This window comes from Lemur catta, chromosome 17 (assembly GCF_020740605.2).
Source record: "Lemur catta isolate mLemCat1 chromosome 17, mLemCat1.pri, whole genome shotgun sequence".
In the NCBI taxonomy this organism is placed as follows: domain Eukaryota; kingdom Metazoa; phylum Chordata; class Mammalia; order Primates; family Lemuridae; genus Lemur; species Lemur catta.
Genome location: NC_059144.1, coordinates 8,205,545 through 8,277,633, shown reverse-complemented (window position 1 = coordinate 8,277,633; position 72,089 = coordinate 8,205,545).

Here is a 72,089-nt window from a genome sequence, read left to right as displayed (position 1 = left end):
CATTGCCACTCGCCCTCCAGACTTCTTTGCTGCTGGCATAAACAAGCTAAAGTTAAGATGGCAAAACTGTGTAGATAGTTTAGGTGCATGCTTTGATTAATCATACTGCTTCTTGTTTGAGATATAATAAACTACACTTTTGATTCACAATCAGACATTTCATATTTAGTGACTTAATAGATCATAGACCTTTATATAAAATGAAAAACTAGAAAATTCCCAGAAGATAACATAGGAGGAAACCTAGATGACCTTGGATATAGTGAAGATGTTTTAGGTCCAACACCAGAGGCATGATCCATGAAAGAAAGAATTGATAAGCTGGACTTCATTAAAATTAAAAACTTCTGTTCTCCAAAAGATAACGCCAAGAGAATGAGAAGATAAGCCACAGAGAAAATATTTGCAAGAGAAGTATTATCCAAAATAAACAAAGAACTCTAAAACTCAAGATTAAAGAAACGAATAACCTGATTAAAGCAGGGCCCAAAGACTTAGTAGACACCTTACCAAAGAAGATAAAAATACAACAGTAAGAAAACAAACAGCCCAATTAAAAACTGGACAAAACATCTGAACAGATACCTCACCAAAGAGGACATAAAGATGGCAAATAAGCAGATGAAAAGATGTTCCACGTCATCTGCCATCAAGGAAATGCAAATTATAACAAGATACTATCACACACTTATTAGAATGGTCAATATCCAAAACACTGACAACACCAAATGCTGGCACAGACATGGAGAATCAGGAACTCTCATTCATTGCTGGTGGGAATGCAAAATGGTACGGCCACTTTGGAAAACAGTTTGGCAGCTTCTTATAAAACTAAACATGCTCTTACCATATGATCCAGCAATCCTGCTTCTTGGTATTTACTCAAAGGAGTTTAGAACATGTCCACACAAAAACCTGCACACAGATGTTTACAGCAGCTTTATTCATAACTGCCAAAAATTAGAAGCAACCAAGATGTTCTTCAGTATGTGAATAAGTAAACAAACTATAGTATGTCTAGACAATGGAATATCATTCAGTGCTAAAAAGAAATAAGCTATCAAGCCATGAAAACACATGGAAGACATTTAAATGCATATTATTAAGTGAAAGAACCCAATCTGAAAAGGCTTCATACTGTATGATTCCAATTAAATGAGATTATAGAAAAGGCAAAACTATGGAAAAACAGTAAAAGAGTCAGGGGTTGTTGTGGGGTGGGTCAGATATGTGGAGCACAGAGGATTTTAGGGAAATGAAACTATTCTGTGTGGTGGATACATGTGTAATGACAAGCCCATAGAATATACAACACCATAGAATATACAACACCAAAACCGAACCCAATGTAAACTATGGACTTTGGGTGATAATGATGTGTCAATGTGGGTTCATCGGTTGTAACAAATATACCGTCTGGAGGGGGATGTTGATATCATGGGAAGCTGGGGGTTAGAGGGCATATGGGAAGCTTCTGTACCTTCCTCTCAATTTTGCTGTGAACCTAAAACTGCTATTAAAAAAAACAAAATAAATAAGCAAACACAAAAACCCAGGCTGCCCCCAAATTGTCAAGATATGTCTTGGTCTCGAGGCATCTCTCTGTAGGGCACAGACCTGGTAGCAGCCTGCTGTATCTGCCTTCATGGAGGAGAAGGGGTGACACAGTGGCCAGCAGAAGTCACTCACATATTGGCTGGAGGTGGCCAGGAGGCTGGAGGCCCTCCAAGGGCCTGACCAACTGGCCAAATCCTGGGGTGGGGTGAGGAGGTTAGCTCCTAGGCAGGCAGCTAGCTAACATAATGGCTGGGCTGCTTAATGAATCCTAATTGCTTTATCTATTAATTGCTTAATTAACTTGTTAAATGGGAATAAATGTGTGTTTAGTAAGCAAAAAGCGGTTTGTATTTCTTTATTACCTATTCCCATTGACTTCCTCAAACAAGTGAGCAATTGCCTATAATAATTGGCTTACATACAACAAAAACATTGCAGGAACCTCAAGTAAGGTGAGAACTGGGCATTGACCATTGTATTTTGCAATGTGGCCCTCAACAGTAATCTTTTTTTTTTTCCATTTTAAATTTATTTATTTATTTATTTTTTATTTTTTATTTTTTTTGGTTTCCAAAAGCTTTATTTTCACTTTCATATCAAATCTACAATCCATCTTGTACAGATTTCCTGTGTATGGTGTACAAAGGAATCATGGTTTATTTTTATTTTCCTCTAGACCTTTAACCCAGCACCATGCGTTAAAATGACCATGCTTTCCCTCTGTGCTGTTGTCACCTTTGTTATAAATCAGAAGATCAGATATGTGTGTTTGATTTCTGAAATAGCTATTCTGCTTCATTGCTCTATTTGTCTATCCTTCTCTTAATATCTCAGTCTTAACCACTATTGTTAAATAATAAATCTTATATCTGGTACATAAATTCTCCAGCTTTGTTCTTGTTCAAGATTGCATTGGTTATTCACAGCTTTTGATTTTCCATATAAACATTAGAAATAGCTGTCAATTTCCATCAGAAAAAAACCTGCTAGAATTGTGATATATTAGGTAAAATTGTGAGTATAGTAGGTAAAATTGACTTCTTTAAAATGTTTAATCCTCCATTCTATTTATATATCATTCCATGATCAAATTAAATTAAATTATTATTTAGATATAGATTGTGATCAGTACTTCCTCCCAACCTACATTTTTGCCTATCACTATAAAAGTTTATAAATATAAATATTTAAATTGCTAGTGTCCTTTACAGCTAGGAATGCCATGTGACATAACGCTAGTTTATGGGACACAAGAGGAAGACTAAAAAGGTTTTAAAATTCTTTTTTTTTTTTTTTTATTTCAGCTCATCATGGGGGTACATAAGTTCAGGTTATATACATTGTCCATGTCCCGCCCATCCCCCTGAGGGACATGCTTGAGGCTCTAAATTTATTTATTTATTTAGTTATTTTTAATTTTTTTATTTCAGCATATTACGGGTATAAAAATGTTTAGGTTGTATATATTGCCCTTGCCACACTTGAGTCAGAGCTTCAAGCATGTCCATCCCCTAGACAGTGCACACCGTACCCATTAGGTGTGTACATACCCATCCCTTTTTCCCACCTCCATCTGCCCGAAGTCTGAGGACTGTTATTACTATATATGCACTTAAGTGTTGATCAGTTAATACCAATTGGATGGTGAGTAAATGTGGTGCTTGTTTTTCCATTCTTGTGTTTTTCCATTCTACTTCACTTAGTAGGGCTCCAGCTCTATCCAGGATAATACAAGAGGTGCTATATCATCATTGTTTTTTTGTGGCTGAGTAGAACTTTGTGGTATACATATACCACATTTTATTAATCCATGCATGTATTCATGGGCACTTGGGTTGTTTCCGCATCATCTTGAAATGAGCAGTTTTGGTTGAAGGGAGGGCACGAATTTGAGCAGATTCGGGAGAGGACAGGAACGGGCTGGGTGGAGGTAGGGCAGGGTCTGAGTGAGGCCTGAAGACCCCCGAGGTCCACTATGGCAGCCAGAGGCAAAACCAGCCAACCTTGCCAGAGTTTTAGATTTTTTTGCTGAAAAGAAGTCAGAAATCTAGATTTTTAATGAGAAATGTGTTGGTCACAAATCAGAATTTTTTTTAGCTGTACAAGTTGGTACTCTCAGGACTAGCCTTGACCCGAGACATTACTTTTCCTGGTTAAACTTATCCAACCCATTGGTAACCCTGATGTCACAAAGGAATAGACCTTCACTTCCGACATCCCCAAAATATTCACCCCTTAACAATCTCATCAAAAAATGAACTAGCTACTATCACCCAGAGTTCCCCAGTATAGCCACAGGAGGATTCTTGCTTTCACTTTAATACTGAAAATTTTCATTAACACAATCTTTGCTTATTTTGGCTCCTATCATTTGGATTTCTATTTAGGTAAATCTATCCCGTCCTGGGTGTGTACAATTTATTTATTTTTTATTTTTGCTGTAGGAATTTTATCTGCAACTATTAAAATCAATTGTATTAAGATGGGAAGTGGTGGGAATTCAGGCTGCCCTGAGTTCTTGTGACGAAAGTTTCCAGGCATTGCTGATGACAAGGTCTAGGGTGTGGCAGTAGTGTGAGTGCTGCAGTGGTAGAGTGCAAGGCCCCATGAGAAGACGCCATCAGGAGCTGTATAACCATGACACTTGATGGGGCCTGGCCTCTGCACGTCCTCTCATTAAGACATGGTGTGTTGCGGGAGCTGAAATCTCCAAGGAAAACAGGGAAAGGTCCCTAGTGAGTCTGTAGACAGCTGCCTCAAGGAGGGGCAGCAGACAGTATAGTCCATGTTATGAGCCTCAGGCTGGGATTTTAGGGAGGAGGGAGAATTGTCTGGAAGTGGCAATGAGGACAGAAGAGCCATCTCATGGCAGGTTCATGCCCTGTGGCCAGAGGGCTGCAGAGAAAGCAGTATTCCCAGGAGGAGGTGAGGGGGCTTCCCTCACTCCTAAGACAGACACAAAGGCCTCCTTCTGTGTGTAGGGCCTTCCCAGAGCAGCTCCTGGCTACTTCTGAGTCTTGTCCACCCAGTACAGGGCTCCCTGGGTTTCCCCACAGTCCCTGGGATGGGCCACACCCCTGCTGTCCTAGGGCATTGGTACAGACTGCTCCCTATGCCTGATTATAGCACAGAGGCCCAGATTTTTCCTATGTCCTCAGCCAGATTGCAGCATACCTGTATCCGCTCTTCAGAAGCTGACTTCAGCTGAAGGATCCTGTCCAGTGTACATCTGCATGTGAATTTTCCTCACTTCCCCCGCAGACATGGAGTACGTATCTCATGGCTGCAAGCATGGGGGTGAAGGAGGAGGCACCTGTGAATAGGTCCATCCTGGTTCCTGAACTATGAGTAAGGCTGCCCAAGTCTAAGCATACATGAAAATGTCTGTTTAAAAAAGAATGTTCTGGACCAGATGGTTTCACATCCAAATTCTATCCAAACCTACAAAGAAGAACCAGTGCCTATCCTACAGAAATTGTTACACAACATCAAGAAGGAAGGAATCTTCCCCAACAGGTTTTAAGAAGCCAACATCACCCTGATACCAAAGCTAGGAAAGGACTCAACAAAAAAATAAAACTGCAGACCAATATCCCTTATGAATATAGACACAAAAATTCTCCATAAAATCCTAGCAAATCAAATTTGGCTCCTAATTTAAAAAATAGTCCATCATAACCAAGTGGGCTTTACCCCAGAGATGCAGGGATGTTTCAACATACTCAAATCCATAAATGCAATTCACTTCATAAACAGAAGCAAAAATAAAGATCGTATGATCTTCTCAATAGATGCAGAGAAAGCATTTGACAAAATTCAGCACTGATTTATGATAAGAACACTTAACAAAATAGGCATGGAAGGGACTTACCTCAAAATGATAAAATCCATATACAACAAACCCATAGTCAACATCATACTGAATGGGGAAAAATTGAAAGTATTTCTGCTTAGAACTGAAACCAGACAAGGTTGCTGTCTATCACCACTTCTATTCAACATACTGCTGGAAGTCCTAGCCAGAGCAATCAGACAAGAGAGGGAAATCAAAGGATCCAAATGGGGGCAGAAGAGGTCAAACTATCGCTCTTTGCTGATGATATGATCTTATATTTAGAAAACCCCAAAGATTCTGCCAAGAGACTATTGAAATTGATAAATAAATTCAGCAAAGTCTCAGGTGGCAAAATCAGTGTACACAAATTAGTAGCATTCATATATGCCAACAACAGCTAAATTGAGAACCAAATCAAAGACTCATACCTTTCACAATAGCAACAAAGAAATAAAATACCTAGGAATATATTTAACTAAGGAAGTGAAAGACCTCTACGGGGAGAACTATGAAACTCTGAGGAAGGAAATAGCAGAGAACATAAACAAATGGAAAACCATACCATTTTCATGGATCAGCAGAATACACATTGTTAAGAGATCTACACTACCCAAAGTGATCTACAGATTCAATGCAGTCCCTACTAAAATACCAACATCGTTTTTCACAGATCTAGAAAAAATAATTCTGTGCTTCGTATGGAACCAGAAAAGACCCTGTATAGCAAAAGCAATCTTAAGCAAAAAGAACAAATTGGGAGGCATCAATTTACCAGACTTCAAGCTTTACTACAAAGCTACAGTAACCAAAACAGCATGGTACTGGCACAAGAACAGAGACATAGACCAATGGAATAGGACTGAGAACCCAGATGTAAAACCATCCTCATATAGCCATCTAATTTTTGACAAAGCATACAAAAACATACAATGGGGAAAAGAATTCCTGTTCAATGAATGGTAATGGGAAAATTGGGTAGCCATATGTAGAAGACTGAAACAAGACCCACACCTCTCACTGCTCACAAAAATCAACTCATGATGGATAAGACTTAAAGCTAAGGCATGAAACAATAAGAATTCTAGAAGAAAACTGTTGTAAAAACTCTTATAGACATTGGCCTAGGCAAAGAATTTACAAAGAAGACTCCAAAAGCAATCACAGCATCAAATAAATAAATAAATGGGACCTGATCAAGTTCAAAAGCTTCTGCACAGCCAAAGAAACTATCACTAGAGTGAATAGACAACCTACAGAATGGGAGAAAATATTTGCATGCTATGCATCTGATAAAGTGCTGATAACTAGAATCTATATAGAACTCAGGAAAAGCAGCAAGAAAAAATCAAATAACCCCATTAAAAAGTGGGCAAAGGATAAGAACAGAAAATTTTCAAAAGAAGACAGACTAATAGCCAACAAACATATGATAAAATGCTCAACATTTGTAATCATCAGGGAAATGTAAATCAAAACCACAATGAGATATCACTTAAATCCAGTGAGAATGGCTTTTATCAAAATGTCCCAAAACAACAGATGTTGGCATGGTTGTGAAGAGATAGGAACACTCACACACTGCTGGTGGGAATGAAAACTAGCATAACCTCTACGGAAAGTAGTATGGAGATACCTCAAAGAACTGAAAGTAGAACTACCATTTGATCCAGCAATCCCACTACTGGATATCTACTCAAAGGAAAAAAGTACATTCTATAAAAAAGACATGTGCACTAGAATGTTTATAGTGACACGATTCACAATTGTAAAGATGTGGAAACAACCCAAGTGCCCATCGATCCATGAGTGGATTAATAAAACATGGTTTAAGTATACATGGAGTACTACTCAGCCATAAAAACAATGGTGAACTAATGCCTTATGTATTATCCTAGATGGAGCTGTAGCCCATTCTTCTAAGGGAAGTATCACAAGAATGGAAAAGAAACACCACATGTACTCATCATTAAATTGGTACTAATTGATCGACACTAATGTGCACATACAGGAAGTAACATTCATAAGGTGTCAGGCAGGTGGGAGGGGAGAGAAAGGATGGGTAAATTCACACCTAAGAGATGCGGTGAGCACTGTCTGGGGAATGGGCAAGTTTGTTGGGAGGAGCAAAGGCAATTTATGTAACTAAAGTGTGTGTACCCCCATCATACTCTGAAATTAAAAAAAAATAAAAATAATTTAAAAATGGTTGAGATAGTAAATTTTATGGTATGTGTTCTTTTTATCAGAATAAAAAGGAATAATGATTTAAAAAAGAGTAAAATGCTACACAGATGAACATGATGGTTTAAAGTAAATAGTGTCTCCTTCAACCGATATAGTTATTCAAATGTAGGGCTGACTTGGAAACATCAATGCCCACACAGTGGAAAGGAGTAGGAACTCCCCCCTTACCTTCCCTCTCCCTGGGACACTGGCCCAGTGGGCAGCCTGCAAACAGCACCATGGACAGAACCCGGCAGGCGCAGAGAGATCTCCAGCAGGACACCCAGATTTCAGCTGCTTCCAGGCACCACTAATGAGCTGCAGCCCCAGGCACTTCAGGCAGGTGTCAGAGATCTGCCTGGATGATCTATGAGACTCCATCTTCACCTGACAATTTGTGGTTTCAAGTGGTTCTAAGGATGACGTTCCCCTTGGATGACTCCAGCCCCTGCTCTTGCAGAACAAGGTTGATCAGCTTGAGAGGCTTCACCTACACGGGCCTGCAGTGTCTGCTTCCCTCTCTGGCAGCTGCTCTCACATCTCACAAGGTCCCTGTGAAAAGCAGGGCTTTGTGTTACCTGGGCTTGACCCCTAGGCAAGGAGGGAAGAAAAACACAGCATCTGAATGCAGCTCGGGAACCCAAGGGCCTTCTGCGGCAGCATCCACCACCCGCCCCCAGGTTGGGTGGGAGTGCTCAGTCAGGCTGATTTGTTCTGCTAGACAGCACTGGGACACGGGGGCTCAAAACATCTCGAGAAAGTACAAAACAGTTAAGAGAAATGCTTCTCTCTTCTACACCTATCTGGAGGACAGAATTTCATTTTCTTTACTGAATGATCCCTGCTGGATATTCTTTTTAGAAGATCAGAAATGATTGGAATTTCTGAAGCCAAAATTGTATAGATCCCAAGTTCAGCTAAAACCCTTAAATCCCATGGACCTCTTCCTAATGCCAGGCTTTGCAGGATTGAGTGTTGGTTAGAAACAGAGAAGTTCATTGTTCTGAGTTACTTAGGACTTCTTGAAATGTCCAAAGAGGTGAGGTTGAACTTTGCTACTGAAAACTGGGAATTTCTAGACATTTGAATTAAGGAGTCACTTCCCATTCAGTCCTAAATAAAAGCTCTCACATGTCACCAGCCTCCTCTTTCCTTTCCCTTATGGCTGAAGGTAAATGGCTTAACTGTCCTTATAATTCTGGGTAAAAGAGCAAGTAAAATATAATCACTAAATTTCTTTTTCTGCAACAAATAGAAACCTAACTACTTCACTTTAACTCCAAAATCTGAGCAGCAAATAGGGTTTATGAGAAGGTGAGCGGGTGCCTCACAAGTTCAAGGAAGGACTGAGCATCCCAGTGGTGAGATAGGAGGCAGCCTGGGGCTCAGCAGGAGAAGGTAAATATCTCCGAATGCTGCCAGCAGTGTAGCTGAGCTCCAAACACCCCTCGTGCCTGCCACGCTCAGTTCTTCATGTGAAAATCTCCGCTAAAGAGGAGATGATAGGCTGGGCCTGGGTCACTCAACCAGCCCAGAGTCACAGGGCAAGAGTTGTGCTGAGCATGCAAGGCTGCTGGGGCTGTCCCTGTAGCTTATGACAGGTCCCAGGGAGAGGTATGTGGGATGGTGGGGCCACTTAAGCTATAGTGCCAAAGAGGGAGCTCAAATCAGGTTTCTCTTGCTGGCAAAGTTCGGGATGGATATCCATGTGAGGGGCAATGCAGGCTCTCAAGCCCAGTGCTGCACTCTGTGCTGCCTCCTTTCTTTGCACACGAGCCACTGAGTAAGCACAATGCTGGGGGGAACAGACAGTGTAGGTGTCCATGGAGTGGACTGTCACTGACCAAGTCACCAATGACCAGTGGTCACCGTTCAGTCCTCATTACACTGGAGTCCTCAGTAGCAGGAAACGTTACTGTCTGAGGTTCAATAATCTCTATAATGTTGTTCCATGCCTGTACATTCTTACTGGGTTCCTCCAACCCACCTGATCTTCCTTCTCTGCCTTTTCAGGACCCTCTCTCAGAAGTTCCCATCATCCCAAACTCAGCCACCTACTTGATAATTTCCTTAGCATTGGATTCCCTTACCTTTGCATTCCTTCCCTCATCTGTCCCATTTCCCTTACTGGTGTTTCCAGAGATAACCTTGCACTCACAATTCTTGCCTCAATGTCTCCTTCTAGAGAAGCCCAAGCTAAGACAAGAGATAACAGGTTTTTCTCTTGGGGCTCCAACTGTTTGCTACCAAGTAGAGAAAGAAAGATAGCCACACATTCTTTGACATTCCTCCCATTGGAATGTGGGTTCTATATTATTTTGCCCTTGACTCTGGGGTTGGGGGACTCTGTGATTGCTTTGAACCATAAAATATGGTGGAAGTGGTGCTGTACTAGATCTGCCAGTCACCTTTAGAATCCAGAAGCCATGCTGTGAGGAAGGGCAAGCTGGTCACTTCAAGAGACTGTATAGAGAGAAAGATCTGCTGGCCACCTCCTAGCTATTCAGCCATCCCAGCTGAGGCACATGATATGTGAGAGAAGAAGCCACCTTGAACTTCCAGCCCTGTCCAGCCTTAAGGTAACTCTAGCCCGAGCCAATATCTGACTGCAATGACATAAGAGACCCAAGTGAGAACTTGTCAGTTGAACCCAGTCATGACAGATGATAAAAAATTATTATTTTAAGCCACTAAATTTGGGAGGAATTTGTTACACAAAAATGAATAATAACACTTTATAATCTGGATTTTTGAGACATTTTAGAACGTTTTCTCATTTTCTGTGTACTGCTGCCTGTGACTTTTAACAAGATGCCACAAGAAGGAAAGAAACTGGTTCAGATGGGGCCCTCTGGGCACAGACAGAAAAGAGTAAGACTAGGGCACACAGAATGCTCTGCCAGGTTACAGCCACTGACACGAGATACTTGGCCTGACACCTGTCCACCCTGCTGATTTTGTGCCACAGGCTATAAGTAAAGACAGAGTCAGTCAAGATATAATAAATGGGCAAAGTTCAAAGCCACCGTATTACCAGAAATCCCCCACCTCTGTGATTGTTCAGTCCCTGAGTCCAGCTTCAGGCCTCTGTTCCTGCACAAACGCGACCTGGGCTCTCACTGACTCAGCTCAGTTTTTTCTAGGTTTCATAGTTGCAATCAATAGTAAATAACTGGGTAATTTAGACAAACAAACAAATGTGTTAAAGTGGTGCTGGGAGCCTCACTGAATCTCAAAGGAGACAGGAGAACCAGGCTGGGAGGCAAGACAATCAGGATCAGCCCCCTAACTGGCCTTGTGGAGACACCTCTCCCTCAGATGAAGCCCTGACACTAAACACAGGGTACTTCCTTTAGAAATTCTGCCACTGCCACCCCTAGACCCCAGAGACTGGACTGTAGCTGCCCTGGTGACTACCTCTGTCACTGGATTGGACTCTGCATGGCCCTGGCCACCTCACTCTACCGGTTTCCAGTGAGCTGAAAGCAGGTGCCCAATTGGCAGAGGCAGGTCACGTGACTAAGCCCTAGCTGCAAAGAAGACTGGGGAGGTGCCATATGGCATATCCCATTCATGTCATGGGAGCCAGATTCTGTCACTGTAGGTAGAGGATTCACAAAATATAGGAAGGTGGTTCAGATGCCAGACAGCAAAACAGGATGACAAATTCCACTATGAGCCCCTCAATATGTAAAGTGTGCCCAGTTCTGCTCTCAGCCCTAAAGGCCATGAGACAAAGGGACTCTTCCCATAGAGCAGAGCAGGAGCAGTTAGATTACTTGACCAGGGACCCAGGCATCCAGGAGAATATAAAATAAATCTTATTATCAACCTCACTCCCTCTACCCAAAGATATATGGCAAAGACACCCTGGACTGATGTTTCGTCTTTCTTTTCTTTTCCTTCCTTCCTCCCTCCCTCCCTCCCTCCCTCCCTTCCTTCCTTCCTTCCTTTTTACCTTCTTTCATTTCTCTCTTTCTCTTCTCCTTCTCTCTTTCTCTTTTTTTTTCCATAAAGAAGTGTTTCCATTGCACTTAACTACAGTGGATCAGAAAGAGCAAGCTCAGATTCAGCTCACGTTCCTGGCTCCAGTCATCCAAGAGACCCAATTGCACTCTTGTACTTGCTGCAGCTTTGTTCTGTGAACCAATAAATTCCCTTTTTGAGTAAGCCAGATTTTATTAGATTTCTGTCACTTGCCATCAAATTAATTATGCCTCTGAGACTAAGTAATGTTACCCTGGGCAAAGTTGCCCCATACCTGCCAGCACCCTGATTAAATTGAGAAGGTTTCAGAGTCAATGTATCAGGTAGCTTTTGCAGCATAACACACCACTCCACAATGCAGAGACTTAAAACAATAATTATCTACTATTGATCAGGATCCTGTGTATACCTGGGAAGCTCTGCTAACATGTCCAGGGCTGGCTGATCTCAGCTGGATTTGCTCACATGTCTGAGGTCTACTGGAAGGTTGGTGGTCACATGACTTAAGGCTGGCTGCCTGTCTCTGGAGTAATGGGGTGACAGAGCCTCATTCTCCAGCAGGCTAGCTGGTCTTATTCACATGGTGGTGGTTCAGTAGATTCCTAAAAGGATAGGTGGAAACAGGCTAGGCCTCTTGCAGCCCCACTTGTAACTAGTACCTGTCACTCCCCTGACTTCTGTTGGCCAAAGCTGGTCAAACTCAGGGTCAATGGATGGAGACATTGTCCTTTTGATGAAAGGAGGTACATAGCATAGCACTGTGGCTGCTTTTCCACCCACCACAGCTGAAGAGAATAAAACAAAGGAAGTACTTTTAGTTTCCACTGGGGACATGTTGCTTCCTGAGAACCCTGCAAAGCTTGCCTGGGGAGGCCCTGAAGGAGACAGTTCCCCTCTTGCCTCCAATCACTGGATGATTCATAAGATAAAATCCTTATCCCAACACCCAGAAATCATGAGATCCATTTCCCTAGCACCAAGTGTGATAAGGACTAATATGTTATACCTAAATTATCCAACAAAAAATAAACGGCAAATAAAAAGGAAGACAGGAAAGAGGGAAGGAAATCGGGCCAGTCTGAGCCAGGTTGGCAAGATGAAAGCAGAAGCAAATATTGAAAAGGACGTCCTTAAATTGTATAAGTTTGATATGTTTATAATCTTCCCCTGACCTAGTGAAATCACCCATGTGTATGCCTGAGGGAAGACATGTGCTTGGCTAAGAGGGAGTAGATTATGGGAAATGGTTACGTGAAGCCTAAATCTGGTAAGTGAAAAGGTTCCAACCCCAGCTGATGTCCTTGAATTTTGCTTCTTCCAGCTTTACACACATCGATCTGAGGTGAGCTCCATCACCTTATTATGTGAAAGGCTGAGTGTAGGACTCAAGATAAATAGAGCACCCAAAGGAAATTTCTCTGCCTCTAGAACTATTCAGGAACTTTTCCTAATGATGTGCTCAGGTTGTCCAGCTGTGAAACATGTGGCTGCACAGGAAACCCGTCACAAGCCAAATGTAACCTCAAACTCACTTACCGCCAAAGCATTTAGGAGAATTCAGTTGTAGGAAAAAGCACTGATGAAAAACTTCAATCCTGATGTCGCTCTAGATTCCTTAAAGCCCTAGATTAAGTGAGAACACAGGAAACCAATGATCACGTTAGTTTCTAAACACAACAAGTTTCATCCATTCCCATACCACCCCCCCCGCCCCCACAATTTCCTATTTTTGCTGCTTGATGTTATGGCCTACACTAAAAGAGTTTATGAGATTTAGCCATATAAAACTGGTATAAGAATGTGGTTTATGCTGTTCTCTATATCAAAAAACATCTTCTGTATGAAGACTCAAAGGCAAACTTTCTCTGTGAATTGAGTTCCAGAAATAGCTGGGCTTTCCCTACCAACTGTTTAGTTTATCTCTCAGGGACCCTGAGGCCTATTGAGTTGATACTGTTCCTACTGTACTTCTTGCTAGAAATCTCAGATTCAAATGCTTAGCCCATTTCTAGTGACTGAGGAGGACCTAAAGCCATCTGTGAACCAACCTCACCACTGGCTTTAGCTCTGTCTTTCCTACCCTCTTGTCTGTTTATCTATGTCATCACCTTGTTAAAAATATATTTAATTCTGATAAGTTTTTAAACTCTGCCTGAAATCATTGGAATAAAGATGAGCAGGAATGATGTTTTATTGTGAGGATAAAATCCTTGGGTAAAGAAACTAGTTACTATCATGTCCCATGATTGAATTACACAAATCACGGAGGTGCACTTTTGATACGTAGATACACTGATGTAACCCACACCCCATCATGATGTAGAATATTTCCACATCCTTAGAACATTCCCTGCCAAGTGGGTACACTTCAGCCTTGGGAGCCAGCACAGCCACTTACCAGGTGTTAATCCCTGGATATACAGCCCCACTGGCCTGGGCCAGACTTCCTCCTTGGCCAGAAGAGAAACATCACACGTCTGACGTGGTGGCAGTTGTAAGGATTCAGGGCACAGTGTGCAGCACACAGTAGAAGTGCAGTATCTGTCCATTGTAAGCTGCATCCAGAGCACCACTCACACTCAGAGACCAAATCTTCACTACACAAAATACCTCTACAAAAATGGAAAGATGTAGGCAACCATTCCAATTAATGTGGCGAATATTTGGACTCATAGAAATATCTGGATTATTTTGTTTGTTTGTTTTTATTGTTTTATTTTTTATTTTTTATTTCAGCTCTTCATGGGGGTACAAAAGCTCAGGTTATATACATTGTCTGTGTCCTGCCCATCTCCCTGAGTCAGAACCTCAGGCGTGTCCATTCTCTAGACAGTGTGCCTGGCATTCACCGTGTAGTCATACCTCCATCCCCTCCCCCCCCCCCACCTCCCTGAGTCAGCACCTTCAAGCATGACCATTCCCCAGACGGTGCGCAACGCACTCATCATGTAGGCATACACCATCCCCTCCCCCCACCCCACCCCCCGTCTCAGTCTGATATCCAGTTGGTATCCTTCCTCGATGTGCATTTAGGTGATAATCAGGGAAACCAGTTTTCTGGTGAGTACATGTGATGCTTGTTTTTCCATTCTTTGGATACTTCACTTAATATAATGGGTTCCAACTCTCTCCAGGAGAACCAAAGAGATGTCGTATCATCGTTATTTCTTACAGATGAGTAATACTCCATGGTATACATATACCACAGTTTACTAATCCATTTGTGGATTGATGGGCACTTGGGTTGTTTCCACATCTTTATGATTGTGAATTGTGCTGCTATAAACATTCAGGTACAGGTGTCTTTGTTATAGAATGACTTTTGTTCTTCTGGGTAGATGCCCAATAATGGGATTGCTGGATCGAATGGTAGGTCTACTTGAATCTGTTTAAGGTATCTCCATATTGCTTTCCACAGGGGTTGCACTAGTTTGCATTCCCACCAGCAGTGTATGAGTGTTCCTGTCTCTCCGCATCCACGCCAACATGTGTTGTTTGGGGATTTTTTGATAAAGGCCATTCTCACCGGAGTTAAGTGGTATCTCATTGTGGTTTTGATTTGCATTTCCCTGATGATTAGGGATGTTGAGCATTTTTTCATACGTTTTTTAGCCATTCTTATATCTTCTTTTGAAAAATTTCTATTCATGTCATTTGCCCACTTTTTGATAGGATTGTTTGATTTTTTCTTGCTGATTTTCCTGAGTTCTACTGAACATTCCCCCTCAGCGACAACGACCGTTGGGCGTGCGGTCGCCATCTTGGGTCCCACAGCGTAGCCGCTGCGGATCCATAGGGGGCCGCACGGGTCCCCATGCAGCTCCTTTTTATAGTCCATGAACCCATGCCAAGAGTTGTGGCTTTATATGAACTCTGTGGACAGGAGACATCAGCGGAAAAGAGCTGAGACTCTTGGTCACGGAATAACAGGTGTTTTTTTTTTCTTTTTTTTTTTCTTTTCTTTCTTTCTTTTTCTTTTTCTTTTCTTTCTTGTTTTCTCTTTTTATTTTTATTCATATTGTTTTTTTTAAATATTATTATTTTTTATTATTATTATCTGGATTATTTTTTACCTGAATGACTAGCTGGACAGTGAAAATTCCATTAAAATTCTGAAGTAATCTTTGTAACAAGGAAGTTCTAAATCCCATTTGACCCTAAGTGTATTCAAATTCCTTTCAAAACAAAGTCCACCTGAGTTGCACTCTCCATGAATAGTTTTCCCTAAAATGGTACATGTTATACCTTCTTGCCCATTCACTAACTTTAGAAACTCCCTTAGCATTTTGCCACATTTGGCAAGGTTGGTTGGGATGTCACTCGAACAATATGGCTTTGTGTCTCAGCCACTGAATCTCCAAGTCCACTGGCTTTATGTAAGTCAAACTGACAGTCAGGAATATTCTAGAAATCTACCTAAACAGCTGAGGGCTTGGTAGTATGAGTGATCTTGAGGGCTGCTAATTCATATTTCTAGTGGCATAGTTACCCCACCCTCCTGTCTCCATTTCCTGCTCCTGAGTAGAGAATACATGGTCCCTAAAAAGTCTCAAACACTTCAACTTTTTCTTTCTGTCAAATTTGACTTTCTCCTGGATAAAGGTGAAATATAAGTGTACATAGGAAATAGAAAGTTTTAAAAGATTTTGCCCAATCCTAAAGACTTTAATAAATTAGGCTTTCTCTATAGTAGATTAGACAGAATCTTATAAAAGCCCAAATCTAATTTCCTTAAGAGCCAGTGGGCTTCTTCAGGGACAGTGAAAGTGGAAATGATTCAAAAGCCAGTCTGGTCCTTTTCACCCTCAGTTCCTATGAGCCTATGATGGTTGACTTTGGTGTCAACTTGACTGGATTCAGGGATGCCCAGATAGCTGGAATCATCTATTCTCAGAGCTTCAGGAGGCATTGAGCCCATCCCTATTCTGTTAAAAGTAAAATCCAGGTGGTTTAGAATATGATTAGAATGATGGGGATGTCCCAGGGTGTCTGAGGGGGTAGAAATTGGTATTTTGAGTGATAGGACTGAATGGGGAAGAACTGCCTCCAATGTGGGCTGGCACCATCCAATCAACTGAGCCCCGGGTAGAACAGAAAAGGAGAGGAAGAGCAGAATCCTCACTCTCTCTTCCAGAGCTGGGATCCCCCTCTTCTCCTGCCCCTGGACATCAGAACTCCAGGGTCTCTGGTCTTGGGACTCAGGGGTTCACACCAGCTCCTCCTGCAGGCTCTCAGCCTCCCACCTCTAAGAGATACATTGGCTTCCTTGGTTCTTGGGCCTTCCGACTTGGACTGAGCCATGCTACCAGCTTCCAAGGGCAGATGGCCTATCCTGGGGCTTCTTGGCCTCCATAATTGAGGGAGCCAATTCCCCTAATGTACTTTGTCATGTGTCCCACTCTATCCATCCTATTGGTTCTGTCTCTCTGGAGAACCCTGACTTAAACAGAGACAAGATAGGGAGAAGTCAGTTCTTCCTTTTGAGGCATCTCTCCATGACCCCCTGGTGACCTCAGTGGAGACAGGAGTCTCAAACCATATCACTTAACTGCATCTTGTTCAAATTGAGTATGATTGCCCTTCCTCAGGCACTAGCAATCTCTTCATGGAATAACTTAGTTGCCAGATGCTGTTTTAGGCCATTTGTGTTGCTGTGAATGTGAAGGAGTATGTGACTCTGGGTGGCTGATAAAGAAGTTTATTTGGCTCATGGTTCTGCAGGCTGAACAAGAGCATGGCACTGACAGCTGCTTGGCTTCTGTGGGGGCCTCAGGCTGCTTCCACTCATGGGGGAAGGCAAAAGGGAACCTGTGTTGAGAGTTCACGTGGTGAGAGAGGAAGAGAGAGAAGGGAGAGGTGCCAGGCTCTTTTCAACAAGCAGCTTTCATCAGAGCTAACAGAGTGAAAACTCACTCATGACCATGAGGACGGCACCAAGCCATTCATGGGGGATTCACTCTCATGACCCAAACACCTTCTATTGGGCCCCACCTCCAACACTGGGGTTAAATTTCAACATGAAGTTTGGACAATCATCCAAACTATATCAGATGCATTTCCTGCTACTAAAGGGCACAGTTCAGCTGTGCTGTTCACCCTTCTAAAGCTATCTAGGAATCTACTCCCCAGTCAGGCCCTCCTGAAAACCTTCTGGGGAGACCTTGCTTGGGGCACTAGAAGTTTCTATAATTAAGTTACAGCCCTGGTCTTCTCTCCCACCCCACCAGCTCCTGTATAGCATCTGCCTGTTTCTATATCTTTGTATTTTTAGATCTATAAAAGATCTTTATATCTTTCATAAAATGAAATGACTCAAAACCATCTAGAAATAGTGCCTATCTGTGATTAGTAGATTTTATGCACAGGCAGAAAAAAAATCTGGTCTGTGGAAAGAGGGAACAAAATTAATTTGGAGGCTAAATTTTATCACAGCTGAGATCACATCCCCCTAGAGTAGGGGCAGGAAAATCAGGGACATTTTACAAGTTCAGAAGGAAGAAAGTTCTTTGTATTATTGCCTCTCAAGTTAGGCGCACCTATGGGTAGCGTGGACAGGATACATAAAATAAAATCTCATCAAGGCACAGTCAACAACTTTGCAGAATAATGCTCCAAACACTACAGTTATATAACAAGAATCCTTGTGTGTAAACTGGATTCCCTTTCTCCAGGAAAATATAATGGAATTAAGTCTCCTCTGTTCCCACTTAGAAGTTCATACATAATCATAGCATCCTATTACACAGACATCAAAGCAAGGGCTGGTATATAAAGAAATTTAGTTATACCAGTAATAAATGGCCCCCTAGGTTATGGAAGAAGAATATGATGACAGAGACTAGGGGAAAACTAATGTCCTTTCTCAAAACATTGCAACAGCTGCACCTGTCTTGTGGGCTTCTACAGAACTAACAGAATTGTTGCTATTTTGTTTCTCCAAGTGGTAAGTTCACCAACCTATGCTGATGTAGAGATGACAAAGTATCTCCTTACCTCTGTAAAATTGGCCTGCAGACATATATATTTTTTAAAGTTATTAACTTTTTATCAACTGAAACAGGATATTATTCTAAAGTTTATTCTTAATAATCATAAATTTGATGGTACGTATCAGCAAAGAAGCCAATTCATCAACCTAGAGAAAGTCAGACAGAAGCATTTAAATATATTTAATACATTTGTCATGAGGCTATTGAGAAAATCTGGCTTGCAGTGGAGGTGGCCTGCTCTAATTCCCGGCTCTGACACTTTTATCAGGGTTTGAGCTTTGATACCTAGGTCTTGATTTCAAGAAATAACTACTACATGCTTACAGTGAGCTGAAGTACTGCATGCATCATATCCAAGTGGGTACCAGACATGGAGCAAGTACCTGACACATGGTCCTCTTCCCTCCTGCTTCTTCCTGTGCTTTGCTTTATGGGGTGAACTTTGAGGCTAACTCAGTGAAACACTGTTGTAAATAGACTCCCAATTCCAGATGGTGGCCTAAACCCAAGAAATCCCATCCGTTGTTCAATAATATAGTAATGATTTAGAGACATCTAAAAAGATAAATAAATATCCTAGAGCCCATGATGAGTAGGTAAGTCTCCTCGAATGCAGTCCTAATCAGAACCTCAACAGGCTTTGGGATGTGTATGTGGTTTTAGGTTTCTAAAATTTAGTGGATGAGTAAAGTAATATTGGAAAAGACATTCCTGAAGAAATAGAAAGTAGAGAGGGTTACTATACTAGATACCACTGAACTATATAGTGATTAAGACTGCAGAGTATATGTTCAGGATGGATGGGTTGACCATAGAGCAGAAGGGAGGCCAGCCACAGGCTCACACAAATATAGACACACAGGGGTCCCAGGGTGGAAAGGACCACTTCTCGGGTGGAGATGGACAGTCCGGTACCTGCACAGAAAAGTGCAATCGTATTACCATATCACTTCCCACACAAAATCACTTCCGGCTGAAAATAAAAGGAAGGAAAAGATATGCTAGATTATTCTGTGATAAGAAATGGCTCTGAAGTCATATTGACTTGACACAACCAAGTTGAATTCCTGTTTTTGACAATCTGTGGAGCTCCCAGAACTTGCCAGGGCCACTTGCTCCCTGTTGCAGCTGATCATGCCAGGATGCACCAATCTTGTGGCAGCTCTGTGTCAACACACACTTCCCCAGTTGTGTCAGCAGTGCGCGTGAACACAGGAAATCACACACTGGGTCTTAAATGTTTCCCAGAACTGATCCATGTCCTTTTCCACTCATGGGTCATTGGCCAGAGCAACTTACAAGATGTTGCCTGTCTGCGAATGAACTACTGCTACATGTGGTAACAAGGACTGACCATAGAAGCACAATGTTAATGGAAGTGGGGGGACAGGTCCCTAAAAATTTTTTTGATAGCATTTTTATACATTTTTAAAAATAATATTATCTAAACATGCATAACACATAAAGGACAAACTTACATATTTTCAAAAGAAAATGGTAAAACCACAATGCAGAGAGATGGCTCCCTCTGTGGATGGAGCAAGGCAGTGGGAAAGGAAAGATGCCCACAGGTATACATGTGGGGTTGGGATTGTTTCGGTTCTGAAACTTTGCTTCACAATCTCCAAGCCTTGGAGGAAAGTCAACAGTTCCAAGGGGAACAACCAAGGTCAACAAAAATAATGTATTCCACAGGAAATTGAGATAATTCAAAAGACAACCTTTTCAAAAATCCAAATATCTTCACATAAGATATTTGGATCCGTAAACATATATCAGAAGAAAAATAAAGCATATATCAGAAAAAAATGAAAAGCATACATCAAAAAAAACATCAATCAAAGAAGGATGAGTCTAAACACACAGTTCTCTAAGAGACTCAAATAAATTACAAACATTGCTGTTTTATAAATCAAGTTAAAAGCCAAATATGTACAACTATTGTATATCAATACGAAAATGAGTTAAAAGAGAAACAGAAATTGATGGTAGATATTATAAAATATCAGAGGGAGGCTCACAGTGTACTGACTGGGTTTCCTGAAGGTAAGAACAGGAAAAAATAGAGCAGAAATAAATGTGTCCATACTGTAATAAAATAAAATTTTCTGTAAGACCAGGACAGGCTGCTGGGAAAAGAATCAAAGAACAAGAAAATATTCTTAGTAGTTAAAATTATTATTTCTGAAGTTAAAATAAAATCATTAGTAATGCTGAAATATAAAAACCTCCCAAACTGTAAAGCAAAAAGTTAAGGAGATGGAAAATGGGAGAGAAATATTTGGAAACCCAAATCCTAAGGATTCAAAAACCAAATACAATAAAGTAAAGATACAAGGAACACAGAAATGCACTTTTTCCAGAGTACACATACTTCCTAGGATGTGGTGTAGCCTTTAAGACTACAGATGCAGCTCCTTGTTTCAAGACAATTTTGTTTTATTACATTTTGGAAAGCTTTATTTCTGTTTTAATTGTTCTGTTCTTATCTTCATACATTTGGGGGCCTCTCTCTGGTATGTTATAATATCTACTATGAATTCCTGCTTCTCTTTTAACTCATTTTCCTATTGATACATAATAGTTATACATATTTGGCTTTTGACTTGATTTATAAAACAACGATGTTTGTAATTTATTTGAGTCTCTTGAAGAACTGTGTGTTTAGACTCATCCTTCTGCGGTTGATTTTTCTTGTGAAATATTTGATTTGACTTTGATTTCATTTGATTTCTTCTGATCTGACTTTGCTTTCATTTCTTCTTTGCACTATGCAGCACAGATCATTTCTTCTTCTTTGTCATTGCTGAGCAGGGACAGAAGCAGCGTGGTGGTGTGGGACAGGATGACAAGAGTGAGCTGGGGAACACACTGTCCTTGGGCTTTTTGATTCATGTGTCAGAAGACATACAAATGTGCCTGCCTGTGATTTAGCAGCACCGTGTCCACCAATTTATCCAAATCTGTTAATTTCTTTACCCAGAGGGTGGGGGGCAGTGCCTCTTCTCTCAATCTGTCAATATTGATAAGGCTTCAAGCTTGTAACTTTCATATTCTTTCTTTCTTTCCCCTCAAACACCTCCCGGGCTGGGAGGTGAAGTCTGAGTTGACAGCAGTGGCATCCTACCATAGTCATTGATCTTTGATGTTCTTTTGTGTAAAGCTGGGTCTTCAAAATTTATCCTCTGCCTTTCCCATGGCCATCCAAGTCCCCACAGCCCTGTAATTAAAGAACCTTTGGGCATGTCTTAGGATAGGGACTCACAGGTTTGGGAAAATGTGGAACCTGCTCAAGATACAAGAAACAAAAGGTAATTACAAACTCTGGGCGAAGCAAAATCCTTTCAAGAACATCATAGTTCAAACATAAATCAAACTAAAATGTTCTCCCATGGGCAGTGGGCAGTGTAACTTGACTTTTCTCCCAGAAACACCTGCTCTTTGTGCTCCAGGGCCATGCTATTGGGCTTAAAGAAAGAAATGTAACTCACCCACAGTATCTGGCTCAGTAATAAACCACACTTGTTTTGCTATACCTTGTTAAGGATATTTATTAGTTTTCAACCCTAAAATCAACCACAATTAAATTATGGTACAGAATATAAAATAAGTGTTATCTTCCCTAACCAAGTTCCAATTAACAGGAGTTTGAGAGTGGGTATAGAAATAGAGATGAATCAAAAGATATTATGTAAATTCATAGATAAATAAATGTTCAATAATATTATTTATACTTACACAGTAACAACAGAAAGTACTACCTAAAATTGAGAAGAGGTGAGACAGAAAAGAAGGAAATAATTTAAGTGAGCTTAATTTTAAAATGTCAAATCAAAAATGTACAAGCTAATGTCTGAAAATTATTTTAGCATAAATGAAATACCCCACAGGCATGTCGGTTGCTGCTCTAGGGGTGACCACCAGAACTCAGCACCAGAATCACTTGGGAGAAGGCACTCGGGGTGTGCAGGAGATCATGCTTTTCATGCTACACCTGTGTACCTTTTTATTTTTCTTCACCACGAGTGCATATTACTTTATTAAATACTAAATTTAATGAATTTTAAATTGCCTATTATATAAAAATACTTGCATTTCCACTCTACACAGATTTCTCAACAACAGGCCTTGCTGATGCCAAACATGAAATAGTCACATAACTATCTGGTACCATCTGAGCTAATTCTGTGGCAATAATTTCAATTTCCCTTGGCCTCTATCCCTCTCTAGCTGAAAATAGGCACACTGGACCCTCAGATCCTGGAAGGAAGGCCACATGCATCACTGTCTGAATCCATGGAGGGAAAACTAATAAAAATGAGAACAACAGTTTGGGCTCACATGACAGCTTCCCAGGATGATTAATGAGGAGAAAGAGCTTCTCCACTTTTGTTCTTCCAAGAGTCAAGAGCCATCTCCACTGCCGGGTTAACAGCGAGGTTTACCTTTGTGCAGGCCAAGTCCCTGCAGCTAAATGATATATAGATATTTTCAATTATCTCACATGATACCTAAAGCCAAGTAGGAATACTACTTGTGTACCAGAAACAATAAATTACAGCAGCATCACTGATGCTGTGGTTAAGTGTTTATCTCTGCTGCAAGTCAGCCCGAGTCAGTAGCTACCAAGAGAGAGGGACACGACACATGGAAGCTAAGTCAAATTCCAACAGCAGCTGCCACCGCGGCTTAAACAGACACAAGAGGAGACAAAATACACTTCATTGGCAGGAATTAATTTGGTCAATTAAAGAGGCCTGATCCTCCAAATGCAAAAGCAGGTGAGAATCTAGATATGTTGGCAACAGCAGTATGTCTTTGAGATAAGCTGGAAGAAGTAAAGATTTGAGCTAAAGAAGCCCCGGCAGTGTGGGAAGTGGTTCCCCTTCCTTCTGTGCTAGAAGAGAGAATGGGCTGGGAGTGAATAGGAACTAAGTTTTCTAATAGTTAAAGGTATTCGTGGTAACCTTGGCGACCTCCAGAGGAACCAAGGTGATCTTGAAGGAAGCACAGAGGTGAGACAGAGTCAGGGAAAGACGTGCTGGAGCCCTGGGCAATTCCATCCTGCCGCCCTCTCAAAACAGGCTCTAAGGCCTGGTTGTATAGGAGCAGGAAAACGTCTGGGAATAACAGATGTCATAGAATTTTCTGGAACTATTGAGACTATCATAGCACCTCATTCCTACCCCACCTCCATCTTAACACACCAGACACACAAAGACATCTACTTACTTTACAGGGTTGGGTTCAAATTTGGCCTTCCCTAAGAAGTCCATTATGAAACTTTCCTCGAAGGGAAGAAACTCCAACTCTTTACACATCTGTAAGTTTATGCTTTTGATTCCCTTCCCTAGGCTATGAGGTCCCTGAAAGCAAGATCAAAGTGTTATTTGTCTTCCGATTCCCAGTGCTGGATCAGCACCAGGCACATGTATCCTCAATAATTTTATTAAATGAAAAAATACATGAGAAATGTATAGCTTATTCTACAGGAAATGCCACATGTTCATTGTGACTGCCTTGAGGCTCATCAGAGGGCAAAGTGCAGAAGACTGTGTCTGTACCATGTCTGTGCCAAGTTCTCCGCATGGAGCAGGCACCAGCCACACGGATTTGGACACTTCCTTCCCAAGTCTTATAGCAAGACAAGGAAAGAGGCCACGTGGATTTGCTGTGTGTTTCATGCTCACTTCTGTGCAGGTAGTTCTCAGGGTGTGACAGTCCCTTCCCCTCCCCTGCTCATCATTTCTGGGTACCTGGTCTTGCCACTTCACAGATGATAAGTTGAGTGACAGTGAGAAGGGGATGGGCGCTTATTTGTTATTCTTCTTAATAATGCAGTGCACTAGGTCTCATGCCAGAATGCCCTGTGTGAGAGAGAGTCAGGAAACTGGCAGGGCGGGGAAGCAGTAAGAGCCCTGGAACACAGTTAGGGCGCCTAAGGCAGGACTTGTCTGGGGCCATCTTCCTTCAGTCTCTTCATCAGGAAAGTTTCTCAAGTATAAAATATGGCCCTAACATATTGATGCTCTATGGAGAAATGGGGCCTATGCACCTTCCTTTGGATTCCGGACAGACCGCAGTGGCTCACTGTGATGGACGGGTGCGACGGAGGGCACTGTGTGACTTCCAGTGGTGAGTGGAAGAGCATGCAGCTTCCAGCTGGTTCCTTGGGATGCTCATGCCAGGCGAAGCCAGACACCCCAGAAGAAGTGCATCTCTGCTGGGATCACCATGCTGGACAGTCTGAGAGGTACATCAGCTGTGGGCACTGGCAGCAAGCTGCCCTGGACAGCCAGCCCAGCTGAGCCCTCAGACACTGCGGCACCAGCCAAGGCTGACTGCAACAAGCATGAAAAGCCCAACTGAGAACTTCTTGGCCCCAGCCCTCCTGAATACCTAAACTGCAAAATTGTGAGCTGAATTAATGGTGTTTTAAGCCACTAAGTTTGGAGGTAATTTATTACGCATGGAAGTCACCAGATACCTCTCAGCCCCAGAAAGAGTTTCCTGGACGTCTTCTCTCATTTGTATCATTTTTCACTTGACTCTAACTTCCTCAGGGTAGGCAACCCCTATGAAGTCAGCTATACATCAAAATTGTAAGATATCATCACAAATATGTCAGAGAAAATGAAACACTTGCCAAAAGCAAGTTATCATCTCTGTCATAATTACTGAATTATTCAAATAGCAAACTTAATAATGCTCTTAGTTTGATGCCCAGTCAACATCAGCCTGGGGAGGCATGGACAGTTGCACCTGTCATTGGCACTGTGAGCAGAGAATAAGTCGTCTTTCTCACCCTCCTCCCCTTGCTCCCTCCTCCTCTTCTTTCTTTTTCTGAGTCTGTCTCCTGTAGCCTCATCTTCTCTGCCTTGCTGTCACTCCTCAGAGTATCAGTCTTCACACCCCCTTTTCCTATGGCCCCAGTATTTCTCTAGGGCACCCAGGAAGTGATCTGGGCACCTTTGCAGGTAGAATTAACCATGCTGAGGAAGGTGAGCAGAAAGGACAAAGAGGATACTCAGGACCCCCCAGTAATATCATGCCTGGTTCCTTTCCTGAGGAGAAGCTTCTGTTGGGATCATTATCTAAGTGATTAGGGGTTTCCACTCAATTTGCAGGCTCACTGCTTGCTGTGCGTGTCTCAAAGCACCAGGCAGTGGAGGAACTAATCAGTACTTAATTGCTGACAATGAAATCCAAAAACTAAGGAAGACAGTGAAGAGAAAGATAATTCCCTCATTATTTTAATTTTTCTGCACTGCTCCCAATTATACAGCAAGTCACTTCTTTTCACAGACACTGTCATGACATCCACGTGGGCCTTGGGGTCACTTAATTTCAAGCTACCTTTAAAATCAAGTCCTCTGAGGAACAGATATTTGCTTTATGCTGATGCAATTAAAGGAGCTAATTTCAATTTTGAAGCACACAAGATGTATGCAAGTTAATAGCTTTGCAGCATTTGGCCTCCAAACAAAATGAGAAGCTTGTTGTTCAGCTTTAATAACCTGTGGGACAAATCTGAGCATTTATATAAATTGGAAACCTTGCTCCTAAATGAATTTTTCATGCAATTGCTTCCTGATAGGAGGATGTTAATCTTAAATCCTGTGAATGTGCAAAGGCCTTTTGTTTGTTCTGCATCTGGCTGTGGCATTTATTTGGGGTGTCCCAAGGGAAAATGACACAGCAGCAGGTGCCTCCCAGGACAGCCTTACAAGCTGAAACTCAGAGCTCCCCAAACACTGTTGCTGTGATAACCCTGTCTCAAGGCTGTTCTCCTCAACGCCTGCCCTATGTCCTTTGCCTTCCCCGTTCAGAGTGCACATTTGTGCAGGTGACATCTTAGCATTCCTCCATACCGTGTTAATTCAGCCTCTTCCAGTTTGCAGTGGCCCTGTGCCTCCGGCAGGCGCCCTGCACTCTCTTTGCAGACGTGTGGCATATCAATCTCAGGGGCTGGAAGCTGCAGGCAGACAGCCAATGGCCCCCTGCGATGCCACATCTCCTGCTGGGTGCCGGGGCCAGCGCTGCACTTCCCTGTGAGAGCAGCACTGTGGCATCCAGCACACAGCCTCAGCAATGCTTCTGTGGCTCCCGAAATGTATCCACCTGCTGGGTCCCCTTTAACTGTTTGACCAGCGTGTAGCCAGGAAACTCCCCGCAAGAATCTCCACTGCAGTGAACCGATCAAGAGCCGGAAACACTGTCAGTAAGAAGGCAAGCATGGTGCCACAGACCTGGACGAGAATCTCAGAGCATCACTCGGCAGAGGAGTGACTGAGCCAGTTACTGAGCCTCTGTGGGGCTCATTTCCTCTATCAAATGGGCCTGCGAATGGGGTCTAGGCTTTAGGGAAATGCAGTATGCACAGCAGGGCACATGGAACATAATACATATTAACTTAAAAATAAAGTTTGTTTTAGGCTCCTCCCCTAGGGGCACACCTTGAGAAATAGATGCGAGAGCAAGAAGCTGGTGTGGGAGGCGATGGGAGGGGAGTGGCGTGCAGTGTGCAGGCGGCTGCTGGACAGTCGCTGCCTTCAAGGAAGAACTTGCCGCCCGGCTGCAAGGAGGGCACTGCCATCGGGACCTGCCCCTGCTTTGAGCTCAGGCACACTCTTCCCAAGCCGTCCCCACCAACAACTGCGCACAGCTGGTGTTCAGTCCCACTCTGCGCACCCAACGTCACAGGGCTGGCTGCGCCCCCCTCAGATGGCACCACAGACCGAGGCCCCCCTGCCCGATCCGGACTCCTGCAGGGGTGAGGTCTCCGTCACAGAAACCGTTCCTGGCCCAACAGGCTTCTTCCCCCAGCTCTCCTTCACCGGGGTTACCGCCCCAGGAAATCATTCGCACTTGCAGCTCCTCCCAGGGCCTGCCTCCTGGAAGACCGATGGCTGTGAGAAAGGGCGCAGGGCAGGAAGGCAGCCGGACAGTGAGCAGGCGTCTGGGGACTGGCGGGCTGGCCTGGAACTTGTCTGGAACTCGCCAGAAAGGCCAGGAAAGAGCCGCGGCATTCCGCACCCCCAGCACAGCCGTCTTGGCTGGAGCCAAGCCCTGGGGAGGCCCACAGGTGCCCTGGGGAGGGTCACAGGTGGGGGAGGGCCACAGGTGCCCCGCAGGGTTCCACTCTGGGCTGGAGAACAGCCAGGGGCCAGGGAGCGTGGGTGGCATTGTGAGAGCAGCCGCCACGGAGGGTTATTCTTTGGCTGCTCATTCCCTACTCAGTGCCCACGTGGAGGACCGGTGAGAGCTAAAGGATGGCGCGGGGTGTCAGGTGAGTGCCACCTCCACGGGATGGCCCCATGTTGTCACGTAAACACCCCAGGGCTCCTCTCACCCTGTGTCCACCAGGCCTCTGTGGTCCTTTAAGCTTTGCCTCACCCCACCACCGAACTGCTAGTGTACTGAGCACCCTCTCCGGCGCCGGCGCACGTTCAGCTTGTAAAAGGTGCGGAAGAGGGGCGCAGCGTCCTCCAGTCCCTTCACTGAAGACACCCGCACCTGCCGTCTGGGGAAGCACGGGCTCTTTAGAGAGGGTCTGACAAGTGCCGCATCCCCCAACCTCACTGCGCGGCCCCAGAGCAAACCCGCGGTGCTCAGTGGGAACCCTCAGAGCTGCAGTCCAAAGTCAAGGATGAACCGTGGCACTGCCAGGCAAGACCTTTCTTCCTGGTGGCAGCCTGGCCACTTTGCCAATGGACGAGCAGATGGTCAGTAGGACTGTTGGCTGCACAGAAAGCCTGGGAGAGGGGAAGAGGAAACAGACGTCACACATCCAAGGGCCCAATATTTGTAGCGTCAAACGCAGAATCCACTGCGGCAAGTATAACATTTGGGCCAAACATAGAAAGTTTGGGTCGGCCCTGCCACCTTAGCCCTGCCCTGACTGACCAGAGCCGTCACCAGCCAGGACCAAGTCCTCACTCAGCACAGAGCCAGCCAGGAGGGAAACCGGGGCTTCTGCCTGGGTCCTTGGTCCTGGTAAAGTCCTGCAGGGCTGTCCAGCTCCCTGGGGCCTTGCACTGGGAAGGAACCTCATCCCGGTTTCTCATAACGAGCTGCTGACTGGCCGGGGACCCTGACCCTTTTGCCTTGCCACAGCCTGTCCTTTCTTCTGGCTGGATCTGTGGGATCTCCCCCTGCACCTGCCTTGAACTGTGCACCTTTAGAGCAATCCTGTCACGCTGAGTTTTCTCTAAGCACCCCTGGTATTTGCTTGTGCTTCTTCAGAAGAATGTTTTCTGAGTCACCATGGCTTTAAATTACTTTGGAGGGTAAGGCAGGATCTAAACATCTCAGAGACAAAAAAATAACCAAACTAAATCTTCATTGATTTGTGTTCCATCCAAAGCAGACCCTGAGCTAAGAGCTTGGGTACAGATGCTTAAAAAGAAGTTGTCCCCAGGAAATACAGGTAGGAAAATAAGACAGTATCCAAAATGTGGCATTTCCACACAAGGGGACATTATTCAGCCTTACAAAGGAAGGAAATTCCAACACATGCTACATGAACATTGAGAACATTATCTAAATTAAATATTCCAGTCACAAAAGGACAAATGCTGTGTGATCCAAATTATTTGATGCACTTAGAGTAGTCAAATTCACAGAGGCAGTGTGTAAATCAGGAAAAGACATGTTGTTAAATAAAAGCCCATTGCTGATGGCAAACTATGGCTACCCCACAGGAGGGGAGTGAGGGACCCACCAGAGCAGTTGTGCTTCCTGCATAATAAAAGGCATCAAAACAAAATAGATGACGAGAAAATGAGACTCTCTCTCATGCTTTCTCCATCATAATCGGGCCACTTTAGCAACCACACTGGGCAAGCGAATGGGTTTGATTTTTAGCAGTTATGTTAATTTCTGTGAAATAAATCAAATTCATGAATCAGCAAGGTTTTCAGCTGTTTGCAAGAGTTTAGAATATAAATGAAAGCTATTTCTCTTCCAAGATGATCTGGGTTAAAAAGCAATAACACACGGGAATTATATGAGCCATTTCTTGAGATGACATTCCGAGATCTCATACTGTAAAGTTATGATAGGGGCAGCAAGTCTGCATTTTTAACATCATCATAATAGTGTTTGAGCCAGAGTAGTGCAGGTGTTAACCTCTGCAGAAAAAGCAATGAGGACGACAGCCAGCAGGTGGAGGATTTGGGGGTGTTACAGAAAAGTGCTAAGGGGTCTTTGGTAAATGTGAGTCCTGGTCTTGTCTATCTTGCCAATGAACATTCTTGTGTATTTAGAGGAGTTTGCAAAAGGCAGAACACATCGAACATAAGCGGGTTCTCCAGCTTCAATTGCACCTGACCTCGGGAACTTGCATTCCGTTGGGAACACAGAACAATCACGGATGGTGTTTTCCTTGTAAGCCAACAACACTGACCATCAAGAATGATGGTTTGGATAGGAAGGACACACAAGCAAACACCAGAAATCCTGGTCTGTCCCTCAAGTGAGATGGGACAAAATTGTTTGTTTAATATTCCCAGAGCAGTTACCGAGGAATGAGTGGTGACTTTAACAGGGTTCTGTTTAAGGAATTTTTGTTTGATGGGGCTGAAAGGCAATAGTAAATGAAGGTCACATTCATTACTTGATTTATTTTTGTATTCTTTGCACGCATGGGTTTTATGAAGATAGGACAATAGCATATTTTAGCTGGAAGGGAACACAGAGTTATCTAGTTCAAACTGCTCAAAATTGGAAACTATTCCCAACTATTCCCAGTGCATCAGTCCCTCCACAATTTCAGAAAGCAATAAATCTGGTAGCTCAGAGCAGCCTGTGTGTGGTCCCAAGAAGGTGGCAGGTGGACCGAGATGGACAAGCCCCCTCCAGGCTGTGTGCTGTGCTCTGACACAGCCCTAGGAGGACCCATCCTTGGGAACCAGGACTCAACAGTGTATCAGTTAACCTGTACCCTGAGGGTCCTGGTGAATCCCACACAAGGTAGCTGCAATAAGGGCACAGAACCGACTCTTTTTTTTTTTTTCTTTTTTCGAGACAGAGTCTCACTTTGTTGCCTGGGCTACAGTGAGTGCCGTGGCGTCAGCCTAGCTCACAGCAACCTCAGACTCCTGGGCTTAAGCGATCCTCCTGCCTCGGCCTCCCGAGTAGCTGGGACTACAGGCATGCGCCACCATGCCCGGCTAATTTTTTCTATATATATATTTTAGTTGGCCAGATAATTTTTATTTCTATTTTTAGTAGAGACGGGGTCTCACTCAGGCTGGTCTCAAACTCTTGACGTCGAGCAATCCGCCCACCTCGGCCTCCCAGAGTGCTAGGATTACAGGCGTGAGCCACCGCGCCTGGCCTAGAGCTGACTCTTGTATGTGCAGCGGAAGGGAGAATGAGGGGGCTCGCTGTGGTGGTGGCGGCTATTGTTGTCACCTAGGAACCATTTGAGGTAACTTATTTACTACATTCACCTCTGCAGAGACCCAGGAAGTACAAGTAAGTGCCCTCTTTATAGATGAGCATAGAAGTTCCAATGAATAGCCAAAGTAGCAAATGAGTTTTAACATATATGAATGCAAGTTAGTCCACTTAAAGATAAATAACTTAATTTAGTTATTTTTAAAGATGGTCCTTAAAATATCTACCATCTTCATAAAAAGTCAGGCATCATTTTACATTTCTCTTTGAGGATTTTATATAATGTGCATTTGCCACAGACAAGAGTGAGAAGGGAAAAGTGGGCATGTCATCAAAACACACAAAAAAGAAAGCAAAGAACATAACCTACATTTTCACCACCTGATTCATGTGAATTTGGAGTATTAACTGTAACTGTGGAAATGCAGCAAGGGCGGGAAAGGTGGGAAAGGAAGTCAGAGCAGGTCAGGTCAGCACCAGGCACTCAGGGGAAGCGATGTTTTGTCCTCCAGTAACAAGACATCGAGGGAGAGCTGGAGGGGTCAGGGGCCTTTGCAGGGGTGTCCAAGGAAGGGCCTGGGTGTGGGCTGGAGGGGGAGAAGGAGACAAGGCCGGTCCCCGAGTCTAGCAAGAGGACTGCAGGGAACAGCTGCTCCACCAGGCAGGGCAGCCGGGACCCTTCCTTTCATGGTAAGAAACAGGGGAGGAGAGAGTCCATAGGAGACTGGAACAGAGGTCCAGGAAACATCAGGGCAGCTGTGAGCATGCGTGGGGATGCTTCTGTCAAGATGCCACACAGTAAAGGCAGGGATAAGTGAGCAAGGGCTGGTTTCCCAAATCCCGAGATGCTAGTGAGTAAACATGTGCAAAGTGCAATGTGACATGTGAACAAACACACATACAACAAGGAAGAGGACACACTACTGACATGGTGAGTAATAAACCCTGTGCTTTCCTTGCTTCCAGAAGAATCCATAAAATGGTTTGGACAAAGTTACGGATGACAGAGCAGTAAGTGATGAGCAAGAGAAGCTGAAACGCCCCACACGGTTAAGCCTGAGATCGCAGTAGACCAGGCCCTTGCCCACTCTGACCCAAGGGCTTCTGTCAGCTCACAGCCCTGTCCCAAACCACCCAGGTTCATCCAGAATTTGGCCTGACGGTGCCTTCATACCTTTATGAAAATCAGGGTCACGTTGACCTTGGAGACCACCTGGCTGCTTCCCTCTGATAAGGAGAACCAGAGCTGGACAGGAGTTAGAACTGATAAAACAGATGTGATTCAGGAACTTTTGAAATAGGGGACAAGAGACCTCAGAACAGAACAGGGTTCCACTCTGAACATAGCATGGACAAGGGCAGGGTGAGTGTCAGAGTGCTGAGTTACTAAGAGGAAACATCGGAGTAGGGTGGGGGACTCTGGCTAAACTGACTTGGAAGGACTCTTGCAGAAGGCAGGCAGGGACGAGACACCCCCGGCGGATGGAGGGGTGGGGAGCTTGGTCAGACATCAAGGGTCAGGGGTTCTCACTAAACCGACCTTGCATGATTCCAGCTGAAACTGGGTCATTCAAAGGTGAATACAGAAGCCCATGGCCAAGGTCTAGTGGAGAAGAGGGTTCAGAGGTCCTGACTAAAGTTTGGTCAAGGAGAGTCTCTGTCCCCTCCCCATATACGCAGCCACCTCAAATTGATCTCCTTTGTCACTCATGGGTAAGATGCTGTAATCACTGGCCGAGGCAGTGTCGCCACAGCAGCCACAGGCAGTAGAGCAGCCCTCCCAGCCTGGCTGCACAGCAGGGCTGGCCCGGAGACAGTTCGAGCGAGACCTGAGGCTCCTGCTGGCAGGGAGGGCACGGGGCCCAGGCGTGGCTGCAGCTGCCACCTCCATGCCGGTGGATGGTGCCCGGGTGATCAGCAGCTCACCAGGCAGGTGTACAGACCCCAGACACTAGCGCTCGGATTGCTCAGGGCATGGAGCCTGGAGGCAGTGAGAGAAAGACACGGGTCCCAGCTGGGCTCTGTGGGCTCACGTTTGTACTTGGAGGCCCCAGGTTCTCCTTGCTCTCTTCCATGTCATATCCAGTTTTTCTTCAACTGTTCCTGGCCTCCCATGGCTAGACACAGAGGCCCTGGCCTTCCAGTGATTCTCCTCTGGCTCAGACAGTCACAAAAGGTAAAATTCCTACAATAATCCCTTGTTCCATAGCACTCATGGTGGTTCTGCTTTTCTGATCAAACTTACCTGGCACACTGTGATTATTGTAGCATATGAGGGGTCTTCAGTTCCACCATTGTCAACTCTGGGTTTTGTTTGTTTTTGTTTTTCTAATTGCTACTACATGGGGTTTAATAAAAGGAAAATTCAACCAACTTTCCAAATGATCTGAAGCATCCACATTTGCCATATCAAAGACCACACAGCTGAGCATCGGACAACATGTTACAACTCTCTGGATGTCAGACTCATGCCTGGTAGATTTGCCATTGGAGAGAAGCGGGATCTTGTAGACAAAGAACCACAACAAAGAGCTGGACGCATCACGCTGCCCTGGCACCTGACAACCGAGTCCCAGCACACACAGGCCAAGTGAGGCAGGCCCATCACAAAGTCCCCATGGTGATGTCACAGGGTTGAAGTCTGAGGTCTCCCCTCTCACTCCTGGCTCTCAGTGGTGGCCCCAATGGCCTCAGGGTGCCTAGGGTCAAAAGCACAGGGGACCTCCATGACCAACTTCTGGGTGATCTTCTGATAGCCAGCCACCTATAGACACAGAAATTGCTACCCTTGCTTCCAGAGTTTCCTATTTATTGGTTCATCAGTTATCTTTAGCTGAACTGCAAAGCTTAGTGGCTTAAAATAACAGCCACTTGCCTTTTGTTTGTTGGCGCAAGATTGTGTGATCTGGCAATTTGGGGCTGGGTGCAGCTGAGCAGTTCTGCTGGCCTTGGCTGGGGTCACTCATGCACCTGCAGCCAGCTGCTGGGCAGCCGGGCGGCTCTGCCAGTCCTTCAGCTGTGGGAAACGACTGGGTCACATTATCTCATCTGTTCAACAGGCTGACCCGGCTGCTTCACGTGGAGAAGATGGAGAAGTGACAGGGGTCCGAATTGCAGCAAGAGAGGGTGAGCTCCAGTACAAAATTGTTCTTTAAGTCTCATCACGTTTTCTACTGTCCCATTACCCAGAGCAAGTCACAGGGCCCAACAGAGCCAGGGGAGGATAGGACCACCCTAGGGTGTGGGTACAGGGAGGAATGAATGCACAGGGAGCTGTCACTGCACCAGGCCACGGTGGGTCACCAGCACCCCCAGCTGCACCCATCAGCCCCTGTCTTCCTTCTTCAGTCCACACCACGATCTGCTCACCAGCCTCCTAATCTCCAGAGTTCCCCTAGAATGTCAAAAAAAAAGCTGATCTGGTCCGATTTCTGCCCTGCTTAACGTGCATGGAGTACTTCCTGTCCTGCTCCAGATGAACAACAAATCCTTTAGCAAGGTATAAAAATTCTTACATTGAGCCCTTAATCAAAATTCTAGTGTAAACCTTAGCCTTCCTCATTACTGCCCTCAACACAGACACCTGCACACACACAGCCGCCCTCCCCACAGATCACACACGCACATCATACCGCACACTCTCACACACACACGCACACTGCACGCACGTCATACCATGTATCACAGCTCCCCCAGCTGTCCCCTGGGCCCCACTCCTCCTTAGGAAGCCGTGAGTCCTTGCCTGACACATGTCCCCCCTCAAAGACCAACAACATGTAAACTAAATGAGGGTACAAGTGTCTGCTCATGCTTTAAATATTACTAAAGCTTAGTTCCTTTGTTATCTTTAGATTAAAAAATAGGCCGGGCGTGGTGGCTCACGCCTGTAATCCTAGCCCTCTGGGAGGCCGAGGCGGGTGGATCGCTCGAGGTCAAGAGTTCAAGACCAGCCTAAGCGAGACCCCGTCTCTACTAAAAAAATAGAAATAAATTATCTGGACAACTAAAAAATATATATAGAAAAAAAAAATTAGCCGGGCATGGTGGCACATGCCTGTAGTCCCAGCTACTCGGGAGGCTGAGGCAGTAGGATTGCTTAAGCCCAGGACTTTGAGGTTGCTGTGAGCTAGGCTGACGCCACAGCACTCACTCTAGCCCGGGCAACAGAGCGAGACTCTGTCTCAAAAAAAAAAAAAATAAAAAAAAAAAATAAAAATAAAAAAAAATAAAAATAAAGTTATAATATTCTTCCAGAACCTTGATGGATGTTCTCGCAAACCCATGGGATGGCTCCTCTGGACAAAATGTCACTGAATGGAGCAGAAATTAAAATTCTTGCCTTAAAACAAAAGTAGACGGTTAAGAACTCTTTCCAGAATGTATACTTCAGATACAGGCACACGGGACAAAAGGAGCAAGTGTCACTTTGTCCAGCTGAAGTGTGAATGTCATCAGGAGGGCAGCGGCGGCAGTGCCCTGGTGGGGTCAGCATGGTGGAGGCGCGGGGAGCAGCCAGGCAGGACTCGAGACCCCAGCTTGCCACCCTCACCGGTTGGCCCAGGATTTGCCGGAAAGGGCCAGAGATTCAAGAGGATGAAATCACGGACAGAAATCAAACTATTAGTTCCAAAGGAATAAAATTTCAGGTATGTTCTTGGGGGAGCTTAAGTTTTCATTTTACACGCCAATCAAGACCTGATGCCGAGAAAATTGCTGCTGTGCTAAAAAGTCACCCAGCTGTAGCTCTCAAACGATAATTGCAGAAAGGGATGCAGAAAATTGTGATTTCCAGCAAGAAATGAAAGGTTCAGGGTGAAAGTCCCTCAGGTCACAGTAGACACAGCTGTGCAAATCCTCAAGTCTACTTCCTGTGTAATTTTCTTACGGAGATTCAAGAAAATGCAGTAATTTCAACGATATTGTGTTGCTTAGAAAACACACCCTAAGGAACAATGAACAAATGCTGGATACTGACAATGAGCAGAACAAAGAGGTCATTTCTCGGTGCTGACAGTGTATGTCGCTTTTCCCTTCCCTGGGGGACAGGCAGGAGCTGAGTGTTCTCCCCTGTGGCTCCTTCACTGAGGTCATCCCCTAAGGCTCGGTGTCCTCTCAGCATCATCCGATGGGAGCCAGGGAAGGCGGTGGGGTCAAGCAGCCGTTTGGAGGATGACTGATGTCTTTGGGTGTCTGCAAATAGGGAAGAAGGAGTCCTTTCAGAGGGGTCGCTCTGAACAAAGTGCTGGGCCAAGGCACAGGACTGAGTGGGCCACAGGGGCAGGTGTGTCACAGAGAGGAGGGGAGGTGGGGACTAGTACCCAGAAGGAAAGAAAGTCACTTGCTGAGTATGGAACCCTGGGCACTGGGGGATCAGGGGTGTGTGGCATGGTTGCCCACTTAGAGGAGGGCTGTGGGCTGGGCCTGGGGGCTGTCAGGTTTCCCTGTGCCCACCACACCGTGCCTCACCCTGGAGCATTCGTTACTGGGTTGTGGAATTCAGTGCAGGTATAGTCTCTACCCCCAAAACTTGAGACCTGGCAGAGCCTGGATCCTGCCACCTTGCTCAGGACCCATCCAGCCTCGCTTGCCTGACGGTACAGGCACTGTTCTTCTGGGTGTGGGTGGGGAGGATGACTATGGCCTTCCTCTCACTCCCTTCCCGCTTGATCAGTGGGGTGAGTCTACCCAGATGTCCACCTCGATGAGGTCTCTTGCTTTCCCAAATCCTCAGAGGCTCCCAGTGCTTCATGACTGGGCCCAAGCTCCATGGCTGGTGCCCAAGGGCTGCCACGACTTTGGTACAGTCATGTGCTGCCCCATTTTCCACCTCAACCCACATCCCATAACTCCAGTCTCTGTGGGTTCCTCCCCCTCCCTATCTCTGTCCCTGCCTTCCTAACCCCACAGATCAAAAGGCCAGTGACTGGCCTCCCTGACAATCCTCAGCCAAATGTCACCCCTCTCTTCTTACCACCCAGAAGTGCTCAGTTTGCACCCCTCTTGTGGGGGTGTTCTAAGCTGTTTTTCACTCATGGACAGTATGTGCACATCATTCTTCCAGATTATGAACTTCTTGACAGCAAAGGCAGATGCACATAAACTGTCAATCTTTCTGCTTAGAAAGATTTCCAGCTTTGTCAGACTCTGTACCCACCAGGGCACCAAAGTCTCCCTGATCCACTTGTTCTGGGAGTGAGGCCTTCCCTGCAGTCTGGGGGACTCTTTCCCATCGTGATCATTTCAGGGCAGAACAGTGGTGGGATCGGGATGCACAAAAGAGCAGCTGACCCAGTGGATGGAGGAGGTTCTGGCCAAACTTGGGATGTGTACCAGGGGTGGGGGAGAGCCTGTCCTGGTGGTGGCTGTAGAGGCATTTGACCACAGGGCAGCCCTCCTCACCTGGGTCACTGTACGGTTTTACGAAGGTGACGCAGAAGTGAGAACATGTGTATGTCAAGGGACCCAAAAAGGGTGCTCATTTGGGCTGGTTGTGCTGAGCACCTTTCTGAGTCCCTTGGAGCTTGAGCAATGTCTGTATTTAGTCTGCTGTAAGGTCTGTTCCACTCCATCAATCAGAGAGCATAGAGTCAGTGGAGCTTGGCAGAGAGTACTGAGAGGGTCAGGGAGGATGACAGAATGTGATTTCCCAGCATTCCCTTTCTCCTGTGCACCCAACATGTGGGCTCCAGGCACTCCACTCACTAGTGCATTCATGAAGCGCGCTCATCGCCAGCCCTGCTCAGGCAGCACTGCATCTATTTCCCACCGACAAATCACGTTGGTGGCACAGACGCATGCAGTAGAAAGAGGTTAGCAGGTGTGTGTTGGGTGACTGAGTCCATGATCGTCTTTCCAAGGCTTGCCCACAGTGACTTGGAAATGACAGCTCTCTACCCATCTCCAAGCACAAGACACCAAGTCCCTCTCCCCAAGTGTTAGGCTACACAGGGATCCTCAGGAGAAGAAAGCTGATTATGTCTGAAATTGATTTTAGGTTTTTTTTCATGCTCACCCTTTAAAGTATGAGAGTGCTAGCCAAGATAAATGACAGTAATTGGAGCCAAACCAGCAGATGCTTTGAGACCACAGGGTGCGGTTCATTGGCAGCAGCCCCAGCCCAATTGCAGCACTCCCATTCCTAGGCCGCAAGGCTCCACGTGGTGCACCCTGCTCCTTCAATGCCGTGCTGCCGTGAGCCTCAACAAAGGTGGGCGGCTTAAGAACCCAGGATCTCAGCAAAGCTGTTTCAAAATTTGCAGTCCAGCACCACTGTTAAGCAATAATCATATTTCCTGTTGAGTTACTTCCTTAGACACCCAACATAGCATAGCAAATAAAGTTTGTCCCCAAAGGAACATCACGACCAACACCTTGTAATTAAAATTGGGAGGATGCCCTTTGGGTGATCCTTGAGTTATCTCACTCACCTGTCTGTGAGAGGGCAGGATGGTCTATATTTGAGCAAAAGGAGTCAGGTCCCTTGGGGAAGGAGCACATCTATTCCTGCTGACATACTCTGAAAACTCACTGCACTGGCAATCGGAGATGTGACAGGCACCCACCATGCATCTCTGTTTATGTCTGTTACCACATTTCTCCAGCGGCTAAGGAGTATTTACCATTACACACAATCAGAGAATTGAAGACACAGGGTCACTGGGATTCTACTGGCCTGTTGCTATCTGAAAGCAAACAAGTTCAATGTACAGTGCACGGTGCATCACTCTTACTTGAGGGAAAGGCCTGGTTCACTTGGCAGTAAAGACATTGCCTTAGTCCGTTTGGGCTGCTGTAACCCAATACCTTAGAATGGACAGTTTATAAACATTAGAATTTTATTGCTTATGGTTCTGGAGACTGGCAGTCCAAGGTCAGGGCACCAGCAGGTTCAGTGTCTGGTGAGGGCTCCTCTCTTCTTCAAACGTGGCAACTTCTTGCCATGTCCTCACGTAACAGAAGGGGTGAGGGAGCTCTCCAGGGCCTCTTTTATGAGGTCACTGATCCCATTCACAAGGGCTCCACCCTCATGACCCTCATCACCTCCCAAGGCCCAACCTCCTAATACCAACCTTCAGGGATTAGATTTCAACACATTAATTTTGGAGGGATGCACATATTCAGATCATATCAGACATTTATTTTTAAAAGTAAAGTTGGCACAAGAAATAGAGGGCTTTGTTGGTAAGTGGTAATGCTGACCTGCACTGTCCAATATGCTAGCCACCAGCCATGTGTGATTACGTCTTTTAAATTAATTAAAATGACTCAAATTAAAAATTCAGCTTCTCAGTAGAATTAGACACATTTGAAGGCTCTTACTGAGTTCAGCATATAGCGATCAGCCCTGCCTGCACACCAAGAGGACGCAGATGTACACGGCAGGCAGGTGGCAAAGGCACTGAGGGAACGAATGCAGATCCAGAATCAGGCTCTCAGAGGTGAGTCCCAGCTCCACACTCACGCGCTGCTGACCCTGGCACAGCAGCCACGCCCAGCCCTGCCTTCCTCATCAGCAAAGTGGAAAATCTAAAAATAAAGCCCTTCCCATAGAGAGTCACTGTGGGAGTAAATGAGATGTGGGGTGCAAGATGGTTAGCACCCAGGAAGCTCCAGCTGTCTTTATATTTTATTCAGTCATTCAACCAACATTCATTATTAAGTGCCTACTATATGTGGAACATCGCTCCAGAGTTGGGATGCAGAAGGGAATAAGGAGCAGCCCCTGCCTCATTCTAGTGGGAGGAGACGGGCAACGGACAAGATGGATAACCAGTGCATTGTGAGGTCGCGACAATTGCCATGGAGAAAGAGAAGGCAGGTGAGGTGGATGACATGGGGGCAGTGCCACCGTGTGGAATAGGGAGCCAGAGAAGGTCTCAACCAGAGATGGCAACGGAAGGGGGAGAAAAAGAGCTAAAAGTGTGTGTGTGAGTGTAGGGGGAAGAGTCCTAGTCAGAGGGAACAGCAGGTGCACAGGCCCCAGGCTGAAGCCTGGAGGGACAGCAGGGAGGAGACCGCACAGCTGAGAGGGGGTGAGTGTGAGAAGTGGCTGGGACAATAGGAGTGGAGCAGAGAGAATGGGTGAAGTCCTGAGGGCCACTGGGGTTTTGTGGCATCTGAACTGGATGTCACTGCGGGGTATTGAGCCATGAGCTATGGGCTCCAGCTTTTGTTTTAGTAATAATAGCAGCATTATGGAGCCCCCAATATGTGCCAGACACCAGTCCAAACTTATCACCTACATCAGGAACTCCAAGGGTAAAAGCTAATGTCAGGCCTATTTTTCAGGCCACAGAGATCTCCCTGAAGTCCCTAGAGAAGCACAGTTGCTCAGAGGCAAAAGAAAAAGTGGATCCTACAAGTCAAGCTCCAGACCACAGTGGAGTCCATACCCCAAGCACTGCCATGGACCTCTCCAGTGGCAGCAGGGACTCTGGGAACAGAGAAGCCACCCTGCAGCAAGGCCTGGAGGCAGCAAGCTGGGATTGGGTGCTGGCTGTGCTGGACGAGGACAGATTCTGGACACCTTTTATGAGCAAAGCCCCTTGGTTTTGCTGAAGGATGGGTTGTGGAGTGGGAGAGAGAGGATAATCCATAATGACTCCAAATGTCTCAGCCTGAGCAACTGGAGGATAGAGTCACCACTGACAAGATGGTGATGGAGCCCAGGGAATTTCTCCCAAAGTATGACTCCTCAGTATGAAGAGTATTTTGAATTAAAGGCTATTGGAGACCAATAGGCTTTGGAAGGGGCTTTTCCTCTATCTCCATAAAGACCAAATGGACACACCAAGAAGCACAATTGTCTTTCCTTCCCCTCCCTCATATTGCAGGAAAGATCAAGAATGCAACCAAACCTGGCCCAACCCATTTTGAAGATAATGTCTATCTCTCAGATTAGTTTAATTTCCAAAGAGAATCATTTACAAGTCAATCTGTTTCCCCCATTCATTCATTCTCCCAAATATCTATTCATCCTCCCCAGTAAGCACTTATTGCCACTCAACAGAATTTCCTATGTTCCTCATCTCAACTCCCGCTCTAAAATGAGTGTATATAAACTGCTGGACCCCACTGGAATATTAGGAAACCACTCTGTGAATCTCCCTGTATGCACAGTAAATAAATTTGTAAGCTCTTTCTCTTATTAATGTCCCTTTTTGTGAGTTGGCATTTCAGCAAACCCTTTGGGGGCAAAGGGGAAGTTTCTCTCCCCACCACAATGGGAAGACCAGGGAAGGAGCAGGACATTTTGGTGGGGAGGAGGGGTGGGCAGGGCTGTGTTTTGGATGTGGTACCCTGGAAATACCCTGCCAGACAGCCACATGGAAAAGCTGAGTATGTAGTTAGAAGTATTAGTCCTCCAGGGTCAATGGAGAGGTCAAAATTCAAGACAAAGAAAGTGGAATCATGACTACACAGACCTTTTCAAAGCCATGAGATTGGGTGAGCTCCCCAAAGGAGGAGAATGAATAAAAAGAAAAAGAAAAGAGTGGGGCAAGATGGCTGACCAGAGACATCACTTACCAGACCATTCCAGAGAGAAAGGACACAGCTCAGGTGTAGGTCAGCAGCAGAAGTACTAGAGACTGCCTGGGACCTCATGGAGGAAAATTGCAAAGACAAAAGGAAGAGGAAAAAGGAAAAAAGATACTGGTGAGAATCAAACCCAGAGAGATTTGGAGCCTGGTGAAGGGTTAAGGGGGGATCCCTTTCTCCTTCCCACACTCCTTTAATGACCAGCAGGTTACCAAGTTATTTGGAATCTTTTCCACCCCCATGAGCCTAAACACTGCGGCAACCATGGAATTGTGGAGACAACTCATGTGATAACAGAATTTGGACATTCCATGCAGGGTTCCCCTCCAAAGGGAGTGATCCGAGAGGCCAGAGTCCTGGCTTTCTTCCACTCAGACTGTTATCCTCCCCTGACCCTCCCCCACTCACTGCAACCAGGAGAGCAGTTTAAGCCGAGAATTTGGTGAGTGGCCACCTCTTCCCAGCTGGCACGTCCTCCAGTCTGAGGTTTCCACAGACAGTGGGGCCCATGCCTTTCCACTTGAACACCTGTAGTGGACCTGGGGTGCCCCATCTGGGAGCTCCCTGCCCACCAGCACTTCCCAGAGAGGCAAGCCAGGGGGTCAGACATGCAGGCAGGAGCCCATGACCCCAGGACTTGAATGGGTTGCTATGGGACACAGGGAAAGATATGAGAGCCAGACTAGGGAGGCGAGGGAGCCCATGTGGGTGGAACTGATGGGAGAAACTGATGAGAACTGTGGAGTTCTGAGAGGGGTGATCTGGGAAAGTGTCCATTCCCCCATAGGAAAGCCACACTATCAGACTAGGGCAAGTCCTACGGCAGGGAAGATCTCAGCCCACAGTGCCATAGCAACCAAGTGCAGTGCATTTAGGCACCAGTGGGACCAGAGGGCAGGGGTAACTCAACAGGGGCAGAGCTCACCCCTGGTAGCCAGTCAGGGAATTTCTGATCCTTCTTCATGTGCAGCCTTCCTGGGTTGGAAAATCTGCCTTGATCCTCCTCCCAGTGGCTTTCCCTAGCGGCTGGGAAAATTACCTTGGACCCCCTCTCAGGCTCAAAGTCATGCTGTTGAACTAGGGCAAGTCCCCCAGAGGGGAAGATCTCAGCCCACAGCACCATAGCAATGAAGTGTGGCACGTTCAGGGACCTGTTTGATACCAGACACAGGAGGGCAGGGGTAACGCAAGAGGGGTGAAGCTTACTCCCAACAGCCAGCTGGGAAATTACGACCCCTTCCTCATGAGCACTCATCCCAGTTTGAAGAGTCTGTCTCAACCCTCCTCACAGTAGTTCCCCTTAGTGGCCAGGAAAATGACTTGGTGCCCTCCTGAGGCTTTGTGAAGCCTTTCAGGCTTGCCCAATCTAACCACACCCAGCCTCACTCCTCCACCCACCTCTGCTGTGGTGGAGAACAAGCAACTCCCTGAGAGCTACAGGGCCCCTCAGGGTCCCTACTGAGTGACTTAGAGCTTGTTACAGGTACAAAAGAACATCTCTGCAATTGGCTCTTTCCTGCAAGCATCAACCACTAACAGGGAGATCAACTCTATAGCTAATTACAGCATAGACCAACTCAATCAAACAGGGCATGGCTGATTATTACTCACAAACACCACCCACCATCTCGGACATTAAGCTTGGGGTCCCAGTGCAACTTACACTGCTGGGAAGAGGTGAAGAGAGCAAGCTAAGGGGACACTGCTTTTTATGAGAAAAAAAAAGTTACAGGCAGCTTGATCTGTGAGGAGTCTCCCTCCTCTACTCAGACCTCTGGGATGACCAGGGAGCTGCTCAGAGGCTGTGCAGAGCATTCCACTAGACATCAGGTGCAGCAGAGATCTGGTGGCTGCCAATCCCAGGTTTCTGCAACTGACACCATCCTGATCACTCTGGTGCATGGATCCAGGTGCGCTCAAGACTCAGCCATCCAGCGGTAGACTTTACATCACCCTCGCCAGGCTGGGAAGAAAACAGACACTCCCCAGTGTCATGACCTGTGACTGGGGGTCAAGTACACCTACTCCCTGCCTTGACCCCACTCCCTGGCATGTGGTCTGAACAGAGGAGGAGCCACAGATGCCACAGGCACCACTTGAGAAGCTTGGGGTGACTGCCTTAGTGGAACCTAAGTGTGGGGGGAGAAATGTGGCCAAGCAGCAGCTTCAGCACACCTATGGGGACCCTGGGCTACTGAGACAAACCCCTGCTTGTGCAATTGGGCCTCAGCAGTCCCCAAACTGGTGGAACAACCCCTCATATGGGTGGCTCTGCCCACAAAATCCTCAGAGCCAGTTCTGAAGCTCCTGCTGTGCCTGAGTCTGAGGCTCCACAACTGTAGCTCCAGGGACCCTGTTGGGCCTGTGACTCCACTCCTGAGACTCCAGAGTTGTGCCTGGAACCCAAGACCCCCAAAATGAGTCCCCACCACTACTTCTGGCCCAGAAAAATCTAACCAAAGTCCAGCACTTCACTCAGGATCCCTCAGCCCTGAGCAGCCATCACTTCTGTACTTGGTTTGAGAGAGTCCCCAGCAAAGAAGAGTAGGCACCCTGCAATCCCACTAATCTAAAGCCAAGGGACGAGAAGCCAGATAAGAAGAAACCAACAAAAGAACCCTGACAACATGAAAAAACAAAATAGTTTGCCATCCCCAAGGGAACATAATGGAGCTACAGCAGTGGACTCCATCAACAAGGAAATTGCCAGAATGACAGAAAGGGGATTCAGAATAAGGGTGGCAAATAAGACAAATGGAATTTAAGAGAAAGTTAAAAACCAAAAAAAAAAAAGATACTAAACGTATATTTCAGGACATCAATGAAAAAAATAAAGAAGTCACTAGGAAGCTAGACAACATAAGAAAGGATATAATACAACTTAAAGATATAAAAGAGTCATTTAGGGGATTTAAAAACACAGTAGAAAGCTTTAATAATAGGCTAAACCAAGAAGAATAAATAATCTCAGGGCTTGAAGACAAGCTTGTTGAGATAACCCAGTTAATCAAAGAGGCAGAGAACAGTATAAAAAAAGCCAAGCAGTGAGATATGCAACTATATGAAGTGAACTAACATTCAAATTGTAGGTAAACTTGAGGGAGAAGAAGAAAGAGTTAAAAGCACGATAAACCTATTTGAGGAAATTATTGAGAAAAACTTCCCTGGTATCACCAGAACTTCAGATATACAGATACAGGATGGACAATGAACACTGGGAATATTCATAGCAAATGGGTCATCTCTGAGACACATAGTAATCAACTTAGCCAAAGGCAAAATGAAGGAGAAAATTCTCTAAGCAACAAGATAAAAGCATCAACTAACCTACAAAGGAAAATCCATCAGGCTAACCACAGACTTCTCAGTGGAAACATTACAAGCTAGAAGGGATTGGGGCCCCGTGTTCAATTGACTTAAGCAGAACAACTGCCAGCAAAGAATTTTGTATCCTGCAAAACTAAGTTTCACAATCAACAGAGAAATTAAGTCTTTTCCAGACTAGCAAACACTGAGGGAATTTGCCATGACTAGACCTGCTCTGAATGAAATACTCAGAACAGCATCATATACACAAATCAGCACAACAGATACCCACCAATGTAAAAATATCTAAGAAAAAAAAAACCCAAATCTAAAAATTATTGTAAAACAACAGAAAAAGAGTTAAAACAAAGCAATAAGGTACTACCCAACAGGATGAACAGATCAACATCCCACATATCAATGCTATCAATTAATGTTAATGGACTGAATGCTCCTCTCAAAAAACATAGGCTGGCTGAATGGATTTAAAAAACACACACACACACACACACACACACACACACACAACCAAATTATCTGCTATCTCCAGGAAACACATCTAAACCAGATGGAGACACACAGACTCAACATGAAAGGATGGGAAAAAATATTCCATGCAAATGGAAATCAAAAGAGAGCAGGTGTAGCCATTCATATATCAGATAAAACTGACTTAAGCCAACATATGTAAAGAAAGACAAAGAGGGTCATTATATAATGTTAAAGGGAGCAATTCAACAAGAAGATATAATAATCCTAAATATATATGCACCCAAAACAGGAACTCCCATATATATAGAGCAAATTGTACTAGAGCTAAGCAAATAAATATTATAAATAACAATGACATAATTGCTGGGGACCTAAACACCCCACTGTCAGAGCCTGATAAATCATCAAAGCAAAAAGTAAAAAAACAATAGAATTAAACCAAACTCTAAATCAAATGGACCTAACAGACATTTACAGAACATTCTACTCAAAAACTACAGAATACACATTCTTCTCAGCAACGCATGGAACATTCTCTAAGATTGATCATATCTTAGGCCACAAAACAGGTCTCAACAAATTCAAGAAAATCAAAATCATACCATGTATCTTCTCAGACCATAGCAGACTAAAACAAGAAATCAATCACAAGGGAAACACTCAATCCTAAACAAAGTCATTGAAATTTAAAAAACCTTTGGCTGAATGATTATTGGGTTAAAAATGAAATTAAGATGAAAATCATTTCCCTGATAATTAGAGATATTGAGCATTTTTTCATATGTTTGTTGGCCATTAGTCCCTCTTCTTTTGAAAAGTCTCTGTTCATGTCCTTTGACACTTTTTAATAGGGTCGTTTGATTTTTTTCTTGGTGATTTTTCTGAGTTCTTTATAGATTCTAGTTATCAGCCCTTTATCAATGTATAGCATGCAAATATTTTCTCCCATTCTACAGGCTGTCTATTCACTCTGATGATTGTTTCCTTGGCTATGCAGAAGCTTTTTAATTTGATCAGGTCCCATTTATTTATTTATGTTGATGCTCTGATTGCTTTTAGAGTCTTCTTTATAAATTCTTTGCCTAGGCAGATGTCTGTAAGACTTTTTCCAACATTTTCTTCTAGAATTCTTATGGCTTCATGCTTTACATTTACGTCTGTTATCCATCATGAATTGATTTTTTGTGAGAGGTGAGAGGTGTGGGTCCTGTTTCAGTCTTCTACATGTAGCTACCCAATTTTCCCAGCACCATTTATTGAATAGAAATTCTTTTCCTCAGTGTATGTTTTTGTCTGCTTTGTCAAAAATCAGATGGCTATATGAGTATGGTTTTATCTGGGTTCTCAGTCCTGTTCCATTGGTCTATGTCTCTATTCTTATGCCAGTACTATGCTGTTTTGGTTAATACAGCCTTATAGTAAAACTTGAAGTCTAGTAAATTGATGCCTCTCAATTTGTTCTTTTTGCTTAAGATAGCTTTTGCTATATGGGGTCTTCTCTGGTTCCATATGAAGCATAGAATTATTTTTTTCTAAATCTGTGAAAAATGATGTTGGTATTTTAATAGTGATTGCATTGAATCTGTAGATGACTTCAAGTAGTATAGACATTTTAACAATGTTGATTCTGTCAATCAATGAGCATGACATGGTTTTCCATCTGTTTACATCCTCTGCTATTTCCTTCCTTGAATTTCATAGTTCCCTCTCTAGAGGTCTTTCACCTTCTTAGTTAATATATTCCTGGGTATTTTATTTTCTTCATTGCTATTATGAAAGGTACTGAGTCTTTGATTTGGTTCTCATTTTGACTGTCATAGGTGTATATGAATGCTACTGATATGTGTACACTGATTTTGTAACCTGAGACTTTGCTGAATTTGTTTATCAATTCCAGTACTCTCTTCACAGAATTTTGAGGGGTTTTCTAGATGTAAGATCATATCATCAGTAACGAAGGATAGTTTGACTTCTTCTTCCCCCATTTTGATGCCCTTTATTTCCGTCTCTTGTCTGTTTTCCCTGTCTAGGACTTCCAGCACTATGTTGAATAGAAGTGATAGAGGGCAACCTTGTCTAGTTCCATTTCTAAGTGGTAATACTTTTAATTTTTCCTCTTTCAGTATAATGTTGGCTGTGGCAATGTCGTATATGGCTTTTATCATTTTGAGATAAGTTCCATCTATGCCTATTTTGTTAAGCATTTTCTTATCATAAAAGTGTGATGAATTTTGTTGAATAAGATATCACTGAACTCCAGTAAGAATGGATTTTATCAAAAAGTTCCAAAACAACAAATGTTAGTGTGAATGCAGAGAGATGGGAACACTCCTACACTGCTGGTGGGACTTCAAACTAGTACAACCTCTATGGAAATTAAGATGGAGATACCTCAAAGGACTCAAAGTAGAACCACAATTTGATGCAGCAATTCCACTACAGGGTATTTACCCAAAGGAAAAAAAGACATTCTATAAAAAAGACATCTACAGTAGGATTTTCATAGGACCACAATTCACAATTGCAAAGATGTGGAAACAGCCCAAGTGTCCATCAGTATATGAGTGGATTAATAAAGTGTGGTATATGTATACCATGGAGTACTACTCAGCCACAAGACAATGGTGAACTAACACATATTGCATTATCCTGGATGGAGCTGTAGCCCATTCTTCTAAATGAAGTATCACAAGAATGGAAAAACAAGTACCACATGTACTCACAATTAAATTGATACTAATTGATCAACATGTATGTGCACATATGGAACTACCATTTATAGGGAATCAGGCAGGTGGGAGCTGGGAAGAGGAGATGGGTAAATTCACACCTAATGGGTATGGTGCATGAGGTCTGGGGATTGGTCACACTTGTGGCTCTGACTTGGGCATTGCAATGGCAATATATGTAAACAAAGTGTACCCCCATAATGTTCTGAAATAAAAAAAAATAGTGGCTGAAAAATAAGATGGAAATCAAATAATTCCTTCAACTGAATGACAAAAGGGACACAGAACCTATCAAAATCTATGGGACATAGCAATAGCATTTCTCGGGGAAAATTTATGGCCTTAAATGCCTACATCAAAAAGACATTAAGATCACCAAGTAGCAACATAACGTCACACCTCAAGGAACTAGAAAAGGAAGAGCAAACCAAACCAAAAGCCACCATAAGAAGAGAAATAAAGAAGGTCAGAGTAGAACTAAGTCCATTGGAAAACAAAAAAAAAATAGAAAGGATAAACAAAACAAAAATTTGGTTCTTTGAAAAAATAACAAAAATCAACAGACTTCTTGATAGATTAACCAAGAGCAGAAGAGAACCCAAAAGCTCTATGACAATGAAAAAGTGACATTAAACTAATACCACAGAAATACAAAACATGATCAATGAATAATATATAATCTCTACGCACATAAACTAGGGAAAGTAGAGGAAATGGACAAGTTCCTGGACACACACAACCTCCCAAGGCTAAACCAGGAAGCCACAGAACTCCTGGATAGATCAATAACAAAGAGTGAGATCAAAGTAGTAATGAAAAAAAAAAACTCCCAATAAAAAAAAGCCCTGCACCAGATTGATTCACAAATTCTATCAGACATACAGAGAAACTTGTTACCCATAATACAGAAATTATTCCATAATATGGAGAAGGAAGGGATTCTCTCTAACTCATTCCCTGAAGCCAATATTGCCTTGATACCAAAGCCAGGAAAAGACACAACAAAAATGAAAACTACAGATCAATATCCCTTATGACTACAGATGCATAAATCCTCAATAAAATACTAGCAAACCAATTTCAACAGCACATCAAAAAAATAATCCACCAGGGCCAAGTGGGCATCACCCAGTGACGCAAGGATGGTTCAACATACTTAAATCAATAAATGTGATCCAACACATAAACAAATACAAAAACAAAGACCATATGATCATCTTAATGGATACTGAAAAAGCATTCGACAAAATTCAGCATCCTATCATGATAAAAACATTCAATAAATTACACATGCAAAGAATATTTCTCAGAATTATAAAAGCCACATATGACAAACCCACAGCCAACATCATCCTGAATGAAGAATAGTTGGAAGGATTACCCCTAAGAACTGGAACAAGACAAGGATGCCCACTGTCACCACTTCTATTCAACATAATTCTGGAAGTCCTAGTGAGAGCAATCAGGCAAGAAAAAGGAAAAAAAAAGGGTATCCAAATTGGGAATGAGGAGTGGAACTATCACTCTTCACTGATGATATGATCTTTTATCTAGAAAGCCCCAAAGATTCCACAAAGAGTCTTCCTGAATTAATAAATTCAGCAAAGTCTCAGGATACTAAATCAATGTACATAAATCAGTTGCATTTCTATATACCAATTACAGCCAAGCTTAGAATCAAATCAAAGATTCAATACAATTCACAATAGCTATAAAAAAATTAAAATACCTAGGAATATACTTAACCAAGGAGGTAAAAGATCTCTACCAAGAGAACTACAAAACTCTGAGGAAAGAAACTGCAGAGGATATACACCAGTGGAAAAACATATCATGCTCTTGGATTGGTAGAATCAACATTGTGAAAACTGTCCATACTGCCCAAAGTGATGTACAGATTCAATGCAATCCCATGGGTGGGACATGGACAGTGTATATGACCTGAACTTATGTACCCCCATGATGAGCTGAAATAAAAAAAAAAAATTGCCAATGTCATACAGATCTAGAAAAAATAATTCTACACTTTCTTTGGAATAAGCAAAGAGCCGAGATAGCCAGAGGAATCTTAAGCAAAAAAGGAAAAATCAGGAGGCAACACATTACTAGATTTCAAACTATACTATAGGGCTATAGTAACCAAAACAGCATGGTAGTGGTACAAAAATAGAGACATAGACCAATGGAACATAACAAATAACCCAAATATAAAACCATCTACCTACATCCAACTGATCTTCAACAAAGAAGACAACAACACACACTGGGAAAAAGAAGCCCTATTCAATAAACGGTGTTGGGAAAATTGGATAGCCACATGCAGAAGAATAAAACAGGGCCCCTACTTCTCACCACTCAAAAAAATTAATCCAAGATGGATAAAAGACTTAAAAGTAAGGCATGAAACCATACGAATGTGAGAAGAAAATGTAGGAAAACCTCTTCTAGATATTGGCATAGGTAAAGAATTTATGACTAAGACCCCAATGATAATCATGGCAATAACAATAATTAATACATGGGATGTGATTAAACTCAAAAGCTTCTGCACAAGTAAGAAAACAATCAACAGAGGAAACAGACAACGTACAAAATGGGAAAAATATTTGAAAGCTATACATCCAATAAAGGGCTAATATCCAGAATTTACAAAGAACTAAAGCAAATCAGGATGATAAAAACAAACAATCTTATTAAAATGTGGCCAAAAGGCATGAACAGAAGCTTCTCAAAAGAAGAAAAACAAATGACCAATAAACATATGAAAAATGCTCAACATCATTAATCATCAGGGAAATGCAAATTAAAACCACAATGAGATATCACCTTATCCTAGTGAGAATAGATTTTATTTAAAATCCCTAAAACAATAGATGATGGCATGGATGCAGACAGAAAGAAATGTGTATACATTCTTGATAGGACTGCAAACTAGTACAGCACCTGTGGAAAATAGTAGACCTACCATTCGATCCAGCAGTCCCACTATTGGGTATCGGCACAAAAAATAAAAAGACTTTTCATCAAAAAGACACTTGCACTTGAATGTTTATTGTAGTACAATTCACAATTGCAAAGATGTGGAATCAACCCAAGTGCTCATCAATTCATGAATGAATTAATAAAATGTGATGTACATATGCCATAGAGTACTACTCAGCCATAAAAAGATGAATTAATGTCTTTTGCAACAATCTGTATGAAACTGAAGACCATTCTAATAAGTGAAGTATTTCAAGAATGGAAAAACAAATACCACATGTACTCACTACTAAACTGGAAGTAACCAATGAGCACAATGTGCACAGAGGGAAGTAAAACTCAGTGGAAATCAACCAGGGGAGAGGAGGAAGGAAGGGAGGGACAAAAATCTGCCTAACGGGTACAATGAACACTATCTGGGCAATGGGCCCACCTATAACCAGTAATCAAGCATTACAAAAGCGATCAATGCAACTTAAAATATTTGTAACCCCTTAATATTTTGAAATTAAAAATATATAAAATATTGCAATATAGAAAAAGAAAAAGAGGTTCAAGAGTGAGACCAGCACACCAAGGCTCAGAAGCTGAGGAGACAAGAAGGAGCTAGTGGAGCAGCTGAAGAGGGAGCCCAGAGGTGGGAGAAGAAACAGAAGAATGTGGGGTGCTTGGCAGTCAGAGGAGATGACCTTTCAGGGCATCAGCATGTAGGCTGCTGACAAGCTCAGTGAGATGGAGACTGAAAACTCCTGCTTGGATTTAGCAACATGGAGATTACAGTGACCTTGACAAGAGCATTTTCTGTGAGACAGTGGGGCTCTAGCCTGACTAGGTCAAATTCAAGAGAAAACTGGCAAAGAAAGTAATTTCTAATTCATGTTCCCCTGTTATGAACTGAGCCCTGGAGTCTGGCTGCATGTACACATCCTGACTCCATGACTTATTAGCTTGGGACTTTGTCAAAGCGTTTTCACACCGTCTGTGCCTAAATTTCCCCATCTGTGAAGTGGAGATAATGATAAAACATATTGGTGTGAGGATAAAATGAGTTTATAAATGCCAAGTACTTAGAACAATGTCTGATTCATAGTAATTTCTCAGTAACATTAGTCATGATTTGTTGTTAAGATTATTACTATTCATGGTACATATCACAGTATGTGATGCACTTTCTAACATGATTTGTTGAATGCCAGCTGAGGGCAGAAATCAATCTGGTTTCCCCATGATTCCAAGCAAAGTTAAATTCTCCAAAGAGGACAGGTAAGTAACAGCCTCTCAGAAACCTGCCTCAATACTATCATTGCCAGGGTGTGCTGCAAGTCACAGTATGTCAGGATATAGCGAATACATTTAAATTACGGCTTCAGGTATCATCGCTGAAGGTACTAAGCCCCCAGCAGAGTGATTCCTAGCTGCCTGTGCCTGTAGCATGTGCGAAGAACTAGGGATGATGTCAGGACAATGTGAGCCCATATGCATGTCAGAACACTTGCTCTCAATTTTATTACAAAACAAAAAATTTAATAGTAAGTTGTCCATCACTGTGCTTTAAGGCCTACTTGAAGGCACACAAGCTGCCCTCCAAGTCACTGTAGCCTGGTTGTTTTGCAACAAACCTTGTTGGGCTCTTCAGCAACTGGACTTGCTCCAGTTCCTCAGCTAGTCCTGGGAGCCTGGAATTGGGTGATACACAGGAAAGAAATGAACATGAAGAGACCTATGGGAGGAAAGCCTAGGGCAGGATTTGTCCCTGTTTTCCAGGGTGAGCTGGCACAGGCAGTGGTTAGAGCAGGCTCCATCTTAGTGCTGCCAGCCAGAAATACACCCCTCAGGCCACTGGGAAAAGTGAGACATGAAGAAATATCATCTCATGGACAGTGTTTGCAGACTGACTGGGGAAGCTTCTAATTGCTTAAGCCAAGTTAGACAACACTGGGAAGGGGTATGAAGAGGCAGTGAGAGTTTTAAACACTTCCTTAACTCACTGGAGCAGCTAAGTGGTCCAGATAAGAGGAGTGGCATATTGATCTTTGAGGAGCTGCAATGAAACTAGCTCTGTGTTAATCAAAGAATCAGTCTCTGTTAAGGGAAAAGAAGCCCGGAAAACACAGACTGCCTGTTCAGGTGGACTTTAGCTCCTGTGCTCTGGTTTCCTCACCAGAAACCAAATTCCAACCCCACCAAATTCCTCACCAGTGGTCAATATGTATGTCAAGTTGCTGGGCTGAGTGTGGATGTAAGAGCAGATGCTGGTGTGAAGCACTGGTACAAACCACAGCCGAGCTGAGGAAAACCAGTAGCTCCCTGGGACTGTCATCTTTATCAAGGAGAAATGTTTTACCCCAACAGAGTAAGGTGCAGATTCTTCTGCTCAGGGTGGAGAGTACATGAATGCTCTAGTTTGATGCTTGACAAGGTAGCAGAGATGCAGCCCACAGCTCTGTGCTGGCTGGTTACTCTGATTCAACAAGGAGAACCAGCCTTTCCAGCCACCCCATGTGCCATGCTCACTGACCATATCCTACACCAGGTGCTCCCAACACAGTCCTCCAGTTCCAACCAAGCACAGGGAAGGGTCCACCCACCTTCTGACTGATGGTGCTCTTTGAGGTGAATAAGTTCCAGTCCTGTTAGGCTGCCTGACCACTGGCCTCTGAGCTCTGCCAGCACTTCCAGAAGAGAGTCTTTGGCAAATTGGATTTTCAAAAGATGGTGCCATCAATATCTCCCATTCCCCATGCTCTCCTTGCAATATGACTTGTCATCTGTCATGTCCAGAGATCAGGGCTGTGTCCCCTCCCCCAAACCTGGGTGGACCTCTGTGACAGCCTCCACCAAGAGAGCACAGCGAAGTGAAACTATTTGACATCCGAGACCAGATCATGAAAGGTCTATGCAATTCCTTATTACTGTCTTGGGATGTCACTCTTAGGACCCAGCCACCAAGCTGTGAGAAAGCCCAAGCAAATCCTGGAGAAGCCCATGTGGAGAGACACCAAAACCCTAGGCCCACCACCCTGACCAACCTCCCAGCCAACAGCCATAACCACACATCCAGCCCTGTGAGTGAGCTGGCTTCAAAGTGGATGCCCAGCCCCTGCAGAGCTGCCCCACCTGGTGCCACAGGAGCAGGACAAGCTATCTCCACCAAGCTATGCAATCTGCAAATCGATGAGCAATGTACATAATCAGGTTGTGTCAGAAGACAAAATGACAGCAAACTTAGTTTAAAGATACTAATTAGCTTTACTTGTGATTTATGAATCGGGCAGCTTCTATTCTAAAAAATACAGTGAAAGCTCCCACCAGGCAGTAACAGAATAGTGACTTTGTAAGGTGGGGACAAGGAAACAGAGCAATAGAAAAATAACTAATTGGTTATGAAGGAGTACAGGAAATTTCACCCAAAGATATGACTCCTTGGTATAAAGAGCATTTTGAATTAAAGCCCTCAGAGACCAACAGGCCTTGGAAAAGGCTTTCCCTCTGTCTCCATAGAGAGCCATCAGGAAGGACAATTGTCTTTCTTTTCCCTCCTTGTTATCTCATTATCTATCTTATCTATGATAGGAAGGTAGATAAAAAATGAAAGCAGCCCTGGCCCAGCCCATTTTAAAAATAATTCCTATCTCTCTAGTTAATTTAATTTCCAAAGAGACTCATTTACAAGTCAATCTGTTTCCCCCATCCATTCATCCTGCCAACTATCCATTCATTCTCTGTTTATTGCCCCTCAACAGAATTACCTATATTCCTCACCTCCACTCCCCTCTAAAATAAAGATTTATATGTATTTGAGTCTTATTGGGATACTGGGCAATCACTCTGTGATTCTCCCCTGTGTACCATAACAATAAAATTTGCATGGCCTTTCTCTTATTAAGCTACTTTATGGTGAGTTAATTTTTCAGTAAACCTTCCAAGGGCAGAAGGAAGTTTTCCCTTCACCCCAACAGTTAACATCAGGTCAATTCAAATTACTCTCTTGTAAGTTTAAAACAGAGGGGACTTCCTAATTATGCCAGCTGAAACTGGCCTGTTTGGCTATTAGCTCTCTCTATCTCTTTGGTTTATTCAGAGGGTCAGATAAACAATATAGTTTTGGTTTGGTGACATGGAACTTTAGTATGAGTGACTCCGTTTTGGTTTGGTCTGGTCTGTTGGTGCCTAGTGCAGGAGCTCACTCCAGAACAGTGGCCTCCCATAATAATTGTTAACAGTTCTTTTAAGTCAAAACAATTCAAGTATGGTTTGTTTTGTGAACTAAAATAAAATCTTTAGGCTCCCCCCTCACCAGCTGACTGAATGTACCCCCTCCTGGCCAAGGGGATACCCTAAAACTGAATTGCCAGCCATGAGGAGGGAGGTCAGACATGCCTCATCATGCCCGCCTCCCTTCTTGTAGATATCCTTTGTAACTCATTAACAGGCCTAGGTTACACAAGACAAACCTGCATGTCCTCGATTTATACAACAAATGTATGGCTGGTAGGTTTGTCTCAGATTAACGGATATCCTTATCTTAACTTAAAACCTTACAAGCCTTTAGAGAAAGCTTAATTTCTTTAACCAATTATAAGTCAAAGAGTCTATAAACCTACCTAACCTGTAAGGTCCTGCTTTGAGATGTCCCACTTTTTCAGGCCAAACCAATGTACAGCTTCTGTGTATTGATTTATGATTTTACCTGTAATTCCTGTCTCCCTAAAATGTATAAAACCAAACTGTAATGCAACCACAGTGAGTCCAATTGCTCAGGGCTTCTCGGGCATGCCTCCAGGTCATGGTCCTCAAATTTGGCTCAGAATGAACCTCTTTAAATTGTTTTACAGAATCTGGCTTCCTTCCGGTTGACAGTTTACAGCAATAGATAACGAAAGAGATGCAAACCCAGAAAATGTCTACATCTTACCATGCTCCCTACCACTATGCCTTGACCTTACCTGGAAGAGTGAAGGGGATAGCCCACCTGACTGAAGTCCTCACCTGCCAGGTAAAAGCAAGAAGAACTGATGATTTCCTTGTCCTACAAAACAGATTCCAGCTACTTGAACTGCTGTTATGCATTCTGATGGTGGGGGCTGTTAAGTAATAAGTGGCTGAAAACAAGAATTCCACTCAATTGAGGTTTATTAAGCCAAAGTCTGAGACATGCCTGGGAAAAGTACAGACCAGGATCTCTGCAGAAGGATTTGAGAATTTCATATTCACAGAAACGTTTATGAGGGGAGGAAAGAGGGGAGGAGGTGAGCAGTGAAGGAAATGATTGCATTCTTGTGAAGCTCTATTGATTGCTCAGTAAATCTACATTATACATAAGATGAAGATTTAAGAAAAAAGAGTAGAAGAAATAGTCAATTTTGTAGTCTTCTCAGGGTAGGTGATTGGTCTTATCTTGTCCTTGGTCTGCCTGTGTGGAGATAAGATTGTAATCAACAATCAAGATATCCAAGAGTTTATCTAGGCCCAGCCATGTTATAATTGACATGCACTTGTTTTAGAGGAGGCTATATATCTGGAGAGTTTTTAGGGCAGGAGAAAATCAGAAATATTTTACCCCAAAATACATTACTTTGACATATTTTGAGACAGCTGCTGACAAACAAAAATAATGCTGCAAAGCTGTCTTTGGGAAGGTGGGGGAGAAATCTGCATCTGTAGAGAGTCTCAATTAAATGCAGCTAGGTCCTGCTTATGTGATATAGGAAAGATTAACTGAGAGTCTGACACCTTCAAAGATCGGAACAGAATCATTTATCACCTATTCTCCCTGAGAACTTTTACCTTGAGGATTATCTGTCTGTATTACAAGACCTTTGCTAGCCAGGCCTTATTTCTCCCTCCCATAACCTGTCCACTAAAACTCTGCTTAGTCATTACCCAAGTCCCTTCACTTCTTAAACAACAACTTCAAAACCTCCATACCTTGTTGAGGAGCTAAGTTTGGGGAGAGGACTGCAGTGCTTGTGTGACTTAGTTCCCAGGCTCAGTTCTCCCTTTGGCATGATGAGACCTAGGGGTCCTGACATTTTTATTTTTCCTTCACAGGACCTACTTCCAGAGGAGGGTATCTCTGAAGCTACTCTCAGGGCCACAGGAAGCTTTTATCTGACAGATATGACTCCAATATAACCCATGTCTATCTGAGCCTGCATGGACACAGCTGATGGATGTTTTCACTCTTCATGCATGTCAATCTATTAGAACATCTCTGTGGGGTCACATGTTTATGTAAGTCACCCAAAGGATCATTAAGCTTACCCATTCTTGGGGAAGAGATAAATAGAAGTGTCAACCTAAAATAATCAAAAGGGTGAGAATTTAGTTTAAAGAGAGCTTATTCAAGCACAAAGTTTGAGGAGGACCTGCCTGTAAAGCACAGATTCCAAGGAATGGAAGTCAGTTTTTCAAAGTTTAGAGGTTTGGGATCATTTATACAGACAAAGTTCAGGGAATTTTAACATAATTTCAACATCTTTCTATTGTCAATGGAAAAGAACACAAACTTTGTAAAATAATTTAAACAGATTTATTCTGGGCCAAATGTGTGTGCTTGCCAAAATCTCATTGGCCAAAGCAAGTCACATGGCCAACCCAGATTCTACTGGTAGAGAAACATATCCTATTTCTTGATAGGAGAATCCTCAAGGTCATAGTCAATGGTGTGAATGCACATAGGGAAGAATTCATGGTCATTTTTTCAATATACCATGATCCCCAAATGAAGTTTTTGGATTATTTCCAATTCAGCTTAAAATCTTCCTTGATGTTAGGAAAAATCTCACCACTTTGAAGTGAAAACCTCTCCAGGTAAAAAAGGATACTCACTATTTCTAGGAGTTTTCTGGATGCTACCACAAATTTGTTTCTGGTTCTGTGACCTGAAATCCTGGACATCAGACCTCTGAAAAGATATAGATGGATTGGTGGAGGCCATGCAGGGCAGCTTGTACTCACATCCTGGGCTACCCTGAGAGGTTGAATTTTCATGCAGCATGAAAGAGCCTCCTCTTTGATTTCTCTCATAGGAGTTGGCTCCATTGTAAATATATTGTTTATTTTTTAATTGTTTGCTCCAAATTATTTTTAACTATTTGCCTTAGAGTCTTGGAGGTACAGTTTTGAAGGAGTTCAAACTCATTGGCCATGAGGTTGAACCACCAGATTCTGATCCTTTGTATTTTCTAAACACTTTAAAGTTTCCATTCTGTATAAGCTACATAGTCAACATGTCAAGCAGATGCTCTCTTTTCTATGCCTGAGCATCACTGAGTATATTCAATCCTAGGACATCGTCTATCTGGAAAGCTTTGCATACATTCAGCCTCTTCTAGAGGTGACAGAGACATTAAAGTGAGAGTTGCAGACATCTACATGCAGAGGCACCTTGAGAACCATGCAGGTTGCTGAGAAAGTAGAGGCACATTCCTCAGAAGTGAGAACGGTAGACTACCACAGCTGGGGTAGCCCACACTGGGTGTCATGCATAGACTACAATGTCTCAGCAGTCTGCTGCTGTGGACATGGTTTGGAATTATCATATTAGTGGTACTATGTCAAAAGTGATATGCAGCATTAGGCTAACACCTGTCACCTGATACCTACACCCTGATAGAGCACAAGGCTTAGCATCCCCTGGGACAATAACATATTCTTTGGGAGCTATACTTCTGGGATTCAAGTATGTTACAAACTCTTTTTCTTTTCAATAAAATGACTTCTTTTCTTTTGGGTAAATAGCCAGTAGTGGGATTGCTGAATTGAATGGTAGGCCTACTTTTAGTTCTTTGAGAATTCTCCATACTGTTTTTCATGGTTGTACCAATTTGCAGTCACATCAATAGTGTATACGTGTTCCTTCCTCTATGCATCCATGCCAAAATCTATTGTTTTATGGATGTTTTAATAAAAGCCATTTTAAGTGGGATAAGGTGATAATCACATTGTGGTTTTAGTTAGCATTTCCCTGATGATTAGTGATATTGAGCATTTTTTCAAATGTTTATTTGCCATTTGTCTATCTTTTGAAAAGCTCCTGTCTTTTGCTCACTTTTTAATGGAGTTGTTTGGGTTTTTTCTTGCTGATTTACTTGACTTCTGTGTAGAGTTTGGTTATTAGCCATTTATTGGATATATAGATTTTGAATATTTTCTCCTGTCCTATAGATTGTCTATTTTCTCCATTGATTATTTCTTTAGCTGTACAAGAGCATTTTAATTTAACCAGGAACTATTTATTTATTTTTGTTGTTGCTGTGATTGCCATTGGGGTCTTAGTCATAAATTCTTTGACTATGCCAATCTCTATAAGGGCTTTTCCTACACTTTTGTCTATTTTTCTTATGCTTTTGTGTCTTACATTTAAGTCTTAAACCATCCTGAATTAATTTTTGTAAGTGGTGAGAGACAGGAGTCCTGTTTTGTTCTTCTGCATGTGGCTATCCAATTTTTCCAGCACCATTTATTAAATAGAGCTTCTTTTCCCCAATGTATATTGACTGCTTTATCAAAGATCGGTTGGCTATACATGAATGGTTTTATATCTGGGTTCTTTATTCTGTTCCATTGGTCTATGTCTCTGTTTTTGTGCCACTACCATGCTGTTTTGGTTACTATAGACTTGTAGTGTAGTTTGAAGTCTAGTAATGAGATGTCTCCCAATTTTCCCTTTTTGCTTAAGATTCCTCTGCATATTTGGTCTCTTTTCTGGTTCCAAACAAAGTGTAGAATTATTTTTTATAGATCTCTGAAATATGATGCTGGTATATTGTTAGGGATTGCATTGAATCTATAAATCACTTTGTGTAGTGTGGACATTTTAACAATGTTGATTCTACCAATCCATGAGTGTGATTTGTTTTTCCATTTGTTTGTGTCATCTGTGATTTCTTTCCTCAGTGTTTCAAAGTTCTATTTGTGGAGATCTTTCACCTCTTTGGTTAAGTATATTCCTAGGTATTTTATTTACTTTGTAGCTATTGTGAATGGCATTGAGTCTTTGGTTTGACTTTCAGCTTGACTGTTATTGGTTGATAGCAATGCTACTGATGTGTGTACATCAATTTTTTAACATGAGATTTTGTTGAATTTATTCATCAATTTGAGGAGTCTCCTGGTGGAATCTTTGGGGTTTTCTAGATATAAGATCATATTATCCCCCAAAAGCAATAGTTTGGCCTCCTCTTTCCTGCTCTGGATACACTTTATTTCTTTCTCTTGCCTGATTGCTCTGGCTATGACTTCCAGCACTATGTTGAATATAAGTGGCAGCAGGTGGGCACCCTTGTCTTGTTTCAGTTCTTAGCGAGAATGCTTTCAACTTTCCTCATTCAGTATGATGTTAGCTGTGGGTTTGTCATATATGGCTTTTATAATTCTGAGACATGTCCTTTCTATGCCTAGTTTATTTAGGGTTTTTATCATGAAAAGGTGCTGGATTTTGTCAAATGCTTGTTCTGCATCTATTGAGATGATCATACTGTCTTTGTTTTTGCTTCTATTTATGTACTGAATGACATTTATTGATTTATGTACATTGAACTATCCTTGCATCACTGCAATGAAGCCTACTTGGTCATAGTTGATTTTTTTTGATGTGCCATTAAATTTGGTTTACTAGTATTTTATGAAGGATTTTCACATCTATATTTATAAGGGGTATTGGTTTGCAGGTTTGTGTGTGTGTGTGTGTGTGTGTGTGTGTGTGTGTGTGTCTTTTCCTGGCTTTAGTATCAAGTTGATACTGGCTTTGTAAGACGAGTTGGGGAGGATTCCATCCAACTCAACATTATGGAATACTTTCTGCGGTACATGTACCCATTCTCCTTTGTAGGTCTGGTAAAATTGACTGTGAATCCATGTAGTCCAGGGCTTTTTTGTTGTTGGAGATTTTTTATTACTGCTTCAATCTTGCTGTTCATTTTGTTCTGTTCAGGATTTTTATTTCTTTCTGATTGAGACTTGGGAGGTTGTGTGTTTCCAGGAATTTGTACATTTTCTCTATGTTTTCAAGTCTTTGTCCATACAGATTTTCATAGTATTCATGGATGATATTTTGTATTCATGTTTTATCACTTGTAATATCTCCTTTTTCATTTGTTATGAAGTTTATTTGGGTCCTTTCTCTTCTTCTACTGGTTAATCTAGAAAAAAATCTATCAATTTTGTTTATATTTTCAAAGAACCAAGTTTTTGTTTCATTGATCCTTTGTATTTTGTTTTGTTTTATTTTGTTTTGCATTTCATTTAGTTCTACTCTGACCTTTGTTATTTCTTTTCTTCTGCTGGCTTTGGGTTTGGTTTGCTCTTCCTTTTCTAGTTTTATTGAGATGTGTCACTTGATTCTTAATTTGTAATTTTTCTTTCTTTTTAATATAGTCAGTTAAGGCTATGTATTTTCTCCTTAGGACTGCTTTTGCTGAGTCCCATATTTTGATAGCTTGTGACCCCTTTGTCTTTCAGGCTGATGAATATTTTGATTTCCATCTTAATTTCATTATTGATCCAACAATTATTCAGTATCAGGTTGTTTAATCCCCATGACTGTTTATAGAATTGAGTGTTTCTCTTGGAGTTGATTTCTAATTTTATTCCATTGTGGTCCAAGAAGATACTTGGTATGATTTCTAATTTTTTTGAATTTTTTGAGATCTGTTTTGTGGCATAAGAAATGATAAATTTTGGAGAATATTCCATGTGCTGATGAGAGAAATGTATATTCAGTATTTTTTTTGAGAAAATGTTTTGTAAATGTCTGTTAGGCCCATTTGTCCTAGAGTCTCATTTAAGTCCAGTGTTTCTTTATTTATTTTCTGCTTAGATGATCTGTCCAGTTCTGTTAGTAGGACGTTGAAATCCCCAGGAATTATGATGCTAATATTTACCTCTTTGCTTAGGTCTAGTAGAATTTGCTTTATGAGTCTGGGTCCTCCTGTGTTAGGTGCATAAATATTTAGAATCATTATGTCTTCTCATTGATTTGTTCCCTTTACAATTACATAATGACCATGTTTGTCTTTCTTTACTGTTGTTGATCTAAAGTCAATTTTGTCTGATACAAGAATGACTACAACTGATTTCTGTTGGTTTCTGTTTGCATGCAATATTTTTTCCATCCCTTCCCCTTAAGTCTGTCTGTATGAATCCTTGGGGGTTAGGTGTGTTTCCTGGAGGCAGGAGATATTTGGGTTGTATTTTGTCATCCTTTTAGCCAGCCTGTGTTTCATGAATGGGGCATTCAGACCATTCACATTGATTAATAGAATCGGTATGTGGCATGCTGTTCTGTTCATACTGTTAGGCAATACCTTATTGCTTTGTTTTACCTCTTGTGCTATTGTTTTATATGAACCCTGAGCTTTATCTCTTCAGTTATTTTACACTGGTGGGTGTCTTTTGTGCTGATCCATGTACAATGCAGTTCTGAATATTTTCTGCAGAGCAGGTATGGTCTTGCCAAGTTCCCTCAGGGTTTGCTTGTCTGTAAAAAGTCATTATTCCTCCATCATATATGAACTTTAGTTTTGCAAGATACAAAATTCTAGGATTGTAGCTTTTCTGTTCAAGAAGACTGAAGATGGGTGCCCAATGCCTTCTAGCTTGAGAATTATGCAGTTAGCCTGCTGGGTTTTCCATTGTAAGTTAATTGGTTACTTGATGTTTTTGGCTCACAGCTCATAGGATTTCCTTCTTTGTGTTGACTTTGGCCAGTCTGATGACTACATGTCCTGGTGATTGCCTCTTTGCAATGAAATCTCCCAGGTGTTCATTCAGCTTCTTGGGCTCAGATCTCTAGCAAGATTAGAGAAGTTTTTCTCAATTATTCCCTCAAATAGGTTTTCCAGCCCTTGTGAATTTCTTCATCTCCCTCAGCCATGCTTATGCTTCTTATATTTGGCTGTTTTACATAATCCCATATTTCTCGTAGGCTTTGTTCATTGCTCTTAATTCTTTGTTCTTTATTTTTGACTGACTGAGTTAATTCAAGAGTTATTTTCAAGCTCTGAGATTATTTCCTGCGTCTGATCTACTCTTTTCTTAAAATTTTCCACTGTTTTATATTTCCTTAAATGAATTTTTCATTTCCAGAAGTTCTAATTTTTTTACTATGTCAATCTTTTTAGGGAATTTTTCATTCATTTCCTGAATTGTCTTTCTGGTTTCTTTGAGTTGGTTTTCCGTTTTCTGTAAAATTTAATTGAGCTTCCTTATAATTCATTTTGGAATTATTTATCTCTCATTTCTATATTTTCATTTTGGTTGGTATCTATTGCTAGAGAGCTGGTGTTCCCCTTTGAGGGTGTTCTTTTGCTGTGGTTTTTCATACTTCCAGAATTCTTTCACTGATTCCTTTTCATGTGGAGCAGCTGTTGCTTTTTATTTTTGGATTTTCTTTCATTTACATGGTGCTCCTTTCCCCACCCTCACTCATAAGGGTTTATCTGTAGAACATGTTGGGTAAGGACTTTTGGCTTTGTTTGTGGGTGCTTTGATGGCAGTCTAGGTTCTGAATGGATTCCTTGGTTATAGATATACTTAGTATGGTGGTTTTCTCAGTTGCTAGTTGTTTGTAGGCTGTAGCAGTGGTGAGCTATGTGAGTGGATAGATTCCCTGTCTCTTTTTGATGAGGGAGGATGGAGGTCTCTGAGATCCTTCCTCTTTCCCCATCCCTGTGGTCTTCTTAACAGTGTAAATTGTGTTGTCAAGACAGTTTAGTCTCTGAGATAGTAAGTGGTGCTTATGGGTAAGAATCTACCATACTGTGTATGCTTGAGTCACTAAATGTTGTAAAGGGCTGTGCAAATTGACCACCCTGTCAGTAGGTGGTGCTTGCTGAAAGGAACAAGCTGCATTATTGTTTTTGTGACCTGTGACTGGCTTAACTCTTCAGGAGAAGCACTTAAATGCCCCAGGTGGTGGGCATGGGCCCTGGAACTTCCAGGTGAGTCCTTATTCTCCACCACAGCAAAGGTGGGTGCTGGAGTGAGGCTGGGTGGGGCTGGGTAGGGTGAGCCTGCCTTCAGCCTCCTCAAAAGCTGACAATGTGGCTGTCTCAGCAGGGATCAAAGGCCCACTTCCAGGCTTCTGGGGAGAGATGTCAGCAAGGAGCTTCAGTGGCCCCACCCAGCCAGAAAGTCTGCTTATGAGGGGAGCAGCCATCTGACATTCACAGCCTGGCTTGCAGGAGTGGGTTTCACTCTTCTCTCCACTCCTCTGGTCCGTGGTCTCCCTCCAGCATCTACTGGCTGGCAGGAGCTCAAAATAGCTGAGCACTGTGGGCTGGGAGCTTCCCTGTCCTGAGTCCTACCCTGGGCTGAGTGCTCCCCCCCCCCGTGGGGGGGAGGGGTACTCCACAAGTGTGCTGCTGCTGAGACCCACACTGCAATCTCTTTTCAGTTCTGCCCATATAGGCTCCCTGGCCTCCAGAAACTAGTTCACAAATCTCCCCTTTGTGGCCCTGAGCAACACAACTGAGTCCTGAGGGTACAGGATCTGGCCTGTGGACCTTTCCCCAGGTCCTGGAAGATCAATCCCTGACCGTGCCAAGGAGAAGTGCACTGGTCCCAAATTGCCTATGGGGTGCTCAAGCACGTTTGATGTCCATCTGCTTTGGGGTGTGCCCTGCTCTGATGGAGCAGCTGGGCAAGGAGCACTGGGAAGGGCCAGTGAACAGGGAGTTCACAGTCCAAGCACTTCTTAGTCCACTGCAGGTCTTTAAGAGGAAAGATTTGAGCTCCACTCTCTGTGGAAGCCTCAGTGTGGTAGATGCTCCAACAGAGGGGATTAGCTGCTCCTAAGAGCCCCAGCTCAGTCATCTCTCTTGGCAGCTACAGTTGGGGGAGAGGAAGGGGAGGAAAAGCGTCTAAATGGAGGAAATCTAGCACTCTGGTCATTTGTGTCCCTCTATACGTAAGGCAGCCCACCTGGAATGTCCAGGCTCTGGGATCATGCAGATCCCCTGGGTCCCACTGGCTCTCTGTGGCTCCTGCAGTCTAGGCCAGAGTTGGGAAATGTTTGTGTGAGGACAAATGAAATGAAAACTGAGGGGCTGAAGTCCCATGGGGAGGACAAAGGTGCACGGTAGGTGAAGAAGCAATATGATGCCTGCTGTCTCAGCTCAGATCTGTGGTGACTGGAAGTGCCCCAAGGGGCCTGGCATCCTGGTGCTTTGTCCTCAAGAAGCTCCCAGTTCACTGGTGGCAGCCATTTTGGGGCTCATGAGGGTAGAAAGGCTCTCCAGCAGCTCAGGAGCCTGTTGACTTCCAGAGATGTGTGGGAGGGAGAAACAAACCACCCCACCTACCCTTTTTGCTGGACTCCAAGCTTGTCAAGGGTTGATCTCTGCCATTCTACAAACTCATTTTCTCACACTTGCATCTACCATGAGACCCACTTGAATAATCAGTATGGTGTATCATCACTTGTACTACATCTTTAAGAATTCCTTTTCTTTCACCTATTCTTTTTTTGTTTACCATTTGGAATGCCTGTTACTCACATACTGGGTATCCTGAATTTGTCCTCCAAGTCTCTTTATCTTTTCCCTCATGACTCTCATATCACTGTGAGTCCATGTGTGTGTGCGTGTTCATGGTATTATAGAATCTCTCCTTTACTTGGTCTCCTACATCTATAAATCAATTATCCACCATGCCCATCTTTCATTTCATCGGTTAAACATATTAATTTTAAATAAAAATCCATTGTTTAGTCTACTTTTTAGATTCTGAAAGTAATTTTGTGCTCTAGTGACATCTTCTAGAGCTTCCCATTAATTTTTTTTTTTAATTCTCTTGTGGATCTTCTCCCAGGTCAATAGGAATCAAATGTTATAAGTTATTAACCTTAGACTTCCTCTCTCACATCCCCAAGTACCCTGGATGACTTCACACTTTTCTTTGCCTAATCATTCTGTTGTGTCCCTTCATCAGCCAGACCCATCAGGCTTTTAGGGCTTCTGGAACAGGAACAAACCCAATAGTAAGAGGTGTACCATTCTTGGTCCTTAAGTATGTGCAGGGAGCAAGCTGAAAAATCATTACCCTCATTTTGTGGCATGGAATCTTCCCTGCTTCCAAGTATAAACCATAGTCTTCACCCAACCAGAGGAGCTGTGCACTAACCAACCCAAGCTCAATTTCCCTCTTTCTCCATGGCTATCAAGACCAAAAGGATCTTTACATGCACCTGCACACCAGCAGCTCCTTTCTGGAGAGATTTACAGACTGCTTCGGGTCAAGCTACACTTGGGACTGAACAATATTCACAGGGCCTAGAATGGCTGTGGTTTTAAGTTACATGAGTAGATTCCAAAGAATCATGCCTTCAAGTGTTCATACCTCACACAGTTCTGTTTGGATCTGGGCTGATCTTGTAAAAGATTTACCCAATGAAATGTAAAGAAAGTGACATTGTGACTGTTCTATGGTTAAAAAGACATGGTAGCTTCTGCTTCTGTGTTTATGGGAGTCCAGAGCTACAGCATAACATGCTCAGATACCTTGATGGAGAGACAACATGGAGAGGGCAAGACCATGAAACTACAGAAGAGAGATAGGGACCTGCCCCAGCATCCCAGCTGAGCCCAGACTCTGCTGACCTCTCAGCTTGGCCAATGAAAAATTAGGATAAATGTCAAGAGGACCCAGCCCAGATATCAGAATCATAAGCAAATCAAATGGCCATTGTTTTAAGTCACTAAATTTCCATGTGCTTTGCTACAAAGCAATAGATAAGTCTTAAATTCTGCCATAGCCCCTTCGGCTTGTCTGCCTGTCAAGAGCAAAGCTCTATACCTAGTCTTTCCAAGAAATCTCTGAAAAGGTGGAAGTCAAGGATGAGCTTCTAATCACATTTCCAGAACTTCCATCCCCACTTTTTGTCAGTCATGTTAACAGATATTTTCACATAAAATTAAAAAAAATTCTTAATCATGACTTTATTGTTTACTAGAATATAGGTTATGAAAATAATCCTCTCAATATTCTCTTTTAATGTCATCTTTTCTGGTATTGCTTTTTTGTATATTTTTTCTTTTTCTTTGATGAGATTTGCCAATAGCTTCATCAAAGAGCCAGATCATGAAAACTTTGTAATTTCTATTATTATTCATTATTATTTCATTTCTCCTGCCTTTTTTAGAATTATTTATTTTTTAAAAATTTCTAACTTCTTTAGTTACATACTATTTTTATTATTTATTTTGTCTCTAAACTTTTACTCAATGCATGTTTAATTCTATTTCAAGATAGGTAGTATTCTAATTGCCTATAATTGGAATTCATTTCTCTTTTGATCCAATAATTTTACAAAAGTATTTTTAAATATCTGGTTAATTTTTGCAAGTTTTTTCATATTCCTTTCATGTTTTATTAAAGCTTATAGGAGCATGACCAGTACCTCTAATTTACAAATTTTTAGATATTCTGTTTAATTATTTTTATAAATGTTTTATACACACTTCAAAAGGTGTGTTTGCCACCATAAAAGGTAATAATTTCTTCAATCTTACTCTCTTTTTTTGTAACCTTTTTTGTTATATGTTTGCTGGAACCTACCAAGGGCTCAGGTAACTATATCCCTAACTCCTGTGAGGATCATCTATTATTTTTTTTATCTTGATAGTTTTACTTTATATATTTTGGTACAATATTAATCAGTACATGAGTATTTGTGAATGTTATGGATCCACCATGATATTTTTTCAGTCATTCCATTGAATGTTTTCTGTCTTGAATTTTATTTCTTTGAATGCAATGTTGCCATCTATGTTAGCATTATGTTTTTTTGATGTACGAGTTAATTTTTATATTAACTTTTTAAAGCTGTTTTAGAATATAAACACATAGATGGATACTAATTTTTAATGAAGTTTGGAATATATGTCTTTTTTAAATGAAGCCCATCCCATTTATGCTATATTTATCATAATCCCCCTTGTATTTGTTCTTACTTCTAGTATATTGCAATAAATTTAAGGAATACCATTTTTAATTTTATTTTAATCTAATGGTTTATTATAATTATATTCTGGTTTAGGTGTTCAACCTATAATTTTTTATTCAAATGAGAGAGAAAAATGTGTCTTTTAGCTCCGCTCCCTCATATGCACAATATTTGAAATTTAGTATGTTTTGCTTCCTCATTTTGTATGCCCACATTTTTTAATTTTTTTATCATAAACTATACCTTAGAATTCTCCATGTAATTCATTTTGCATTCTTTCTCAAGCATCAGATATGAGTTGTAATATATGTTCTTGATTTTCAAGTGTGTAACAATGATTAGGTTAATTTTACCTTTCACTAGTTTCAGTGTTCATCATCAGGCTTTTACTGACACTATGTCCTCATTTTCCCATCCCAGATCTCTTTATTTCTAGGATACCAGTTTCTTAACTTTTTTATCCAAAGATGAAATTTAGATATACATCCTTGAGTATCTCACCATTTCATTTTGGGATGTGAATAAAATTTGTGATAATCTTCCCCTGCCACCCTGCCCACGCCCCAGAAAAAAAATTGTAAACATTATGTAAATCATAGTACAGAAGTCTGAATTTGATTTTCTTGTTGGTACCTTCTTTTTCTCTCTGGATATTTTTAGGGCAGAGAGATTTCTATTCATCCTTCTAATGAAATTTTGTTCCAGGATGTCCACGTATTATTCCTTGGGGATCATTGCCTACAGAAAATAAAAGAACCCTTTTGATCTACATGCTCATGCCCTGGATATGGACACTTTTCTTGACTTATACTATTAATAATTCAAGAATAATTATTTTGATTATGGTGAACATTCCAATTGCCCATGTTACCTCAATAGGGGCACCTATGTTCTTAGTTTGCAGGTTATTTTATTCTCCTTTCATTCTCCCTTGTAGATTAAACTTATTTGTCCATATTTTATGCAGTACTACCAAGGCTTCTCAAAAGCCCCTTCCCATCAGTGATTCCACTTTCTGCAGTTCTGTGTATGTCCTTTACCACTCACTGCAGAGTCTTCTTTCCAAAGGTCCTTTATTGAAACCTTTATTTCAACCAGGTCATTTTCAGTCTCACTGCATTGCCTTTTCATCTTATCTTCTTGTCTCTTCATACTACCTGCTTTTTTCATATCAATTTGTCTTCTTCTAGCTGTATGCCCCGGGCTTGTAGAGCTACATCCACTTACATTCTACTGAGGGTGCCAGTTTCTAAACAAGCAAACAAACTCGATTGTATGCTCTCATTCTGAATATCTGCTGTGTTTCCCTTTCCCTGGATTTGAAGTGTGTTTTCTTGGTGAGTAGGGAGAGGGAAGCAACTTTTTTTCCTCTATTTACTCATCTAAGGAATGCAGTGTTAACCTTGTATTTCTTCAAGCTGTAAGATACACACCTTCCTTTGGCTCTTCCCAGCACCACCTGGGGGTGAGGTGGAGAGCACAGTGGCATGCAGTTCCCAGCGTGTGATGAGCATTCTTCCATGTGCTGGACTCACGCTGGTGGGAGATCTTCATCCACGCCCATCTCATGCTTTGACAGTCAATTCAAGGGAACACAGGACAAGCTTCACTGCCCACACACTCCACCTTATGGTCAGGTCCTTTCCATTCCCCAGCCCAGCTGATTTGCTGGTTGACACACACCTTTAACATCTCTATGCCACCACAGGTGCTACTTTGTCCATTCCACCATGTTCTGTTTCTGAGTGGTTGTAGTTTGTGAGTGGATATATGGAGGGAAGCACTTGTACGAGGAAAGGTCCTGTCCTGCTTTCTGTTGGCTTAGCTCCATGGCCACTGAGCTCAGGGCAGGCTGTGGAACAGGGACCCTGTACCTAACTGCCTTATTATGAGTGAGCAAAGAGTTATGTTTAATGAGATGAATAGGTCAAAAATAAGGGTTTTTTGGTTCCCTTTATCAGCTATAATGGGCTCTAGAATTCTAGAATTCTAGATAATTCTAGATATAATTATGTTATAAAATAGAATTCTCCCATTTAGTATTATAGTGTTTGCAACTGGAGAAACAAAGATGGTGGCCCAGGTTGCCTACCTGCAATTGCATACTGTTTGAGAAGGAAGATTCACAGTGTTACAACCCAAATAAAGTTAAATGATGGGCAGGACATGGACAATGTATATGACCTGAACTTATGTACTCCCATGATGAGCTGAAATAAAAAAAAAAAAAAAAAAAAGCGCAAAAAAAAAAAAAAAAGAATTTTGTAGTTCAAACCAAAAAAAAAATAAATAAATAAATGTGTGTTATAAATTGCAAGCCGTACACTCTGGAATTTCAGGACTTCACTGTGCATGCCTGTCTGTGTGAAAGTCGGCTGTGCTTCTTAACATCTTTTTAGATAAATCTCACACAGTTCTAATAAATTTTTATATATGCCCAAGTGATTTCATCTTTCCATATGCAAAATCCAATTTGTACTAGGGAAGGAAAAATTGAAACACCTTAATTACAGAGATTTATTATATTTTTAACCTGAGAAAAATTAACTTTTTCTATCATTTATAATTTAATTCCCCTAACAACCCCATTTATTAGCCAGATCTATGTTCTTTTACAACGCTCACTCAATTTTACAGCAGCATGAAAAATCGTTCAGGCAGAATGTATTAGTTTAGACAGAAATTTGTCTTCCATGCTGGAGTACAAACTGTATCCTATGATGAAAGACATTACCCTTGCTCTTTAATTTTTAAAAGTAGAAATCTTTTCTGGGAAGGGGAGTCCCATTTAATCCCAGAATTGGCAGCAACAACACAGAATTAATTCCCAGTAGTGCCTGCTAGAGATGAACAAAGTCTATCAAGGTACATATCTTAAAGAAGAAGCATGGCTGCCAAGAAAATACAAAAAATGAAAACACCTACAGCATGGTTTTAACACCCATATGAATAATTCTGGAGGAAAATTCCAGGAGAACAATGTACAGTGATTATTTTTTAATTACATTAATTTTTCCCTTTAATATTACAGAGAATGAAGTTCATTTTGTAGTGCTCTCACCAGCTGAAAGATCCAACCAAAATTAAAAGGGGAAATTGATTTTTCTTTGAGGTGAATTAAATGCTTCATTTGGTTAGTCAAAGCTGAGGTCAGAAAAATGGGCTGGCCTAGAATTCTATTGTCTGGGGGAATTACTGCCACAGGCTGCTGGCTGCTCCCATTTTCTGGGGCACCACCAGGAATTTTATCTCCACCTATAACATGATTCTAGAAACCTTTCTAATGTCAGGAAGAGTCCAACCTCTGTTCTATGTCTACCACCAGACCCATTTTCTCAGATCAAAATGCAACTAAATTCTTTGTTATTTCATCTGGTTTATTTTTTGAAAAATATATTATTGGAAAAGAATTACTAAAATATCTCAAAATAGGAATGTGCAGTATGCCAGATATTCAGGAATAAAAGTATTACTATGGAATACCAGGGTCCCTGGTCCATGAGGACCATGCAGGTCACAATGTGGGAGAAATCCTCCATCCCCACTGCCTCCTCCCAGTACCCAGCACTGGCACCTCCACCCTAGCCATAAGCCACTTTCACACTGTCGCTAAAGTAGTTCACACTTTGAAAACATGAATCTGATCACATCCTTCCCCTGCTTAAAACTCTTCACCTTTCTCAATTGCCTTTAAGACAATCGAGACTCTCAACACTCAGGAGGCCTCATCTCCCCGCTCCTGGCTCCCAGAGACCCCTGCTGTCCAATGCTCATGTTACTGCACAAGTGATGCCCACCCTCAGGTGCATATGCCAATCTCCCTAGACCCTTTCTCCACCTGACTAACCACTTACCTGTCACTCCAGGTGAGAGTTTCCCAACCTTGGCCTTATGGATGTTGGGCTAGATAATTATTTGTTGTGTGATTATCATGTGCATTGGAAGACATAGCCTCAACCCACTAGCTGCCAATCTCACCACTTTAGTTTATAGATATTGCCAAATGTCACCTGGGAGAAAAATCACCTGTAGTTAAGAACAACTGAGATAGGCTTAGATGGCAGCTCCCCTGAAAAGCTCCTGTTGACCTCCCCGCCTCT